Source organism: Lithobates pipiens, unplaced genomic scaffold (genome assembly GCF_037356315.1).
Source record: "Lithobates pipiens isolate NorthernLeopardFrog02 unplaced genomic scaffold, aLitPip1_a1.2 Scaffold_334, whole genome shotgun sequence".
In the NCBI taxonomy this organism is placed as follows: domain Eukaryota; kingdom Metazoa; phylum Chordata; class Amphibia; order Anura; family Ranidae; genus Lithobates; species Lithobates pipiens.
The window spans coordinates 4,342-75,726 of record NW_027507799.1 but is presented as its reverse complement, the minus strand read 5'-3'; the positions used below and the strand labels follow the sequence as shown (position 1 = coordinate 75,726).

At 49.6% G+C, this 71,385-nt stretch overlaps 1 long non-coding RNA gene across 1 annotated transcript; it reads right to left on the bottom strand.

The window, feature by feature from the left end:
• Positions 1–13,040: 13,040 nt before the first annotated feature.
• Positions 13,041–36,809, bottom strand: LOC143955155 (uncharacterized). Its single transcript, XR_013269785.1, has 2 exons — positions 36,693–36,809; positions 13,041–13,071 (listed from the first exon to the last, which is right to left on the bottom strand). It is a non-coding gene; the product is annotated as an uncharacterized LOC143955155 (long non-coding RNA).
• Between the last annotated feature and the right edge of the window lie 34,576 nt (positions 36,810–71,385).

Below are 71,385 nucleotides of genomic sequence, written 5' to 3'. Positions count from 1 at the left end.
GTCCGGTGTGCCCCCTCCTGTCTGTCTGTGTGTGTGTGTCCCCCTGTCTGTCTGTCGGTGTGTGTGTGTCCCCCTGTCTGTCTGTGTGTGTGTGTCCCCCTGTCTGTCTGTCTGTGTGTGTGTGTCCCCCTGTCTGTCTGTCTGTGTGTGTGTGTCCCCCTGTCTGTCTGTCTGTGTGTGTGTGTCCCCCTGTCTGTGTGTGTGTGTCCCCTGTCTGTCTGTCTGTGTGTGGTCCCCTGTCTGTGTGTGTGTGTCCCCCTGTCTTGTGTGTGTGTGTGTCCCCCTGTCTGTGTGTCTGTGTGTCCCCCTGTCTGTGTGTCTGTGTGTGTGTGTGTCCCCCTGTCTGTGTGTCTGTGTGTCCCCCTGTCTGTGTGTCTGTGTGTCCCCCTGTCTGTTGTGTGTGTGTCCCCCTGTCTGTCTGTCTGTGTGTGTGTCCCCCTGTCTGTGTGTGTGTGTCCCCCCTATCTGTGTGTGTGCTTATCCCCCTATGTGTGTGTGCGTCTCCCCCTGTCTGTGTGTCCCCCTGTCTGTGTTTGTGTGTGTCCCCCTGTCTGTGTGTGTGTGTGTGTGTGTCCCCCTGTCTGTGTGTGTGTGTGTGTCCCCCTGTCTGTGTGTGTGTGTGTGTGTGTGTGTCCCCTGTCTGTGTCTGTGTGTGTTGTGTGTGTCCCCCTGTCTGTGTGTGTGTGTGTGTGTGTGTGTGTCCCCCTGTCTGTGTGTGTGTGTGTGTGTGTCCCCCTGTCTGTGTGTGTGTGTGTGTGTGTCCCCTGTCTGTGTGTGTGTGTCCCCCTGTCTGTGTGTGTCCCCTGTCTGTGTCCCCTGTCTGTGTGTGTCCCCCCTGTCTGTGTGTGTGTGTGTGTGTCCCCCTGTCTGTGTGTGTGTGTGTGTGTCCCCCTGTCTGGTGTGTGTGTGTGTGTGTGTGTCCCCCCTGTCTGTTGTGTGCCCCTGTGTGTGTCCCCCCTGTCTGTGTGTGTGTCTGTCTGTGTGTGTGTGTGTCCCCCCTGTCTGTGTGTGTGTGTCCCCCTGTCTGTGTGTGTGTCCCCCTGTCTGTGTGTGTCCCCCTGTCTGTGTCCCCTGTCTGTGTGTGTGTGCCCCCTGTCTGTGTGTGTGTGTGTCCCCCTGTCTGTGTCCCCCTTGTGTGTGTGTGTCCCCCTGTCTGTGTGTTGTGTGTCCCCCTGTCTGTGTGTGTGTGTGTGTCCCCCTGTCTGTGTCCCCTGTCTGAATGTGCCTGTGTGTGTGTGTCCCCCTGTCTGTGTGTGTGTGTGTGTCCCCCTGTCTGTGTGTGTGTGTCCTCCTGTCTGGTGTGTGTGTGTCCCCCTGTCTGTGTTGTGTGTCCCCCTGTCTGTGTGTGTGTCCCCTGTCTGTGTGTGTGTCCCCCTGTGTGTGCGTCTCCCCTGTCTGTGTGTCCCCCTGTCTGTGTGTGTGTGTGTCCCCCTGTCTGTGTGTGTGTGTGTGTGTCCCCTGTCTGTGTGTGTGTGTGTGTGTCCCCCTGTCTGTGTGTGTGTGTGTCCCTGTCTGTGTGTGTGTCCCCCTGTCTGTGTGTGTGTGTGTCCCCCTGTCTGTGTGTGTGTGTGTCCCCCTGTCTGTGTGTGTGTGTGTCCCCTGTCTGTGTGTGTGTGTGTCCCCCTGTCTGTGTGTGTGTGTCCCCCTGTCTGTGTGTGTGTGTCCCCCTGTCTGTGTGTGTGTGTCCCCCTATGTCTGTGTGTGTGTCCCCCCTGTCTGTGTGTGTGTGTCCCCCTGTCTGTGTGTGTGTGTGTCCCCTGTCTTGTGTGTGTGTGTGTCCCCTGTCTGTGTGTGTGTCCCCTGTCTGTGTGTGTGTGTGTCCCCCTGTCTGTGTGTGTTGTGTCCCCCTGTCTGTGGTGTGTGTGTGTCCCCCTGTCTGTGTGTGTGTGTGTGTCCCCCTGTCTGGGTGTGTGTGGTGTCCCCCTGTCTGTGTGTGTGTTGTCCCCCTGTCTGTGTGTGTGTCCCCCCTGTCTGTGTGTGTGTCCCCCCCTGTCTGTGTGTGTGTCCCCCTGTCTGTGTGTGTGTCCCCCTGTCTGTGTGTGTGTCCCCCTGTCTGTGTGTGTGTCCCCCTGTCTGTGTGTGTGTGTGTGTCCCCCTGTCTGTGTGTGTGTGTGTCCCCTGTCTGTGTGTGTGTCCCCCTGTCTGTGTGTGTCCCCCTGTCTGTGTGTGTCCCCCTGTCTGTGTGTGTGTCCCCCTGTCTGTGTGTGTGTGTGTGTGTCCCCCTGTCTGGTGTGTGTGTCCCCCTGTCTGTGTGTGTGTGTGTGTCCCCCTGTCTGTGTGTGTGTGTCCCCCTGTCTGTGTGTGTGTGTCCCCCCTGTCTGTGTGTGTCCCCCTTGTCTGTGTGTGTGTCCCTCTTGTTTTGTGTGTGTGTGTGTGTGTGTGTCCCCCTGTCTGTGTGGTGTGTGTCCCTGTCTGTGTGTGTGTGTCCCCCTGTCTGTGTGTGTTGTCCCCTGTCTGTGTGTGTCCCCCTGTCTGTGTGTGTCTGTTGTGTGTGTGTCCCCCTGTCTGTGTGTGTGTGTGTGTCCCCCTGTCTGTGTGTGTGTGTGTGTCCCCCTGTCTGTGTCCCTGTCTGTGTGTGTGTCCCCCTGTCTGTGTGTGTGTGTCCCCCTGTCTGTGTGTGTGTGTGTCCCCCTGTCTGTGTGTGTGTGTGTGTGTGTCCCCTGTCTGTGTGTGTGTGTGTGTCCCCCTGTCTGTTGTGTGTGTGTGTGTGTGTCCCCCTGTCTTGTGTGTGTGTGTGTGTCCCCCTGTCTGTGTGTGTGTGTGTGTGTCCCCCTGTCTGTGTGTGTGTGTCCCCCTGTCTGTGTGTGTCCCTGTGTGTGTCCCCTGTCTGTGTGTTGTGTGTGTGTGTCCCCCTGTCTGTGTGTGTGTGTGTGTGTCCCCCTGTCTGTGTGTGTGTGTCCCCCTGTCTGTGTGTGTGTGTGTGTCCCCCTGTCTGTGTGTGTGTGTGTGTCCCCCTGTCTGTGTGTGTGTGTGTGTCCCCTGTCTGTGTGTCCCTCTGTGTGTGTCCCCCTGTCTGTGTGTGTGTGTGTGTCCCCCTGTCTGTGTGTTGTGTGTGTGTGTGTGTGTCCCCTGTCTGTGTGTGTGTGTGTGTGTGTGTCTGTCTTGTGTGTGTGTGTCCCCCTGTCTGGGTGTGTGTCCCCCTGTCTGTGTGTGTGTGTGTCCCCTGTCTGTGTGTGTGTCCCCCTGTCTGTGTGTGTGTCCCCCTGTCTGTGTGTGTGTCCCCCTGTCTGTGTGTGTGTCCCCCTATCTGTGTGTGTGCTTCTCCCCCTATGTGTGTGCGTCTCCCCTGTCTGTGTGTCCCCCTGTCTGTGTGTGTGTGTCCCCCTGTCTGTGTGTGTGTGTGTGTGTGTGTGTCCCTGTCTGTGTGTGTGTGTGTCCCTGTCTGTGTGTGTGTGTCCCCCTGTCTGTGTGTGTGTGTGTGTGTGTGTGTCCCCCTGTCTGTGTGTGTGTGTGTCGCCCTGTCTGTGTGTGTGTGTGTGTGTCCCCCTGTCTGTGTGTGTGTCCCCCCCTGTCTGTGTGTGTGTCCCCTGTCTGTGTGTGTGTCCCCCTGTCTGTGTGTGTGTCCCCCTGTCTGTGTGTGTGTCCCCCTATCTGTGTATGTGCTTCTCCCCCTATGTGTGTGTGCGTCTCCCCCTGTCTGTGTGTCCCCCTGTCTGTGTGTGTGTCCCCCTGTCTGTGTGTGTGTGTCCCTGTCTGTGTGTGTGTGTGTGTGTCCCCCTGTCTGTGTGTGTGTGTGTCCCTGTCTGTGTGTGTGTGTGTGTGTCCCCTGTCTGTGTGTGTGTGTGTTCCCCTGTCTGTGTGTGTGTGTCTCCCTGTCTGTGTGTGTGTCCCCCTATCTGTGTGTGTGCTTCTCCCCCTGTGTGTGTGTGTGTGCGTCTCCCCCTGTCTGTGTGTGTGTGTGTGTGCGTCTCCCCCTGTCTGTGTGTCCCTGTCTGTGTGTGTGTGTGTGTGTGTGTCCCCCTGTCTGTGTGTGTGTTTCCCCCTGTCTGTGTGTGTGTGTGTGTCCCCCCTGTCTGTCTGTGTGTGTGTGTCCCCCTGTGTGTGTGTGTGTCCCCCTGTCTGTGTGTGTGTCCCCCTGTCTGTGTGTGTGCTTCTCCCCCTATGTGTGTGTGCGTCTCTGTCTGTGTGTGTGTGTCCCCGTCTGTGTGTGTCCCCCTGTCTGTGTGTGTGTGTGTCCCCCTGTCTGTGTGTGTGTCCCCCTATCTGTGTGTGTGCTTCTCCCCCTATGTGTGTGCGTCTCCCCTGTCTGTGTGTCCCCGTCTGTGTGTGTGTGTCCCCCTGTCTGTGTGTGTGTGTGTGTCCCTGTCTGTGTGTGTGTGTGTCCCTGTCTGTGTGTGTGTGTGTGTCCCTGTCTGTGTGTGTGTGTGTCCCTGTCTGTGTGTGTGTGTGTCCCCCTGTCTGTGTGTGTGTGTGTCCCCCTGTCTGTGTGTGTGTGTGTCCCCCTGTCTGTGTGTGTGTGTGTCCCCCTGTCTGTGTGTGTGTCCCCCCCTGTCTGTGTGTGTGTCCCCCCCCTGTCTGTGTGTGTGTGTCCCTGTCTGTGTGTGTGTCCCCCTGTTTGTGGTGTGTGTGTGTGTGTGTGTCCCCCTGTCTGTGTGTGTGTCCCCCTGTCTGTGTGTGTGTGTCCCCCTGTCTGTGTGTGTCCCCCTGTCTGTGTCCCCCTGTCTGTGTGTGTCCCCCTGTCTGTGTGTGTGTGTGTGTGTCCCCCTGTCTGTGTGTGTGTGTGTGTGTCCCCTGTCTGTGTGTGTGTGTCCCCCTGTCTGTGTGTGTGTGTGTCCCCCTGTCTGTGTGTGTGTGTGTGTCCCCCTGTCTGTGTGTGTGTGTGTGTGTCCCTGTCTGTGTGTGTCCCCCTGTCTGTGTCCCCCTGTCTGTGTGTGTCCCCCTGTCTGTGTGTGTCCCCCTGTCTGTGTGTGTCCCCCTGTCTGTGTGTGTGTGTGTGTCCCTGTCTGTGTGTGTGTGTGTGTGTGTGTGTGTCCCCCTGTCTGTGTGTGTGTGTGTGTGTCCCCCTGTCTGTGTGTGTGTGTCCCCCTGTCTGTGTGTGTGTGTCCCCCTGTCTGTGTGTGTGTGTGTGTCCCCCTGTCTGTGTGTGTGTCCCCCTGTCTGTGTGTGTGTCCCCCTGTCTGTGTGTGTGTCCCCCTGTCTGTGTGTGTGTCCCCCTATCTGTGTGTGTGCTTCTCCCCCTATGTGTGTGCGTCTCCCCTGTCTGTGTGTCCCCCTGTCTGTGTGTGTGTGTCCCCCTGTCTGTGTGTGTGTCCCTGTCTGTGTGTGTGTGTGTCCCTGTCTGTGTGTGTGTGTCCCCCTGTCTGTGTGTGTGTGTGTCCCCCTGTCTGTGTGTGTGTGTGTCGCCCTGTCTGTGTGTGTGTGTGTGTGTCCCCCTGTCTGTGTGTGTGTCCCCCCCTGTCTGTGTGTGTGTCCCCCCCTGTCTGTGTGTGTGTCCCCCTGTCTGTGTGTGTGTCCCCCTGTCTGTGTGTGTGTCCCCCTGTCTGTGTGTGTGTCCCCCTATCTGTGTATGTGCTTCTCCCCCTATGTGTGTGTGCGTCTCCCCCTGTCTGTGTGTCCCCCTGTCTGTGTGTGTGTGTGTGTGTCCCCCTGTCTGTGTGTGTGTGTCCCTGTCTGTGTGTGTGTGTGTGTGTCCCCCTGTCTGTGTGTGTGTGTGTCCCTGTCTGTGTGTGTGTGTGTGTTCCCCTGTCTGTGTGTGTGTGTCTCCCTGTCTGTGTGTGTGTCCCCCTATCTGTGTGTGTGCTTCTCCCCCTGTGTGTGTGTGTGTGTGTGCGTCTCCCCCTGTCTGTGTGTGTGTGTGTGCGTCTCCCCCTGTCTGTGTGTGTGTGTGTGCGTCTCCCCTGTCTGTGTGTCCCTGTCTGTGTGTGTGTGTGTGTGTCCCCCTGTCTGTGTGTGTGTTTCCCCCTGTCTGTGTGTGTGTGTGTGTCCCCCTGTCTGTCTGTGTGTGTGTCCCCTGTCTGTGTGTGTGTCCCCCTGTCTGTGTGTGTGCTTCTCCCCCTATGTGTGTGTGCGTCTCTGTCTGTGTGTGTGTGTCCCCGTCTGTGTGTGTGTGTCCCCCTGTCTGTGTGTGTGTGTGTCCCCTGTCTGTGTGTGTGTGTGTGTGTCCCCCTGTCTGTGTGTGTGTGTCCCCCTGTCTGTGTGTGTGTGTCCCCCTGTCTGTGTGTGTGTGTCCCCCTGTCTGTGTGTGTGTGTCCCCCCTGTCTGTGTGTGTGTCCCCCTGTGTGTGTGTGTGTGTCCCTGTCTGTGTGTGTCCCCCTGTCTGTGTGTGTGTGTGTGTGTGTCCCTGTCTGTGTGTGTGTGTGTGTGTCCCCTTGTCTGTGTGTGTGTGTGTCCCCCTGTCTGTGTGTGTGTCCCCCTGTCTGTGTGTGTGCCCCCCTATCTGTGTGTGTGCTTCTCCCCCTATGTGTGTGTGCGTCTCCCCCTATGTGTGTGCCCCCCTGTCTGTGTGTGTGTGTGTCCCCCTGTCTGTGTGTGTGTGTGTGTGTGTGTGTCCCTGTCTGTGTGTGTGTCCCCCTGTGTGTGTGTCCCTGTCTGTGTGTGTGTGTGTCCCCCTGTCTGTGTGTGTGTGTGTCCCCCTGTCTGTGTGTGTGTGTCCCCCTGTCTGTGTGTGTGTCCCCCTGTCTGTGTGTGTGTGTGTGTCCCCCTGTCTGTGTGTGTGTGTGTCCCCCTGTCTGTGTGTCCCCCTGTCTGTGTGTGTGTGTGTGTCCCCCTGTCTGTGGTGTGTGTGTGTGTGTGTGTGTGTGTCCCCCTGTCTGTGTGTGTGTGTGTGTGTGTGTGTGTGTGTGTCCCCCCTGTCTGTGTGTGTGTGTGTGTCCCCCTGTCTGTGTGTCCCCTGTCTGTGTGTGTGTGTGTGTGTGTCCCTGTCTGTGTGTGTGTGTGTGTGTCCCCCTGTCTGTGTGTGTGCTTCTCCCCCTGTCTGTGTGTCCCCCTGTCTGTGTGTGTGTGTCCCCCTGTCTGTGTGTGTCCCCCTGTCTGTCTGTGTGTGTCCCCCTGTCTGTGTGTGTGTGTGTGTGTCCCCCTGTCTGTGTGTGTGTGTGTGTGTCCCCCTGTCTGTGTGTGTGTGTGTGTGTCCCCCTGTCTGTGTGTGTGTGTGTGTCCCCCTGTCTGTGTGTGTGTGTGTGTCCCCCTGTCTGTGTGTGTGTGTGTGTCCCCCTGTCTGTGTGTGTGTGTGTGTGTGTGTCCCCCCTGTCTGTGTGTGTGTGTGTGTCCCCCTGTCTGTGTGTGTGTGTGTGTCCCCCTGTCTTGTGTGTGTGTGTGTCCCCCTGTCGTGTGTGTGTGTGTGTGTGTCCCCCTGTCTGTGTGTGTGTGTGTGTGTCCCCCTGTCTGTGTGTGTGTCCCCCTGTCTGTGTGTGTGTGTGTCCCCCTGTCTGTGTGTGTGTGTGTGTGTCCCCCTGTGTGTGTGTGTGTGTCCCCCTGTCTGTGTGTGTGTGTCCCCCTGTCTGTGTGTGTGTGTCCCCCTGTCTGTGTGTGTGTGTGTGTGTGTCCCCCTGTCTGTGTGTGTGTCCCCCTGTCTGTGTGTGTGTCCCCCTGTCTGTGTGTGTGTCCCCCTGTCTGTGTGTGTGTGTGTCCCCCTGTCTGTGTGTGTGTGTGTGTCCCCCTGTCTGTGTGTGTGTGTCCCCTGTCTGTGTGTGTGTGTGTCCCCCTGTCTGTGTGTGTGTGTGTCCCCCTGTCTGTGTGTGTGTGTGTGTCCCCCTGTCTGTGTGTGTGTCCCCCTGTCTGTGTGTGTGTCCCCCTGTCTGTGTGTGTGTGTGTGTGTGTGTGTCCCTGTCTGTGTGTGTGTGTCTCCCTGTCTGTGTGTGTGTGTGTGTCTCCCTGTCTGTGTGTGTGTGTCTCCCTGTCTGTGTGTGTGTGTGTGTCTCCCTGTCTGTGTGTGTGTGTGTGTCTCCCTGTCTGTGTGTGTGTGTGTGTCTCCCTGTCTGTGTGTGTGTGTGTGTGTCTCCCTGTCTGTGTGTGTGTCCCCTGTCTGTGTGTCCCCCCTGTCTGTGTGTGTGTGTGTCCCTGTCTGTGTGTGTGGTGTCCCCCTGTGTGTGTGTGTGTGTCCCCCTGTCTGTGTGTGTGTCCCCTGTCTGTGTGTGTGTCCCCTGTCTGTGTGTGTGTCCCCCTGTCTGTGTGTGTGTCCTCCTGTCTGTGTGTGTGTCCCCCTGTCTGTGTGTGTCCCCCCCCTATGTGTGTGTGTGTGTCCCCGTGTGTGTGTGTCCCTGTCTGTGTGTGTGTGTCCCTGTCTGTGTGTGTGTGTGTGTCTCCCTGTCTGTGTGTGTGTGTGTGTGTCTCCCTGTCTGTGTGTGTGTGTGTGTGTGTCTCCCTGTCTGTGTGTGTGTCCCCTGTCTGTGTGTCCCCCCTGTCTGTGTGTGTGTGTGTGTGTCCCTGTCTGTGTGTGTGGTGTCCCCCTGTGTGTGTGTGTGTCCCCCTGTCTGTGTGTGTGTCCCCCTGTCTGTGTGTCCCCCTGTCTGTGTGTGTGTCCCCCTGTCTGTGTGTGTGTCCCCCTGTCTGTGTGTGTGTCCTCCTGTCTGTGTGTGTGTCCCCCTGTCTGTGTGTGTCCCCCCCTGTCTATGTGTGTGTGTCCCCGTGTGTGTGTGTCCCTGTCTGTGTGTGTGTGTGTGTCCCTGTCTGTGTGTGTCTCCCTGTCTGTGTGTGTGTGTGTCCCCCTGTCTGTGTGTGTGTGTGTCCCCCTGTCTGTGTGTGTGTTTGTGTGTGTCCCCCTGTCTGTGTGTGTGTGTCCCCCTGTCTGTGTGTGTGTGTGTGTGTCCCCCCCTGTCTGTGTGTGTGTGTGTGTGTGTGTGTGTCCCCCTCTGTCTGTGTGTGTGTGTCCCCCTGTGTGTGTGTGTGTCCCTGTCTGTGTGTGTGTGTGTGTTCCCCCCCCCTGTCTGTGTGTGTGTCCCCCCCCTGTCTGTGTGTGTGTGTCCCCCTGTGTGTGTGTGTCCCTGTCTGTGTGTGTGTGTATGTGTGTGTCCCCCCCTGTCTGTGTGTGTGTCCCCCCCTGTCTGTGTGTGTGTGTGTGTGTGTGTCCCTGTCTGTGTGTGTGTGTGTCCCTGTCTGTGTGTGTGTCTCCCTGTCTGTGTGTGTGTGTGTGTGTCCCCCTGTCTGTGTCCCTGTCTGTGTGTGTGTCCCTGTCTGTGTGTGTGTGTGTGTCTCCCTGTCTGTGTGTGTGTGTGTCCCCCCTGTCTGTGTGTGTGTGTGTGTGTCCCCCCCTGTCTGTGTGTGTGTGTGTGTGTCCCCCCCCTGTCTGTGTGTGTGTGTGTGTGTCCCCCCCCGTCTGTGTGTGTGTGTGTGTGTCCCCTGTCTGTGTGTGTGTGCCCCCCCTGTCTGTGTGTGTGTGTCCCCCCCTGTCTGTGTGTGTGTGTGTCCCCCCCTGTCTGTGTGTGTGTGTGTCCCCCCCTGTCTGTGTGTGTGTGTGTGTCCCCCCCTGTCTGTGTGTGTGTGTGTCCCCCCCTGTCTGTGTGTGTCCCCCTGTCTGTGTGTGTCCCCCTGTCTGTGTGTCCCCCTGCCTGTGTGTGTGTGTGTGTGTGTGTGTGTGTGTGTGTCCCTGTCTGTGTGTGTGTGTCTCCCCCTGTCTGTGTGTGTGTGTGTCCCCCCCTGTCTGTGTGTGTGTGTCCCCCCCTGTCTGTGTGTGTGTGTGTCCCCCCTGTCTGTGTGTGTCCCCCTGTCTGTGTGTGTCTCCCCCTGTGTGTGTGTGTGAGAGAGTGCCCCCCTGTGTCAGTGTGTGTCCCCGTGTGTTTGTGTCCCCCCGTGTGAGTATCCCCCTGTGTGCGTGTGTCCCTGTATGTGTGTGTGTGCGCGCGCGCGTGTATCCCCCTGTGTGCGTGTGTGCGTTCTCCCTCCAGTTTCCCCCTGTGTGCTTTCTCCTCCCCCCGTGTCTCCCTGTGCATGTGTGGCTTGAGTGTGGCGCTCAAGGGGGCCCCATGAGCTTCTATTGCCTGGGGGCCCCATGAGTTGTCAGTCCGCCCCTGATCAGTCTATAATTTTAATGGTCGGTTTATTATAACAGGGAGTAACAACAAAAATAGTGATTTGCATTTTAATGAGTGAAATAAGTATTTGACCTCTTCGTAAAACACAACTTAGTAGTTGGTGGAGAAACCCTTGTTGGCAGTCCCAGAGGTCATAGGTATCTTGGAGTTGGTCACCAGGTTTGCACACATCTCAGGAGGGATTTTGTCCTTTTTGCAGATCCTCTCCAAGTCATTAAGCTTTCCAGGCTGGTGTTTGGCAACTCGAACCTTCAGCTCCCTCCACATATTTTCTGTGGAATTAAGGTCTGGAGACTGGTTGGGTCACTCTAGGACCTTAATGTGTTTCTTCTTGAGCCACTCCTTTGTTGCCTTGGCCGTGTGTTTTGGGTCATTGTCAAGCTGGAAGACCCATCCACGACCCATTTTCAATGCCCTGGCTGAGGGAAGGAGGTTCTCACCCAAGATTTGATGGTACATGGCCCCGTCCATCGTCCCTTTGATGCAGTGAAGTTGTCCTGTCCCCTTAGCAGAAAAACATACCCAAAGCATAATGTTTCCACAATGTTTGGTGTTCTTGGGGTCATAGGCAGAATTTCTCCTCCAAACACGGTAAGTTGAGTTGATGCCAAAGAGCTTGATTTTGGTCTCATCTGACCACAACACTTTCCCCCAGTTCTCCTCTGAATCATTCAGATGTTCATTAGTAATCTATACATGTGACTTCCTGAGCAGGGGGCCCTTGCAGGGGGCTGCAGGATTTCAGTCCTTCATGGTGTAGTGTGTTACCAATTGTTTTCTTGGTGACTATGGTCCCAGCTGAGATCATTGACAAGATTTCCCTGTGTAGTTCTGGGCCGATTCCTCACCGTTCTCATGATCATTGAAACTCTATGAGGTGAGATCTTGTATGAAGCCCCCAGACCGAGGGAGATCGACCGTTATTTTGTGTTTCTTCCATTTGTGAATAATCACACCAACTGGTGTCGCCCTCTCACCAAGTTGCTTGGCGATGGTCTTGTAGCCCATTCCAGCCTTGTGTAGGTCTACAATCTTGTCCCCAACATCCTTGGACAGCTCTTTGGTCTTGGCCATGGTGGAGAGATTGGAATCTGATTGATTGCTTCTGTGGACAGGTGTTTTATACAGGTAACAAGCTGAGATTAGGAGCACTCCCTTTGAGAGTGCTCCTAATAGCTTGTTACCTGTATAGAAGACACCTGGGAGCCAGAAATCTTGCTGATTGATAGGAGATCAAATACTTATTTCACTCATTAAAATGCAAATCAGTTAATAACTTTTTTGAAATGTGTTTCTTTTGGATATTTTTGTTGTTATTCTGTCTCTCACTGTTAGAATTAACCGACCACTAAAATTATAGACTGATCGCTTCTTTGTCAGTGGGCAAACGTACAAAATCAGCAGCTGATCAAATACTTTTTCCTTTCACTGTACATGCATCTATGGAGCTCTGACATTTAGCTGACAGAGCGGTCTTCAAGAGCTCTTTGCCACGGCTTCTGATTAGAAGCCAGAGAGATGAGCTCCCAATCACGTGACCACCGTGAGAGCCAATCAGAGCAGTCACATGATTGGGAAACTGCTCTGCCTTGAGGCATTAACACGTTACCTCCCAGACACGGGTGTAATGAGATATGTTCCAAAAGGTGAACTTGGCCTTTAAAGCCCAGTTAAAAAAAAAAAAAAATTGACTTTAAAGGGCCCCCATCATAAAAAAAATGTCATATGTTGTGCCACCTTTCAATTCTGTGCAAACTAATCCAACAGATATTCTATATATCAATTTTGAAGCTAACCAATATGATAAATCACAAAATAAATTATGTTCCAACGTGCTCAAAATATTTCACATACACTCACTGGCCACTTTATTAAGACCACCCTGCTAGTAGCGGGTTGGATACCCCTTTGTTAGGTCCACCATGCTAGTAGCGGGTTGGATCCCTTTATTAGGTCCTCCTCGCTAGTAGCGGGTTGGATCCCCCTTTATTAGGTCCACCATGCTAGTTGCGGGTTGGATCCCCTTTTATTAGGTCTACCTTGCTAGTAGTAGGTTGGACCCGCTTTATTAGATCCTCCTTGCTAGTAGAGGGTTGGATCCCCCTTAGGTCCACCATTCTAGTTGCGGGTTGGATCCCCTTTATTAGGACCGCCTTGCTAGTAGCAGGTTGGATCCCCTTTATTAGGTCCTCCTTGCTAGTAGCGGGTTGGATCCCCCTTTGTTAGGTCCACATGCTAGTTGCGGGTTGGACCCCCTTTATTAGGTCCTCCTTGCTAGTAGCGGGTTGGACACCCTTTATTAGGTCCACCATGTTAGTTGCAGGTTGGACCCCCTTTATTAGGTCCACCTTGCTAGTTGCAGGTTGGATCCCCTTTATTAGGTCCACCTTGCTAGTTGCGGGTCGGACCCCCTTTATTGGGTCCCCCTTGCTAGTAGCAGGTTGGACCCCCTGTTAGGTCCCCCTAGCTAGAAGACTAGCAAGGGGGTCTAACCCGCTACTAGCAAGGTGGACCTAATAAAGTAGCCTGTGAGTGTATATTCAACATTATGTGTGGCCCTTTGTTGATGTCCGGGGCCCCATTTGAGGCTCCTTTAGCTCATAAGTTGATAACCACTGCTCTAGAAGATGACCGTTTATTATTATTCCTGCTGCAAATGGTCCCAACTGGGTTACAGTGGCCTTACCAGGGGTGTTGGAAAATGATAAAAAAAAAAAAAACACAACAACCCCAATCTGTGGTAAATCCTCAAACTCCACTATTAGCAGGCCCCCCCCCCCCCCCGGTCACCTGTAGTTCCTCCCGCTGACCCCTGCTCATTGCAGGACACAATCCTGACATAGGAGTCAGCGGGGGGAACCACATAAGCCAGCGAGCGGGGGGGGGGGGGTTGGACCTTATATTCGGCACATCTGGAACTGTGCAATAGAATCGGTGGAGTTTGCTACAGACCACCGCCTGGCATTTTTGAACCTTCCCCACTCGCGACTGTGTCCCTTTTACTGAACACAACTTTCCATCTAAACATTTCATATCAAATTATAGAAGTGAATAAACGTGACATTGATCCACTCACCTTTTTTCTTGTTTCTGGCTGCACTTGGATCTGCAAAGAGACAGAAATAAGTCACAGAAAGGTTTTGTTCTTAGAAGATGAAGCAGAATCTGGAAGAGAAGAGACGGGATCAAAGCGTTGTGTTCATGCCTGCCAGAGGAGAACACAGCAGACATGTTTCTAATAGAACCGAGAGAGAAAACAAGAACAAAAGACTCGTTATTTGGCTCGCAATGCATTGAATGTTCATCTTCAGAAAAATGTTTATTTTCTACTAATCCTCAGAAATGACACAAGTGATGAGGAGACGTCATCCTTAAAGGAGAACCTCCCGCCAGCAGATGGTGCTGCAGGGAGAGCCAAGAGATGTCCTCAGCCTGTCCAGCACAGGACACAATGGAGGAAAGAGTGTGGGGGTCCACTGAACACCCCCCCCCCAAATGCCGTGGGGTTCCAGTTTGTGCAGTTCCTTAAAGTGAACCTGTCACCAGGATGAGGACCATCGGAAGTATTTACAGATCTTTAACAAGCAGTAAAAGGGACAAAGTGTCATTGTCTCTGCACAGGGAGGTATGGGAAAGATAAGAGAGTGTCGTCTTATTACCAGCTCTGACCTCTGCAGGCCGTCTGGTGTACTTCATCCAAGAAAGTCATCAATACAGCTCAGCAGCTTGCTCTGTTTCCTCCTATCTCAACAGTGACTCAGCTCTGTCTCACAGCTCCTGATCTGTTTTTACATTATAAAACTAGAAGGCTGTCTCTTTTGGGATGGGGTGCAGGGGGAGCTGAGTTGCCAAGTCACTGCTGGAGATGGGGGGCAGGGGGAGCTGAGCTGCCGAGTCACTGCTGGAGATGGGGGGCAGGGGGAGCTGAGCTGCTGAGTCACTGCTGGAGATGGGGGGCAGGGGGAGCTGAGCTGCTGAGTCACTGCTGGAGATGGGGGGCAGGGGGAGCTGAGCTGCTGAGTCACTGCTGGAGATGGGGGGCAGGGGGAGCTTCCGAATCACTGCTGGGGATGGGGTGCAGGGGGAGCTGAGCTGCCAAGTCACTGCTGGAGATGGGGTGCAGGGGGAGCTTCCAAGTCACTGCTGGGGATGGGGTGCAGGGGGAGCTTCCGAGTCACTGCTGGGGATGGGATGCAGGGGGAGCTGAGCTGCCAAATCACTGCTGGAGATGGGGTGCAGGGGGAGCTTCCGAGTCACTGCTGGAGATGGGGTGCAGGGGGAGCCGAGGAGTCACTGCTGGAGATGGGGTGCAGGGGGAGCTTCCGAGTCACTGCTGGAGATGGGGTGCAGGGGGAGCCGAGGAGTCACTGCTGGGGGTGGGGTGCAAGGGAGCTGAGCTACGGAGTCACTGCTCGGGATGGGGTGCAGGGGGAGCTTCCGAGTCACTGCTGGGGATGGGGTGCAGGGGGAGCTTCCGAGTCACTGCTGGGGATGGGGTGCAGGGGGAGCTTCCGAGTCACTGCTGGGGATGGGGTGCAGGGGGAGCTTCCGAGTCACTGCTGGGGATGGGGTGCAGGGGGAGCTGAGCTGCCAAATCACTGCTGAGGATGGGGTGCAGGGGGAGCTGAGCTGCCGAGTCACTGCAGGGGATGGGGTGCAGGGGGAGCTGAGCTGCCGAGTCACTGCAGGGGATGGGGTGCAGGGGGAGCTGAGCTGCAGAGTCACTGCTGGAGATGGGGTGCAGGGGGAGCTTCTGAGTCACTGCTGGGGATGGAGTGCAGGGGGAGCTTCCGAGTCACTGCTGGGGATGGGGTGCAGGGGGAGCTTCCGAGTCACTGCTGGGGATGGGGTGCAGGGGGAGCTTCCGAGTCACTGCTGGGGATGGGGTGCAGGGGGAGCTGAGCTGCCAAATCATTGCTGAGGATCGGGTGCAGGGGGAGCTGAGCTGCTGAGTCACTGCAGGGGATGGGGTGCAGGGGGAGCTGATCTGCCAAATCACTGCTGGGGATGGGGTGCAGAGGGAGCTGAGCTGCCGAATCACTGCTGGGGATGGGGTGCAGGGGGAACTGAGCTGCCGAATCACTGCTGGGGATGGGGTGCAGGAGCTGGGCTTCTGAGTCACTATTGGGTATGGGGTGCAGGGGAGGCTTAGTTGCCGAGTAACTGCTGTGTATGGGGTGCAGGGGGAGCCAAACTGTTGAGTCACTGCTGGGATGGGGTGCCTAGTCACTTCTGGGAATGGGTGCAGGGGAAACTGAGCTCTTTAGTCACTGCTGAGTGGGGGTGCTGCCAAGTTCATTTGGGTACAGTGTTGCATGACCGTGCATTTACCAGTTAAAGTAGCACAGTGCTAAATAACAAAAAAAGACCTAGTCATGAAGAGGTAAAACAGTCTGGAGGCCAGGCACATTGTATTCACTCTTCAGAAGGTGCCCATGAAGGAGCTTTAGAAAATTGTAGAACCAGAAGGTACTGGGCTGCTCGGAATCCTACAGTCTAGGGAAGCACTGCCAACCCACAACTTATGTGGTGGGCGCTCAATCTTGTCTGGTGGGCTCAACAAATCCCAGGCACCAGGTTGCCATTGCAACTAGAAATTGCGTCCTGGCGCCTGGGCTTTTGTCAGCCAATTTACTGTTTCACGCCTGCCATCCTGATCCCAAGTGCTGTGCGCTCTATCCGGGCCCCCCAAGCTCCCTGCTTTGCTACAGCTTCCTTTGTTTGGCCGTTGGAAGCTGGTGGGTGAGGTGTTGTGGTCACATGACCTGTGGTAGAGCGCGGTTCAATCAAACTAAGGGAGAGGGCCGCATCTTACGTCACTGAGCTGGGATCAGAGCTTAGGAGCTTTCTTGGAACGGCCTGCTCATTGAATGTAGGTGCTACATCAATACTGCACAATTCTTATAGCTGTGAGCTGAGGTTTTTGGGCTGTCTCTTTGCTGAAAATATGGGGGAGGTCTCTGCTGGATTGAAATATATCTTTGCCGAACATATGGGGGATGTCTCTGCTGGATTCAAAGGTCTCTTTGCCGAACATATGGGGGAGGTCTCTGCTGGATTGAAATGTCTCTTTGCCGAACATATGGGGGATGTCTCCTTGCTGGATCGGGAGGTCTCCTCGCTGGATCGGGAGGTGTTCTGCAATTCTGCGCACCTGGCTCCTAACTTTTTTAGTTGGCTCCTAAATTTAAAGCAAATTTGTCAAGCCCTGCTCATGGGACATGTATTTCTACAACAACCGGAGGGTCACCATTTGCCCACCCCTGCTGTATAGTATCCCTAATGGCATGATGGGGGTCCTGAGGGAACTTCCTTGTTGGAAGTAACCCGAATAATGTGTCTACTGAAAGGCCAGAATGATGGCGGAGTACCCCCTGCTGGACACCGATAAGAACAAATACTGAACTTTATTTTAGCCAAAATATACGAGTACACTTTATCCCTCTACCCCCCCTAGATCTTAATGAACATTAAACTCTGGCTGTGAGGGCTGGCCCCCCTACAAGGGGAGTTAAGCGCCAAGCGAACCATTTCGTTGTATAATGCTTGTAAAACAATAAATTGGAGGCCGTGGAAAATTACAGGAATTTGCTGCATACAGAACACAAAAAAATACGTTTTTTATTTTGTAATTTCGTCTTACATAGTGAATCGCCCGTGAGCCGGGTTCTTCCCTCGCTCCTAGACGGATGTTGGCTGTAGAAGGAAACGTTCGGTATTTTCTCTGCTTTGCGATTTGTTTTTTTTTTCTTTTATCGCCCCCCCGAGAGCTCTGGTGAGGCAACATTTTCTAGAAACAACAAGCCTGCCCCGCGCTCCAATCACAATGGATTCCGGATTCATTAACACAAGACCCGCAATCAGCAAAGTTTTCTTTTGCCGTAGCGGCATACCTTCCCCACATCACATAATCCAATCGGTGTGATTAATTACCACAACATTCTCCACACGAAATCCCTTCACTGTGGGGGGGCGTCCTACAGGATTATACATGAGGCTGGAATTCGCCCGCTCATTATGACACGCAATATTTATTTCTCACAGATTCAAAACAAACCCCCCCCCACCCCCGATTCTCTGGTGGGTTAATCAGTATTTCCCCGGAAACAAATTCGATGATTTACACCCGTCTGTCTAGAATGTACGCAACTCTGGCAGACAAAACATTCCGGAGAACCGCCCGCCGCGCCGAGCGCACTAAAATATTCCGGTGTTTAGATCAGTAAACAGAACGGAGAAAAAAAACGACGAATATTTGGCAAAGCGCGTTTAAAGTGGATGGAACCAATTAGCTTCAGAGGCCGAATGGCGGGTGACTAGAAGAGCATGACAAGCCTGTGTTTATTGCTACTTATTAGTGTTTAGCTGTCGCTTCTCCCGACAAGGAAAAAATTAATTTGACTATCAATGCAAAATTGCTGCGGACATTAGGAGAGGAGAGAGCCTGAACACCGAGCTTCACAAATACAAAACGCCAACACTGTGCATTAAAGTGGAAGTAAAGGTCCATCTCTTGCTTTTACCTACAGGTGAGCCCCATTCCAGGCTTGCCTACGGGTGAGCCCCATTCCAGGCTTGCCTACGGGTAAGCCCCATTCCAGGCTTGCCTACCGGTGAGCCCCATTCCAGGCTTGCCTACCGGTGAGCCCCATTCCAGGCTTGCCTACCGGTGAGCCCCATTCCAGGCTTGCCTACCGGTGAGCCCCATTCCAGGCTTGCCTACCGGTGAGCCCCATTCCAGGCTTGCCTACCGGTGAGCCCCATTCTAGACTTGCCTATAGGAAGTGTAAATATTTCCTAAACATGCACCGTTTAGGAGATACCGTATTTATTGGCTTATAACACGCACCCCAATTTTAAGAGGGAAGTTTCAGGAAAGAAAAAGAAAAACTTTCTGCAGCCCCCCTGCACATTACACAGCCCTCTTTACATTCCATAGACCCCCCCTCTACATTGCAGAGCCCCCCCTTTACATTGCACAGCCCCCCTGCACTCCCAGGATACCCCCAGAATCCTGGGACAGCACTGCCAGTGTACTGTAAAGTAAAAAAAAAAAAAAAAAAAAAAAATCACTGCCAGTCCCGTCTGATAGATTCTTCCTACACTGTCACTGTAAACCAAAGCCTGCAAATACCTCATTAGCTCCATCCTTTACAGCCAGTCACGTGACCTCTCTCCTCTGATGTTTTATGGATGGTCACATGACTGCTCTCCTTTCATGTTGGTCATGTGACCGCTCTCCTCTGATGTTTTATGGATGGTCACGTGACTGCTCTCCTCTGATGTTTTCTGGATGGTCACGTGACTGCTCTCCTTTGATGTTTTATGGATGGTCACGTGACTGCTCTCCTCTGATGTTTTCAGGATGGTCACATGACTGCTCTCCTTTGATGTTTTATAGATGGTCACACGACTGCTCTCCTTTGATGTTTTATAGATGGTCACATGACTGTTCTCCTCTGATGTTTTATGGATGGTCACGTGACTGCACTTCTCCAATCTAAAGCTCAACTTGGAGGAGAAGGAGGAGCGGGAGGAGGAGAGCGGTCGGAAAGAACGGCTCTAATGAGGTATTTGCAGGCTTCGGTTTACAATTACACGGTATACAAAAGGAGAGATGGAACTGACACTTTTTTACACATTTTTTTTTTTTAAATCTGTAGAGTATGCCGGCAGGGCTGTCCCAGGGCCAGCCCAGCATGACACCCCCCCCCCCCCCCAATGTGTGGCACCCGGGGGGCGAACCACCCCAATGACCTCATTGGTAAAAAAAAAAAAAAAAAAAGGAATATTGGCGTATAGCGCACACGCACTGTTTTCCCTCTGTTATACACCGATAAATACGGTATTCACTATAAATCCAGCCAGTGACCTTACTGGCGCATGCACTTTAAAGGAACCCTTGTGCATGCACGGGAGTGACATAATCGCGGCTCCGGCCAGTCACCAACCCGGAAGCAAGACAGGTGAAGATGAGAGCGCCTGCAGCTCTGACACCTCGGTGCTGGAAGAGCTTCGTTTTAAGGCAAGTCTAACATAATGTGCTAATATTCGATGCATACTAGCACATTATGACATTACCTTGCAGGTACAAAAAATTATTTCCAGTGGTTTACAACTGCTTTAACTAATGCAAGAGCCAAGCAGCTGCCACAGAATTACTAATAAAGTTTTTTCAATATGAACACCAACAGCTGACAACATGCTTTATAATCTCGTTATAAAATCAAGAGTTCAGGGTTATGTAACGCAGCGGTCAGGAGTATGCAATGTAGCATTCAGAGGGGTAGGCAATACAGAGTTCAGGGGTCAGGAGTATGTAATGCAGAGTTCAGAGGGGTTTGTAACGGAGCGTTCAGGAGTATGTAATGTAAATTCAGAGGGGTATGTAACGTAGAATTCAGGGGTCAGGAGTATGTAATGTAAATTCAGAGGGGTATGCAACAGAGTTCAGGGGTCAGGATTATGTAATGTAGAGTAGAGTTCAGGGGTCAAAAGTATGTAAATTCAGAGGGTTATGTAATGTAGAGTTCAGGGGTCGGGAGCATGCAATGTAAAATCAGATGGGTATGTAACAGAGTTCAGGGGTCAGGAGTATGTAAATTCAGAGGGGTATGTAACGTAGAGTTAAGGGGTCAGACATATGTAACTGAGTTAAGGGGACAGTATTATGTAACACAGGGTTCAGGGGTTAGTAGTATGTAACACAGGGTTTAGGGGTCAGTAGTATGTAATGTAGAGTTCAGGCGAACGCAACGTAGAGTTCAGAAGGGTATGTAACAGAGTTGAGGGGTTAGGAGCATACAATGTAGAGTTCAGAAGGATATGTAACAAAGAGTTCAAGGGACAAGCGCAAGTGATGCAATGATCAGTAGTATGCAATGTAAGTTCAAGGGTCAGGAGTAAGTGATGCAGAGGATAGTAGTATGCAACACAGGGTTCAGGAGTATGTAATGCCGTTTTCAAAGAGGTATGCAACAGAGTTCAGGGGTCAGGAGTATATACTGTAGAATTCAGAATGCAATGTACAGTTCATGGGTCAGGCGTAAGTAATGCGGAGTGCAGAGATTAGCAATATGTAAGGTAGGGTTCAGAGGTCAGGAATAAGTAACACAGAAGGCAGGGATCAGGAGTATGTAACGCAGAGGTCAGCGGTATGTAATGCAAGGTGCAGGCACAACAAGGGTCAGAAATAAGTAAATCAGAGTTTTAATGTCAGTAGCATTAAACCCAGAGTGCAGGGGTCAGTAGTAATGCACAGTTAAGCGTTTACATAATACACAGTGCAGCAGTCAGGAGTAATAAATTTCACTTTCACCTCCACTACCAATACCTCCCTTCTAGTAGAAACATCTACCCTCTAAGCCAAAATAGCTGGGGCTGTCAATCACAGGCTGTGTGCTGAAGCTCCCTCCCCGTCACCATTTTTCAGAAGTTTTTTGACATGAGTGACTCATGCAGATGGCAGAGGAAGATGGCAGTAGACAGAAATTATACTTCGTGCTCTGGATTGAGACAAGTACACACTATGGATGGATATGCTTTGTTCATATTTCATGTTTGAGGTTTACAGCCACTTTAATATGGAATTCAGGAGACAACCTGTCCAAGAAAGAGGCCAGCAACTCCACTGATAACTGCTAGAGGTTCTAGCAGACATTTTGAAGGAGCAGTGGCTACTTGGTTCCTGGGATTTGTCCAGTCCTGGTACGAGGAGATGAAGAAGACTATTTTGTAGCAAGACGTCTGTGAGGAGGCAACTATGGTATGCTTGTCTATGCCGGCTAACCCAACATGGATGTATTCGGATCATTTCCCAGAAAGCAACAAACACTGTGTTCAAAGTTTGGATCACTCCATTCCATAGTAGATTGGGGCGTCTCCAGTTGCGCCAACCTAGTCTCTACTAGGGATGAGCCGAACACCCCCCGGTTCAGCTCGCACCAGAATTTTAGAACGGACCCCAAATTCGTACGAATGTTAGAACCTCATTGAAGTCTATGGGACTCGAACGATCAAAATTAAAACTGCTAATTTTAACGGCTAATATGCAAGATACTGTCCTAAAAAGGGTTTGGGGACATGGCTTCTGCCCCAGGGGACATGGGTCAATGCAATCCCGTTTTGGCGGGAGCACTGATTTTAATGACGATTAAAGTGAAAAAAAAGTGAAATATTCCTTTAAATATCGTGCCTGGGGGTGTCTATAGTATGCCTGTGACGTGCCACGTGTTTCCCGTGTTTAGAACAGTCCCTGCACAAAATGACATTTAACGGAAATAACGTCATTTAAAACTGCTTGCGGTTTTAATGTTATATCTGGTTCCTGCAATATGGTTGAAAATCATTGAGAAAAATGGCATGGGTAGCCCTCCCTGCCCATTACCAGCCCCTTTGGTTCTTGTACGGATATTAAGGGGAACCCCGTACCCATATTAAAAAAAGGAAATACGTGTGGCCCCCAGGCCCTTTATACTCAGAACAGCAGTATACAGGCGGTGCAAACAAGACAGGGACTGTGTAGATTTGTTGTGTTAAGTTGAATCTGTTTGTAATTTTCAACTGGTAAATTTTTAAAGTGTAGCTCCAGTCAAAAAAAACTATTTTTAAGCTTTTTGGAAAACATAGGGAAGGGTTATCACCCCTGTATAATTAGTTTTGCCGTCCGTCATTTTTCATCTCACTTGCTGTTGTCTCCTTCCGTTTGTAAGTTGGATGTTTGAAAGTAGGGGCCTGCCCTATATGCTCTGCAGAAATGGCGGAACAAGGTGTTGGTTTTGCCACAACATTGTAAGCCCTCAAAGTGACTCTTGGTGGGCGCTGGAGCGCCCTGCTGTGAACGATTATATCAAGAATTGTAATTACATACCATTGTTGAACAGTGGTAGAAAAATTTACCTTTGGTGGTTGTGGTGCTGGTGCCACAACACTATAAGTCCTCACAGTTACTCTGGGTGGGCACAGGAACAGGCCCTCCTGTGAAATATTATATCAAGAATTGTAATTACATGTCCCTGTTAAACAGGGGCAGAAAAATTGGGCCTAAGGCACTGGTGCTGGTGCCACGACACTGCAACCTCTCCCATATACTCTAGTTTTAGTGCAGGAATTAGCCCTTCCGCAAAGCATTGCATCAAAAATTGTAATTAAACGCCCCTGTTAAACAGGGGCAGAAATATTGGGCTGGTGGCATCACCCAGAACCAAAAATGTTCTTCCAACATATCAGCGGAGGAGGAAGAGGATAGACAATCAACATAACAGGACAATCACTCAGCATCAGCATAGGCAGTCTTGAAGGGATGTGATATTTCAAAAAAAATTATTCTGTTACATCAGCTTCAGGTGCTTGGTAGCTGTGGGTGATCCAAGACTGATTCATCTTGATGAAGGTCAGTCGATCAACTGATTCGGTGGACAGGCGCACCCTGTGATCGGTAACAAAGCCACCAGCAGCACTGAAGGTGCGTTCCGAAAGAACGCTGGATGCAGGACAGGCCAGTAGCTCAATTGCATACTGTGCAAGCTCTGGCCAGTGATCCATCCTCAAGACCCAGTAAGCCAGAGGATTTTCGGTGGGAAAGGTGTCCAAGTCTGACCTTGCCCCTAGGTATTCCTGCACCATGTAAATCAGACGCTGGCGATGGTTGCTGGAACCGATCATACCTTGGGGCTGCGGACTAAAAAATTGCCTGAAAGCATCGGTCAGACGGCCACCTTCTCCACCGCTCCTTCTGACCGATGCCTCAGCAACACGTTGTCCAGAACCAGGAGTTTGTAACCTCCCAGTCTCTGGAAACACGTTGCACAGACCTTTCTGCAAAGCCTCCCGGAGATGTCTTATCCTCTGCTCCCTCTGCGATGGCAAGATAAGGTCGGCAACCTTACCCTTGTACCGTGGATCAAGGAGAGTGGCCAGCCAGTAATGGTCCCTCTCCTTGATCCGAAGAATACGAGGATCCTTCCGCAGGCTTTGCAGGATCAGGGAGGCCATGCAGCGTAGGTTAGCTGAGCATTCGGTCCGGAGTCCTCTGGGTCACTAAGGACAACATGATCCGCAGCTACCTCCTCCCAGCCACGTACAAGTCCACGGGTTTCTTGGGACTGTAAATCATCCCTACAAGACTGCTGCTGCTGATGCTGAGTGCCAGCCTCCACCTCCATGCTGACACAATCATCCTCCTCCTCCTCCTCTTCCTGTGTGATGGGTGGCACAGCAGGAACACTGTCTGGATAAAGGGGGCCTTGAGAGGCAAGGAAGTCCTCCTCTTCCTGCCTCTGTTCTGCCTCAAGTGCCCTGTCCATTATTCCACGCAGCGTATGCTCCAAGAGGTGGACAAGAGGTACAGTGTCACTGATGCATGCACTGTCACTGCTCACCATCCTTGTGGCCTCCTCAAATGGTGACAGGACAGTGCATGCATCCCTGATCATGCCCCACTGGAGTGGTGAGAAAAAAACCAAACTCCCCTGACCCTGTCCTGGTGCCGTATTCGCACAGGTACTCATTGATGGCCCTCTGCTGCATGTGCAGCCGCTGCAGCATGGCCAACGTTGAGTTCCACCTGGTGGGCATGCCACACATAAGGCGGTTCTTGGGCAGGTTCAACTCCTTTTGGAGCTCAGCCAGCCGAGCACAGGCATTAAATGATCGGCGGAAATGCACACAGACTTTCCTGGCCTGCTTCAGGACATCCTGTAAGCCCGGGTACCTGCCCAAGAACTGCTGCACCACCAGGTTAAGGACGTGAGCTACACAGGGCAAATGGGTCAGTTGTCCCTGTCGGAGGGCGGAGAGGAGGTTGGTGCCATTGTCGCAAACCACCATTCCTGGCTTAAGCTGGCATGGCGTCAACCACCTCTCGGCCTGCCCCTGCAGAGCTGACAAAACATCCGCCCCAGTGTGGCTCCTGTCCCCCAAACAAACCAGCGCAAGCACGGCATGGCATCGTTTTGCCTGCGTACTTGCGTAGCCCCTGGAATGCCTACGGAGCACCGCTGGTTCTGAGGACAGAGCACTGGAAGAGGCCATGGAGGAAGAAGAAGAGGAGGGGGTGAAGGAGAGAGGTGTGTCACAACCAATAGTAGCATTTTGGAGGCGTGGTGGCGGAACAACCTCCAACACTACTGCACCTTGTCCTGCATCCTTCCCAGCTGCTAGAAGAGTGACCCAATGGGCTGTGAAAGACAGGTAACGTCCCTGTCCATGCCTGCTGGACCATGAGTCAGCGGTAATATGCACCTTACCGCTGACCGACCTGTCCAGCGAGGCAAGGACATTGCCTTCCACATGCCGGTAGAGAGCCGGAATCGCCTTCCGTGAGAAAAAGTGGCGTTTGGGGACCTGCCACTGAGGAACCGCACATTGTACAAACTCACGGAAGGGGGCCGAGTCTACCAACTGAAAAGGCAGCAGTTGAAGTGCTAGCAATTTAGCCAAGCTAGCATTCAACCGCTGGGCATGTGGATGGCTGGGAGTGAACTTCTTTCGCCGGTCCAGCAGCTGGGACAGGGACATTTGCCTGCTATAATCGGACGTGGGTGTACTGCTAGCAGAGTGCCCGGAAGCACTGTGACACACCTAATTCTACACCTTCATTCCTCTCAGAGCAGGTTTCAGAGAGGACTAAAGGGGTAGTGCGGTTGGAGATCCCAGCTGATGAGGAGCAAGGAGAGGTCCGCTTTGTTCTTTGGTGTGGGTCTTTGAGGTACGCTTGCCAACGAGCTGCATGGCAGGTCAACATATGTCTGGTCAAGCATGTGGTGCCCAAGCAGCTGATGTTTTGGCCACGCGAGATACGCTTGAGGCATATGTTGCAAATAGCAGCAGTGCGATCTGATGCACTCGTCTCAAAAAAGGCCCACACCAAAGAACTTTTAGAATAACGCGCAGAGGCAGCGCCCTGCACAGGCGGAGCTCTGCGGTGTGATTCAGTCGGTGTGCTGCCCCTAAGCTGGCCCCCGGAGGGCATCCTGCCTCGTTGAACATGTGCCTCCTCCTCCTCTCTCCTACCAGGCAACCACGTGGAGTCAGTGCCCTCATCATCCCCTCCCTCTTCATCGCTGGAGCAAACCTGGCAGTATGCTGCAGCTTGTGGAACATGACTGCCAGATTGCTGTCCTTCTTGAGCATCCCCTCTCTCTGCATTCACGCTACTGCCTTCCTCTAGCTGAGTATCATCATCAGAGCCTACAAAACACTGGGCATCCCCCTAGAGCATGTACCCAACACTGTGCTCAAAGAGTTCAGGAGACTCCTCAGGAGGACGTGGTGGGTTTAGGGAAGGAGTCACTGATGATGACATTGAGAGGAGGGAAGACGATGCGTTGGCAGCTGCTTTGCTAGTACCCTGAGCCTGGGTGAGAGGATGAGGAGGATGAAGAGGGCTTGGTCATCCACTCTACCAAGTCGTTGGCATGTTGCAGCTCAACACGTCCAGCTGTCGAAAAGAAGGACAAGCGTGTCCCATGGCCACGTGCTGATGATGACGATGCACCGCATTCACGACCAGCACTGTTGTCTCTAGACACAGAGCCTGCTTGCCCTCTTATCGGCTCGCGCCTGTCTGCCTCTCCTAGCTTGCCTTCCAGACATGGTAATGGCCTAAAGGGAGTTGGGAAAACCAGCAATTGGGTAGTGTATATTGTGCTGGAGGCACACACAACTTCCACTAACTCCTGCAAATGGCAGATGGCTCAAATAGAGAAGAGCTATGTAGGTGGATATAGCGGTGTATACTGGGTTCAGAGCACGCAGACAGCACGCTCAATCTCCTAACACTGACTGCAAGCTCTATTTAAACGAGCAAGATAGTTAGCTATATAGGTGGATATAGCGGTGTATACTGGGTTCAGAGCACGCACAATCTCCTAACACTGACTGCAAGCTCTATTAAAAAAGAGAAATATAGCTAGCTATATAGGTGAATATAGCGGTGTATACTGCGGTCAGGGCACGCAGACAACAACTACTACAGAAGAGCAAGAACTAAAAAAATCGGCCGATAACGATCGGTGTATACTGTGTTGAAGGTACACAGAATACCCACTAACTGCTACAGACGCCAACACACTACACAAGGCCGCCGCGCTGGTGGCCTTATACAGTGTGGGGCGTGTACTACACAGCCTGAGCTATGATTGGCCACAGGCATCCTGCCGGCGCTGTGATTGGCCAAGCATGCGGGGTCACGGTGCATGCTTGGCCAATCATGAGCCAGCAATGCACTGCGCCATCGCAGTGCATTGTGGGCCGTGAGCGCCACACGAATTTGACGTGAACGGCCCATAACGTTCGGAATTCGCCGAACGGGCGAACAGCCGATGTTCGAGTCGAACGTATGTTCGACTCGAACACAAAGCTCATCCCTAGTCTCTACCATACATCTACTTCAACCCAGGTCTCTACCATGCATCTACTTCAACCCAGGTTCTCTACCATGCATCTATTTCAACCCAGGTTCTCTACCATGCATCTACTTCAACCCAGGTCTCTACCATGCATCTACTTCAACCCAGGTCTCTACCATGCATCTACTTCAACCCAGGTCTCTACCATGCATCTACTTCAACCCAGGTCTCTACCATGCATCTACTTCAACCCAGGTCTCTACCATGCATCTATTTCAACCCAGGTCTCTACCATGCATCTACTTCAACCCAGTCTCTACCATGCATCTACTTCAACCTAGTCTCTACCATGCATCTACTTCAACCTAGTCTCTACCATGCATCTACTTCAACCTAGTCTCTACCATGCATCTACTTCAACCTAGTCTCTACCATGCATCTACTTCAACCTAGTCTCCACCATGCATCTACTTTAACCTAGTCTCCACCATGCATCTACTTCAACCCAGGTCTCTACCATACATCTACTTCAACCTAGTCTCTACCATGCATTTACTTCAACCTAGTCTCTGCCATGCATCTACTTCAACACTGCTACCTACCTGAAGAAACAAAAACTGTGACGACTCACAGTTACCCAAAGACATAGACCAGAATTTCACAAACCAAAAGACTCCATTACAATAATTGCTTTATCCTTACAAAAGCTCTGGATTAGCTTTAGGAATCTGCAGTCATAAAACAAGTCACCAGGTCTTGTCCTCCGAGGGACCTAATAGGCCACAAATACACGTGAGAAAAGCCGGGTAAGAAGAAAGCTGTGAGATCCATGAAACACTAAACCTGACCTTCTCTTTGTTCTGAACCGCCACAGATTTACATGCATTTTTCTAAAAGGAGGGGGAACAGGGAAAAAAAAAAAAAAACACAGTAGAACCCCCCCGGGACCAGACCATAAATGAGGACAATATGTGGAGATTATTTTATCTTTTTACAAGCCCAATTTATAGGTGTTTTCCTCGGAGATGAAGCTGGATTTCAAGACATGGAAGACATGATGAAAGAAATGGAGCACTTTGATATGAGCTCCCCTCACATTTCAGGCCTAAGTGAGCCTTTTCTGAAAGGTGTTAAATCTCGCAGTTTGTCAATTTTTTACTCAATCCTTATGCCAAAAACGAACGATACATCAATTCAGACTACCATCCGAGGGCCATTGTGCACATTAACACCATTCCCAGGTCATATTATGTTCCTCTGCGTGATAAAAAGCTTAAAGATGCATTATACCCAGGAGGTGGAGATGGCCAACTATACGATTTATCACAGATCTCAGAGCTCTGCTAATCCACAAACTCTTTAGGCCGCTGTAATGAATCTTCCAGGTTTTACAGCTTCTACAGATAAAACACATTAGGCCATCTCGTTCCCTATTCCTTTGCCTTTTCCTTTCCTTTCCTTTCTTTGATGCTGAGTCTGTTTTTGGCTGCCCTCGGACTCCTCTACTTTGGGTGACCCCATGTCCCAGACCTGGGGCCTATTTTTGGTAGGCAAGCAGCCACTGTTGCTAGATTCAAAAAAATTTCTTTTTCGTTTCTTTTTTTTCTGTATTTCTCCACAGATTGCTCACCTCAACCTGTGCCGGGGGTGATCGGCACAAGCTTTACCCTCTGCTGTACACCAGTGCACCTGCAACCTGGGCCCCAGTTTGGATGGCCCTTAGGCTCTGGTGACCCATATATGGACCTTTGGTTTATCCCACAAAGTCGCCAAGTGGACAGTTCATACTAATAAAAGTCCTTTGATTGGGCCTTTCCAACCCGCATCTTTTTGTTATGGTACTTATGCTGTACCCTTGCATGGGTGATTGTCTGTCAAGATGTTATGCCTCTTCTTTACAATAAAAATTATTGTACCAGAAAACACATTAGGCATTGTGGATGACCAAAGGAAATGGTCTATGTTGTCCTCTACATCAGGGATATCCAAACTTTCTAAGACCCCATTCACACCTGAGCGTTTTGTAGCTTGAAGCCTGAAGCTACAAAAACGCTGGAGGGGAAAAAATCCATTATTCTCAATGGAGATGGTTCACATCTCCACTCCAAGTCGCCTGAAGCTCAAACAAGTTCCGGACCCTTTTTTGTCGCGCGAATCTGGCTGATTTGGGCGTTTTTATTCCCATAGAAACTAATGGAAACGCTCGATTCAAGCATTTAGCGCGACAACGAGCGTTTCTATGGGCATTTTATCGCTGTATCTGCTCAAGAGAAAATATCATTTACATAATTTACATAAGGAAATGACATAAATAATACACAGGAAGTGCACAGATCACCATTTTTAGCTCAAATGGAGACCAGCAATATGGAAGGAGAACTGGATGAGACAGTATGTCTCCTAGATCAGGAGAGCTTCATAAGAATGGTGAAGGAGCACCCCTGTCTGTATGATACTAGAGATCCATGCTACAAACTGCGAGCGAGCAAGAGGAGGGCATGGAACCAGATTGCCATCCAAGTTTTTACAAACTGGGCAGACCTAACTGGCCGTGTGAAGGATGAGAAAGGTAAGAGAAACCCCTGCAAACATAACCACAATAGGGACATAATAGGATGATTAGTACATTATAAGGCCCCTTTCACACTGGGGCAGTGCGGGTGTTGGTGGGTTGGCGCTTTGCCGTCGTTTTGTTGGCGGTATGAAGCCGCTAGTGGGGCTGTTTTAACCCCCGCTAGCGGCCGAAAAAGGGTTAAAAATCGCACACAAAGCACCGATGCAGCGGCCCTTTGCCAGTGTTCTAGCGGCCGCTAGCGGGGGTTAAAACCCCCGCTAACGGCCGAAAAAAGGTTCAAATCGCACACAAAGCACCGCTGCAGCGGCGCTTAGCCAGCGTTCTAGCGGCCGCTAGCAGCGGCGCTTTGCCGGTGGTATAGCCACGCTGGCCCATTAATTTCAATGGGTAGGAGCGGTATTCACCGCTCCAAAGATGCTACTAGCAGGACTTTTTTTACCGTCCTGCTAGCGCACCGCTCCAGCACTCCTGCTTTCACAGTGCAGTGAAAGGAGTCGCTTTTTCAGGTGCTACACAGGCTCCTTTCTCTCCATTGTGAAAGCCGGAGGGCTTTCACACTGGAGCGGTGCGCTAGCTAGTGAATACACCGCTCCTTCACTGCTCCGTCTGAACAATGCCTCAGTGTGAAAGGGGCCTATGCATGGGAGTATGAGTATAGTATTAGCAGAATGTCATAAATACATGATGACACACTCTGACCCCTAGTGGATATTGTAAGGATACTGCACACAAAGATAAATATATATTTCTAAAAAAAAAAAAAAAAAAAAAAAACATGGGACTTCTTATCAATACATCAAGCATTTTTATTAATAATTCAGTACAGCATAGTATATGGTCGTATTTACAAAGAACTAAAGTTTTTAATTTATTGTATTGCCTCAAGCTGCCATGGGACCTGTCCTGCTGGAGACATGAAGTAGGAGGCAAATTGATCCCTGACCTGTGTCCCTTGACTACTTCCACGAACACCGGTCCAATGAGCTCTTTTCATGTTCTCATGTACTGGATCCTCGAAGTCAAATCCATCCTGCCACCGAACAAAATTATGCAAGGCACATGCAACTTTAACAACACAGACTGCATTTTGCATGTTCAGAACAATGGAAGTGTGCAGTACCCGCCATTTGTTTGCCAATATGCCAAATGCACATTCGACAACGCGACATGCTCGTGTTAGTCTATAGTTAAACACACTCCTCTGTACAGTCAGGTTGTTCCCCGAGTAAGGCCGTAGAAGATGCTCACTCAGAACAAAGGCCTCATCTCCAACAAAAACACTGGGTAGGGGAGGGCCATTTGTGCCAGGGAGTGGGCTGTTTTCTGGAAGGTCCAGAGAATTGTTACGCAGCAGGTGTCCAAATGATGAATGTGAAAAAATAGCAGAGTCAGCGCTGCTGCCATATGATCCAATGTCAATGTAGCTGAAGCAATAATTAGCATCAGCCACTGCCATTAACACAAAAGAAAAATATTTCTTATAATTAAAATACTGGCTTCCGCTACCCATGGGCTTTATGATGCGAATATGTTTCCCATTGATGGCTCCAACACAGTTGGGGAAGTTGCAGCATTGCCAGAAAACATCTGAGATCCTTGACCAATCTTCCGCTGTAGGTTTTTTGAAAACAATATCCTTTAATATGTCATAAATAGCAGAGCAAGTGTCACAAACTATGTAACTTGTTGTGGATTTTCCAACACGAAAGGCATAGTGTAAACTCGATAAAGATTGTCTGGTTGCTAGGTACCTACAAAGAAATAAACATATATATTTTAACAGTTAAACTGCTCAAAATAAAGTGGAAGAGTATACGTGATGCCTACACTCAACATCTAAGACTGCAAAGGGAATTTAGGAGTGGATCTGGGGCATGTGCTCCGAGAGATTATCTGCATGCAAAAGAAATGGAATTCCTTCGGCCATTGCTGGCTTTGGGGCGGTAAGCTATCATCTGTACGGATGTCATTAAACAAAATGTAAAGAGAAAGTTATAATAATTCAATTCTATTTTCAGGACTGAAAACTGCTGGGAGGACAGTAATCCAAATGATGATTTGGACACAGATGCTAGTCAGCAAGCAAGCCAAGCATCAGGTGATCAAAGTCAGCAAGCAAGCCAAGCATCAAGTGATCAAGCAGGCCGAGATCTGGAGAGCCAACTGTCGACTCCAGCACGGTCTACATCTGAGACACCTGTGGGAGATGAGGAGTCCCCACCATCCATTTCTGCTCGTGTACCTGCTAGAGCAACAAGGAGGGCTCCTGAACCTGACTTCAACTGCATGCTGGACATTATGGCCAGTATGTTAGAAAAAATGAACAGCAACAGGTCTCATGTGCAGGTTTCTGCAAGATGTCTGGAATGTCTGATGGAGAAGGTACCATCAGAACTCCAGGCAGACATGTTGGCAGGTACCATACGCTATATTGCGACTTTTATTCCACCAACCCCCACATATAGGTCCTCAGAGCCTCCGGCACCTTATGGTCACTATGCAAATCACCCCCTGCCCCATCTGCCAGCACCACCACCCTCTCATTACCTTCCTCTGCCAACACCACCACCTTCAAATTACTTTCCTCTGCCAACACCACCACCACCTTCTAATTGGCAGCAAAATGAGAATCCCTCTACCTCCACCTGGTCACAATATGGCCATGCAATGAATGTGGTGAATACACCCAATGAGGGAGTCAACTCCTCCAAAACATTCCTTTGCCTCTAATTTTTTTTATTTTTTTGGTTTATGAGCTACGTTAGCTTTATTTCTTTGTTGAGCTGTATATGTGCAAAACGAACAGAAAAAGTTATATTTCAGTAATATTTTAAATAAAAAAAAATAAAGTTTTTATTTGGCTTTAAAAATGTGTGATTGGTGTTTATTTTATGCATATAAAAAATTATTCATATTAGGTTCTTCATTAATCTCAGTTAAGCCCCAAACCAATTTGCAGCCAAAGGACCAGGCCCCTTTTTGTGATTCGGCACTGCGTTGCAACAATTGCGCGGTCGTGCAACGTGGCTCCAAAACAAAATTTATGTCCTTTATAGGGGATAATTTTATAGCATTTTTATCTTTTTTTTTTTCCCCTGTAATGGCAGCGATCAGCGATTTTTATTGTAACTGCGACATTTTTGCAGACACATCAGACATTTTTAACACATTTTTGGACACTGGCAGGAAGGTGTTAACCACTAGGGGGCAGTGTAGGTGTTATGTATGACGTTATGTGGTTTTTTTTATTTTAGTGGGCGTGGCCTGGCATGTGACGTCACTGATTGTCTTTCCGATCGGTGACAGCCACAGTAGGAATCACGGGGAGAGGTTTGTCTACTCGGATCTCTCCTCGTTCTTCAGCTCTGTGACCCGATTGCGGGACACCAGCGGCGATCAGGTCCGCTGGTCCCGCAGCCACGGTCACAGAGCTCAGGACCGGGTCAGGAACGCACCACCGGCGGGGCACTCCCGATCCACGGCTGGGCACTGAGCAACGTACAGGTATGTGCTTGTGCCCAGCCGTGCCATTCTGCCGAAGTACATTGGCGTGAGGTGGTAAGTGGTTAAAAAATGTAATAGAAATATGAAAATATTACCTCAGTGTGATAATTAGTCGCTCCACAGGGGGTATACTGTTCCGAAAATATGTGTCCATTCGTTGCAACCGACTACTGAGTAAACCCAGTAACTCATCAAAGCTGTGAAAAAAAAAAACAAATATGGCGTTTATTAGTGGACGTTATAAAATAAGATAGGAACAATGTCAAACATCATGAATCCAACTATTTTGACTAACCTTTTTATGGACATCCTGGTGTAGTCCAAAAATGTATCTTCATGGTCATGTAGGTCACTGTAAATAACCCAAAATTGCCCTCTCTCTTCCCGATCAGCAATTACGGGGTGGATCCAATATCTGCGCGCCGTCTTCTTCCTCCTCTCTCGTTCATGCAGAAAGAATGTGGCAACAGCGGATGCTGCCACAAAACATGCCATCTCATTATCACTCATCTTTGTAGTAGATAGTAGATATGGAGCAGGGAGCAAATTTCTGAACCGGAAGTACAATAACCAAGTACAGTACCCAGGAAGCAGATGAAAAAAAGAGATGACGCAGCAAAACGCTGTATGCAAACGTGCGACAAAACGGTAAAAACACTACGCTGAGGTGTGAATGCAGCCTAAAGCAAAGGCCGGTTAGTGGTCCATCAGATTTTAGGGCATTTAGGGCAATTACATAATGCAGTTATTAGGAGGAGGAATAGATCCCCTTCACTGAATGACGGGGCACCATTTCTGCCACTGACCCCAATGATGGGGCACTGGGAGAAATGCGCCATCACTGGGGAGGAACGGTGCCCCGTCACTGGCGTGAGTGGGAGGAACAGTGCCCCGTCACTGGCGTGAGTGGGAGGAACTGTCACCCGTCACTGGCGTCCGTAGGGAGGAACAGTGCCCCTTCACTGGCGTCAGTGGGAGGAACAGTGCCCCGTCACTGGGAGGAACAGTGCCCCGTCACTGGGAGGAACAGTGCCCCGTCATTGGTATCAGTGGGAGGAATAGTGCCCCACGGGCTGGGCAAAGGCTTGCAGCGTGCTGCATCCGGCCCATAGGCCACAGTTTGGAAATCATCGCTGAACTCAAACCTGCCCAAGCAATGTGCCGACATGCATGGCATATCACCAATGAATTAGCTGCCAGTGCACGGTATTGCATTACAGTGAGCATGTGTCATATGAAGGCAAACAAAAGCTTAAACCTAAACTACGATGGCCCAGTGGGTGGCAAATCACACGATATAGATAAGCTGGGTCGAGTGTCTTATTGTGCTGGAACAATAAAGTTGATTTTGGCTTTACAGAAGTGGTGTAGACATGAATGTGCCTCAGAGTGCCACTAAAAACTAATTGCAAACCAACGCAAGGCTCAATTAACATTTCTAGATGTTGCCAATCACTTTTGGAGTTGAGGTCCATTTTAACTTCAGCCAAGAAAAATCCGGTCTCCTGCCTTACCGGACAGGACTGTGCTGTTTGTCAGAGTGGTGTAAATCTCAGGACTGGATAGACAGGAACAGAAGAGCTCCTTTCTATGTATCTGATGTGTGTATTGTTGCCCAGAGTTCAGCTTTAATCAGAACTTTCCACGCCTTGCAGCCGTCAGCTATTGGCACGTTCAGATCCCCCTCGGTGCCGATAATATCATGGTTTCCAGCAATGAATATTGACTTATGCCTTTCCAAACCCCCAATCTGAGGTTCAAGGAGCTACAACATATTTTCATATTAAACATTAGTTCGAACAGCTAAAACAAGAGAAGTGAACATGCTTCTACCACATCGAATGTAATGAGAAAGTGCTCTCTCCCCACGTGGGAAGATTAATACCATGTGCTGCGATCGCTTGTAGAATCTCGTCATCAGAAGTCTTGCCAAGGTTTGTACATGCCTAACAACCGGCCTTCCCAACCAAACAAGTACAAGATCCCTCCCCGGCTCTGCACACCACACAACCACCGACCTTCCCAACCAAACAAGATGCTTCCCCGGCTCTGCACACCACACAACCACGACCTTCCCAACTAAACAAGATCCTTCCCCGGCTCTGCACACCACACAAAAACAGACCTTACCAACCAACCAAATACAAGATCCCTCCCTCTGCACACCACACAACCACCAACCTTCCCAACTAAACAAGATCCTTCCATGGCTCTGCACACCACATAACCACTGACCTTCCCCAACTATGCACACCACACAAAAACAGACCTTCCCAACCAAATACAAGATCCCTCCCCGGCTCTGCACACCACACAACCACCAACCTTCCCAACTAAACAAGATCCTTCCATGGCTCTGCACACCACACAACCACTGACCTTCCCCTGCTCTGCAAACCACACAACGACGACCTTCCCAAACATGATCCTTCACCATCCCTTGCACACCATACAACAACCTTTCCACCTAAACAAGATCCTTTCCTGGCCCTGCGCACCACAGTATCACGACCTTCCCAACTAAACAAGATCCTTCCCAAGCTCTGCAAACCATACAACCGACCTTCCCAACTAAACAAGATCCTTCCACAGCTCTGCAAACCATACAACCGACCTTCCCAACCAAACAAGATCCTTCCCCAGCTTTGTACACCACACAACCACCAACCTTCCCGACTAAACAAAATCCTTCCACGGCTCTGCAAATCACACAACCATGACCTTTCCAACTAAACTAGATCCTTCCCGGCTTTGCAAACCATACATTTACCGGCATTCCCAACCAAACAAGCACAAGATCCCTCCCCAGCTCTGCACACCGAGCAACAACCGACCTTCCCAACCAAACAAGATCCTTCCTGGGCTCTGCACACCACACATCAACTGACCTTCCCAACCAAACAAGATCCTTTCCCGTCTCTGCAAACCATACCACCGACCTTCCCAACTAAACAAGATCCTTCCCCGGATTTGTTCACCACACAACAACCAACCTTCCCAACTAAACAAGATCCTCCCCATCCCTGCTCACCACACAACCACTGTCCTTCCCAACCAAACAAGATCCTTCCCCGGCTTTGTTCACCACACAACCACCGACCTTCCCAACTAAACAAGATCCTTCCACGTCTCTGAAAACCATACAATAACCGACCTTCCCAACTAAACAAGATCTTTCCCCGGCCCTGTGCACCACACAACCACCGACCTTCCCGACTAAACATGATCCTTCCCCAGCTCTGCACACCACATAACAACCGTCCTTCCCAACCAAACAAGATCCTTCCGCGTCTCTGCAAACCATACTACCGACCTTCCCAACTAAACAAGATCCTTCCCCGGCTTTGTTCACCACACAACCACAACCTTCCCCGGCCCTGCGCACCACAAAACAACGACCTTCCCAACTAAACAAGATCCTTACCCGGCTCTGCAAACCACACAACTGACCTTCCCAACTAAACAAGATTTTTCTAAGGCTCTGCACACCACACAACCACCGACCTTCCCAACTAAACCAGATCCTTCCTCGGCTCTGCAAACCACACAACCACGGCCTTCCCAACTAAACAAGATCCTTCCCCGGCTCTGCAAACCAGACAACTGACCTTCCCAACTAAACAAGATTCTTCTATGGCTCTGCACACCACACAACAAACGGCCTTCCCAACTAAACAAGATCTTTCCCCGGCTTTGTTCACCACACAACCAACCTTCCCAACTAAACAAGATCCTCCCCATGCCTGCACATCACACAACCACCGACCTTCCCAATTAAACTTTCCCGGCTCTGGCTCTGCACGCCACACAACCATCTAGGGTAATGTCACAGCCAACCAGAAATAAAGCCACCACCATTGCTGAACGGTCTTTAATTTTATTTGACCTTCAGACATTGTCTATATTTTTCAGTAAAAACAGGCAGTTGAGCCACAGTTTGAATGCACCCCTCCGCGGCCTTGATGCTTTGAATAGCAAACATTGTACCCCCCTTGTAGTGCTTGGCTGGTGGTACCACAGCTGAACGCGACCCAGTCAAGTTCCATGTAAAATATTCCAATAGCAGCACCAGCTTACTAGAAAGAAGAAGAAAGCAGGTGCTGCAGCAACTGTCAGTACTCAGAAATTACTATCACCAAAGCTCATTTATCAGACCAGCCCCCAGACATTTCTAGTATCACTGCAGGTCACCTTTCAGTAGTCTCCTTCTATGGTTCCTATCCCTGTATATAAGAAGATATCCATCCCATTAGGTCATGATCACCCCTTAGAGAGCCGGGGCGCACAAGCAACACTTACTCTCAGAGCCTTCGCTGCCTTTGTTCCTCCTCGTCCTCCGTACATGTCGGTTCCCTTCCTCAAGGTAGGACAGGTCTTCAGGGTTCAGGCTGTTTATGATGAGGGCCATCTGTAAGAAATGGGAACAATATGAGGTCTTCAGAATGGTAGAAGACTAAATTGATCAGACAGGAGGAGGGAGGAGGAAGAGGACGAGGACACAGGATCCTCATCACTGGAGATAAAGCAGCTGTAAATCCTTCTTCAGTATCCCCAGTGAAGTGACTATCCTCCAATAATACACAGAGATGAAACAAATCATCCTACTAAAGTTGTACCCGTTTATCTGCACCCTCTCTCCTTTAGGCCCCTTTTACACTGGGGCGTTTTTCAGGTGCTACAGCGCTAAAAATGGTGCCTGAAAAAATCTGGACCCTTTCACTCCAGTATGCAAGCCGGAGGGCTTTCACACTGGAGCGGTGCAGTAGCAGGACGGTGAAAAAAAGTCCTGCTAGCCGGATCTTTGGAGCGGTGTATTCACCGCTCCTACCCATTGAAATCAATGGGGAAGCACGGCGCTTTGTAGGCAGTTTTAAAACTACAGTAAAGTGGCGCTAAAAATAGTGGAGCTTTACCGCTCCCGCCCCAGTGTGAAAGGGCCCTTACAGCCATTTAAAGTCCAGAGTTCACACAGCATTTCTCATCCCCATTTGGGGGGGGGGGGGGATCTGATGCCACACACTACACAGCATAGAGAACCGACTTATCATCAGGGACATTTGAGGAAAGTTCTGGTATCATTTGGATTTAAAAAAGGAGCCAAACAAACAACAACTATGTGATAATAAATGGCTTCATATCACTTGCCTACTGCACACTTTACCCCCTTCCCTGCCCAAGCCATTTTTCAGTTTTCAGCGCTGTCGCACTTTGAATGACAATTGCACGGTCATATAACACTGTACACATAGGACATTTTTTTCACACAAATAGAGATTTCTTTTAATGGTTTGTTGTAAAACTTTGCAAACAAGTACATTTTTCTCCTTCACTGATAAGGCTGCACTGATAGGCTGCACTGGTGGGTGCGCAAATGAGACTGCGCTGAAGGGGGCGCGCTAATGAGGCTGTGCTGAAGGTCACGTGCTGAGGTGGCATTGAGGCAGCACTGAAGGGCGCATGCTGAGGCGCTAATGGGAGCACTAATGAGGTGGCAAAGAAGGGCGTGCGCTAATGAGGGTGGCACTGAAGGGCGTGCGCTAATGAGGGCGGCACTGAAGGGCACGCGCTAATGAGGGCGGCACTGAAGGGCACGCGCTAATGAGGGCGGCACTGAAGGGCACGCGCTAATGAGGCCGCAATGACGGGCGCGCTAATGAGGCCGCAATGACGGGCGCGTTAATGAGGCGCCACTGACGGGCGCGTTAATGAGGCGCCACTGACGGGCACGCTAATGAGGCGCCACTGACGGGCACGCTAATGAGGCGCCACTGACGGGCACGCTAATGAAGCGCCACTGACGGGCGCTGATGAAGCGGCACTGGTGGGCCGCTGAGGAGGTCGCGCTGATGGGCGGCAATGGTGCGCATGGTTGGGACTGCAGTGATATTCAGTGTAGATGTCTCTTTCACACAAGCCGGTTATCAGCTCTCCTCTCCTCATGTTATCAGTGTAAGGAAAAAAAAAAAAAAGTTGATAACCAGCTTGTGTTTACATTGTAATCAATGGTCATTGGACACAGACGATCATGTAAGTACAGGGCCGCTGTGATTGGCCCTTTATTCTGATCTGTGATGGCATGCCGCCCCTGCACAAAGGAAGTGCACCTGTCCATCCTCCCTGCAATCCCTCGCTGTGGCCGTCATTCTGCCGGATTTCCATGATCAATGGCAAAATTTCACCATTTCTGCAAACTTTTCAGCACATCTGTATATGTTGCTTCTGTTGCCCCGGAGTTTTCATGAAACTATAAACAGGACGCCCCTCCCCCGCACGGTATATGATCGGATCTGGGGAGGGGGTGGAATGTGAAGGCTGGAAGGTATCATGACTGATGAACATGGAGATCATTCACATCACTGCACATAAATGGGGCCAAAACCCCCAATAAAAGTCCTGCAATTCCCCACAAAGAGAAGATTTCTGACATTAAAGGAAACGACAAAAATAAAGAAAATCTCGGCGGGTGCCAAGAAATAATAAAAATCGGCAGAGGGATCCTTTCCGACTCGGTGAATGAACTCAGTGTCTGTCCAAACACCAATCCTCCGAGGATCGGGAGCAGCTTGTTGTTTTAGTGACTTACGCAAAAAGATCATGAAAATGCCGAGGGTTGGGCTGCTCCCCACAGGGAAATGAAAAGTGACACATTGTTCCTTTACACCAAAAACCAGTAACTATGGAACACATGACTGGAATGAATCCGAACCCATGAACCGAGAAAAGCCGCGCATTTGGAAGCGTTTTTTGGCGGCACGCGGCTGTGCGCTCTCCGCCCACCACTAGGAGGAGTGACCCCCCATCCTTGCCTGCAACCAACCAGATTTTAGCACCACATGAAACAGAGATCATATCATCAGCCACTTTTTACATGTGGGTGGACGGAGACCTGGATGAATGGGTGGACGGAGACCTGGATGAATGGGTGGACGGAGACCTGGATGAATGGGTGGACGGAGACCTGGATGAATGGGTGGACGGAGACCTGGATGAATGGGTGGACGGAGACCTGGATGAATGGGTGGACGGAGACCTGGATGAATGGGTGGACGGAGACATGGATAAATGGGTGGACGGAGACATGGATAAATGGGTGGACGGAGACATGGATAAATAGGTGGACGAGGGAGCTTGGTGTGAATATTACAAATGAAATATTGCTATATCAGTTTGTGGAGATCAGACAGTTCAATTCCACATTAAACACTGCAAGATATTAGAATGGAGAGCCACAGCCAAGTAGGCGGAACCCCAGGAACATGCCGGAACAATTAGGACGGTTCCAGCGGATTGTTGAGTACAGAACACCTGCTGGTAATCAGCTGCTATCTGCAAATCATTGCGATATGTCTGAATATTCATCTCATCACTCTGAGATTGGCTTTTACTCCGGGAGCACAGCGATTCTCTCATTGGAGACAGGGGGCTGAGCAGAGGACAAGGACTGTGAAGACAGAACAGGAGAGTTTGGCACCTTTAGTCCAATGACAGGCTTTGCTGATTGTTAATACAAAGAAGGTATCATGACCCTCTGGATGTTCCCATATACACATATGTACAGTTCGGTCCATATATATTTGGACACAGGCACAGTTTTGGATTTTTTTCAGGTATTTACCAAAATATATTCAAGCTCTAGTTATATAATGGATATGGGGTGAAAGGTCACACTCTCGGTTTTAACTTGAGGGTATGTACATCCACATCTGAGGAATGGTTTAGGAATTACAGCTCTTAAGATTAGACACCCCCCTTTTTTTCAAGGGAGCAAAAGTAATTGGACAACTGAATGAAAAGCTGTTTCATGGCCAGCTGTGGACTACTCCTTCGTTATTTCTAAATCAATGAAGCAGGTAAAAGGTCTGGAGTTGATTCCAACTGTGGTATTTGCATTTGGAATTTACTGCTGTGAACCTACATCATGTGTTCTAGGGAGCTGTCCATGCAAGTGAAATAGGCCATTGTAAGGCTTCAAAAACAAATCCATCAGAGACATAGCAGCAACAATAGGAGTGGCCAAATCAACAGTTTGGTACATTCTGAGGAAAGAACACACTGGTGAGCTCAGCAACATACAAAGGCCTGGATGTCCACATAAGACAGCAGTGGCGGATGATCACAGGATCCTCTCTATGGTAAAGAAAAACCCATTTAGAACATCCAGACACTTCGTGAAGGGCACTCTCCAGGAGGTGGAGACAAGTGAAGGACACTCTCCAGGAGGTGGAGACAAGTGAAGGACACTCTCCAGGAGGTGGGTCTATCATTGTCAAAGTCTACAATCAAGAGAAGACTTCACAAGAGCAAATACAGAGGGTTCACCACAAGGTGCAAACCATTCATAAGCCTGAATAATAGAAAAGCCAGAATAGACTTTGCCAAAAAAAATCTAAAAAAGCCAGACGAGTCCTGGAAAAGCATTCTTTGGACGGAAGAAACTAATATTAATCTGTACCAGAATGACGGGAAGAAAAAAAAAGTGTGGAGAAGGCTTGGAACAGCTCCTGATCCAAAAGCACACAATGTCATGTGTGGTCACATGGTGGAGCTTGCAGTGTGATGACATGGGCATGCATGGCTTCCAGTGGCACTGGGTCATTGATGATGTGACAGAAGACAAAAGCAGCCGGATGAATTCTGGTGTATTTAGAGATATACTGTCAGCTCAGATTCAGCCAATGATTGGACGGTGCTTCACAGTACAGACAATGATCCAAAACACACTGCAAAAGCAACCCAGGAGCTTTTGAAGGAAAAGAAGTGGAATATTCTGAAATGGCTGAGTCAATCACTGATCTTATCCTAATTGAGCATTCCACTCGCCGAAGGCAAAACTAAAAAGACAGAAAGAGCCACAAAGAACAACTAAAGATAGCTGCAGGCCTGGCAAAGCATCACAAAGGTGAAAACCCAGTCTTTGGTGATGTCCATGGGTTCCAGACTTCAGGCACTCAGCGCTCATTGCCAGTAAAGGATTCAACAAAATGTTAAAAATGAACATTTTATTTATCATTATATTCATTTGTCCAATTAGATTTGAGCCAATGAAAATGGGGGGGGGGGGGGGCTGTGAATAAAAATGGTTGCGGTTCCTATAATCTGTACTCAATATTTTGTTTCGTTTTCATTTTATTCCGGTGGCATACAGAGCCAAAAAGTCTGAAAATTGTGCCAGTGTCCAACTATAGATGGACCAGACTAATAATAGGGAGGATTTAAAGAGGGCCCAACAAATTTCAGCTAATCATGAATGTTTATGTACCAAACAGAAATACCCGGCACCGCACAGGAATGCTCGGCACCAGCCTAGTCTTAGACCAATTATGCAGCTCAAACAATCGGACTTGAATTCACCCAGAATTCAAACTGTGGGTGGCCCTATCGGCACCATCTAGCTCAACAAAACTGGACTTAAAAACCAAACCATTGCTGGATTGTCGTCAGCCTTCCTGTGTTCCTGAGCCTCTGTTCATATTCTACTTGGATTTCCTGTTGTGACCCGTCTTGCTCCTGACCTGTCTGATCTGCTTTCCTTGTTTCACCCCTTGGCTTGCTTTACCGACTTTGCTGCTTTCTCCAGTGTTTAATCCCGGCTTGCGTCACAAACTTTGCTACTGCTACCTGTTCCTGGCCTGCCTCTTCCTCCTGTTGGATCTACAGTGTTTGACCCCTGGCCTGGCTTCCACTACCTTTCCCTGCACACACCGTTACCAAGCATTAGAGCCCATTCACACAGGGGCAACACGACTTGTAGGCGACTTGAGTGAGGCAACTTGGACACGACTTGAGTTAAGATCACAGCGCGACTTGGGACGACTTCAACACGACTTGTGATGACTTCAAGCCCGACTTGGGACGACTTACAAGTCGCCCCAGGCCAGGCGACTTTTGCCGAGGCCAAGCAGAGAATGAGCTCAAGGGGGAACTCCACGGCAAATTTCTGAAAAAAATTTGGCGTGGGTTCCCCCTCTGAGAGCATACCAGGCCCTTAGGTCTGGTATGGATTCCAAGGGGAACCCCCTACGCCGAAAAAACGGCGTGGGGGTCCCCCCCAGATCCACACCAGACCCTTATCAGAGCACGCTACCCGGCCGGCCAGGAAAGGGGGTGGGGACGAGCGGGCGCCCCCCCCCTCCTGGGCCGTACCAGGCCGCGTGCCCTCAACATGGGGGGGGTGCCTTGGGGGAGGGGGGGCGTGCGGCCCCCCCACCCCAAAGCACCTTGTCCCCATGTCGATGAGGACAAGGGCCTCTTCCCGACAACCCTGGCCGTTGGTTGTCGGGGTCTGCGGGCGGGGGGCTTATCGGAATCCGGGAGCCCCCTTTAATAAGGGGGCCCCCGGATACCGGCCCCCCACCCTATGTGAATGAGTATGGGGTACAATGTACCCCTACCCATTCACCTGTGGAAAAAAAGTACAAAAAAAAAACACAACACAGGGAAAAAATATTTTATTGCACAGCTCCGGGGGTCTTCCGTCTTCGGGGGTCTTCTCGCCGGACTCCTCCGCTATCTTCTTGTAGCTCTTTTGCTAGCGGAGGAGTCCGGCTTTCTTCCTCCCCGCCGCCGGCCTCTTCTCCCGACTTCGGGGGTCTTGTCCCCCTCTTCGGTTCTTCTGCCGGGCCACCGCGCCTTCTTATAGCTCTTTTACAGGCGGTGGCCCGGTCTTCTGTCGCCGCCGCCGCCTTCCGTTCTTCTTCTTCTTCTTCTCCAGGAGATGTTGACACGACGCTCTCTCCGGCCACAATGCCAGGGACGCGCTCCGCTGCCACTTATATAGGGACAATGGGGCGGTGTCACATGGGTTGATGTCACATGGGTTGGTCACATGGGTTGATGTCACATGGTAAGGGGGCGGGGTCACCATGTGACATCAACCCATGTGACCAACCCATGTGACATCAACCCATGTGACACCGCCCCATTGTCCCTATATAAGTGGCAGCGGAGCGCGTCCCTGGCATTGTGGCCGGAGAGAGCGTCGTGTCAACATCTCCTGGAGAAGAAGAAGAAGAAGAAGAAGAAGAAGAAGAAGAACGGAAGGCGGCGGCGGCGACAGAAGACCGGGCCACCGCCTGTAAAAGAGCTATAAGAAGGCGCGGTGGCCCGGCAGAAGAACCGAAGAGGGGGACAAGACCCCCGAAGTCGGGAGAAGAGGCCGGCGGCGGGGAGGAAGAAAGCCGGACTCCTCCGCTAGCAAAAGAGCTACAAGAAGATAGCGGAGGAGTCCGGCGAGAAGACCCCCGAAGACGGAAGACCCCCGGAGCTGTGCAATAAAATATTTTTTCCCTGTGTTGTGTTTTTTTTTTGTACTTTTTTTCCACAGGTGAATGGGTAGGGGTACATTGTACCCCATACTCATTCACATAGGGTGGGGGGCCGGTATCCGGGGGCCCCCTTATTAAAGGGGGCTCCCGGATTCCGATAAGCCCCCCGCCCGCAGACCCCGACAACCAACGGCCAGGGTTGTCGGGAAGAGGCCCTTGTCCTCATCGACATGGGGACAAGGTGCTTTGGGGTGGGGGGGCCGCACGCCCCCCCTCCCCCAAGGCACCCCCCCCATGTTGAGGGCACGCGGCCTGGTACGGCTCAGGAGGGGGGGGGCCGCCCGCTCGTCCCCACCCCCTTTCCTGGCCGGCCGGGTAGCGTGCTCGGATAAGGGTCTGGTGTGGATCTGGGGGGGACCCCCACGCCGTTTTTTCGGCGTAGGGGGTTCCCCTTGGAATCCATACCAGACCTAAGGGCCTGGTATGCTCTCGGAGGGGGAACCCACGCCAAATTTTTTTCAGAAATTTGGCGTGGAGTTCCCCCTTCAGAGCTAATAATTCTGTCAAAGTCGCCTCCGTAAGGACGGAGATCCGACTTGGAGGCGATCTCCATTGAAATCAATGGGTACCGGTCGCCTACAAGTCGGATAGAAGTAGTACAGGAACCTTTTATGAAGTCGGAGCGACTTCAGTAGTGTGCATTAAGACGGCTCTCATTCACTTACATTGCTTTTTAAATGTTGTCCGACCTGAGGCGACTTGGGGCGACCTGAAGTCGGATCAGGAGTTGCCCCTGTGTGAATGGGCTCTTACTGAGGATCCCAGCCCGTGTATCCTGCATTATCCGGTATTCTTCAGGTGTCCACCGGCTCTTCTCTCCTGAATCTATCTGACAACCTGTGCTTCTTTGGGCACTACACCTTCTGTACCATCTTAAGGGGTGTACTTAAGGGGTGTACTGCACTTAGCTGCAAGAGGAGCCCTCTCTGCACTTTGGCCCCCAACCAGGTACGCGACACCCTTTATCCCTCAGAATGCATGTGCTTCCACTGTGGAGCCTCTTAAAAGTCAGAGGTAGGGACTACAGGTAACAGGGTGCCCTGCTAGGGCTATTTAGCTTACGCATGCATTTTCAAATGCGTGCAGAACCCCTGTTTTTTAAACGTGTTGCCCTCCAATGCTCTTTGCTACAAAGGCCAGTTATATAGGTGGGGGCAGTGGCTAGCTTTTTGTACAGCGTGCAACAAGGCAGAAGCCGAGGAGCTGACAGTATGCAACACGGCAGCAGCCGAGGAGCTGCCAGCATGCAACACAGCAGCAGCCGAGGAAAAAGGAACTGCCAGCATGCAAGACGGCTGCAGCCAAGGAACAAGGAACTGCCAGCATGCAACACGGCTGCAGCTGAGGAACAAGGAACTGCCAGCATGCAAGACGGCTGCAGCCAAGGAACAAGGAACTGCCAGCATGCAACACCGCTGCAGCTGAGGAACAAGGAACTGCCAGCATACAACATGGCTGCAGCCGAGGAACTGCCAGCATGCAACACGGCTGCAGACTGATTTATGGCTCAGTTCCACATTAACTCCATGCTAAGCAGTTTTCTCCTATTCCTGTCACCAGACTTGCTTGTCAGGACAGTAGCCGTTATTGATCTGACCACAGCTCAATGTTAAGTTAGGTAGTGTATGTCCCGAGAAATAGGAAAACCTATAACAATCCAAGTGTCATTGGTTGGATCAGGTGACAATCATTGCATTCTCCTCATCTTTGGTTAAAGCCAGGGGTAGACATCCTCTGCACTCCCGCATTGGCGAGACTGCAAATCCCATCATGCAGCTACCTCTGGGAGTCATGTATGTGGCTGCCAAGAGTCCTGCAATGCCTCAGGGGACTTATAGTTGCACCACAGCTGGAATGCAGAGGTTGCCTACCCCTTTGACTAGGTCTAGGTGGCCTGCCCTTTGTCTAAGCTGTATAGAGAAATCCCACTCTGCACAGACGTAGGATGAAAATGCACGGAGACTCAAATATTGACACAATGCAGTGTTATGTCTCGCTGGAGAGGATAAATAAATTGTAAGACGGGTTAGAGCATCATTTCCTCCACGAAAGGGATTTCTGCTCCTCGGTTACTTTTTATTTATCATTCCCAAGAAGACCATTAACAAAAGCTTCACATCGACAAAAGAATAAAATATCTGAAAGCCCAACTAAAGCCGGCGTGTCGTCTACATATCCGCCTGGAAACCAAACCAGTGATGCAAATAATTTTTTACCTCTGTAAGAGGGCGACAGGCAGGAGCGAACACAGAAGAGCGCCAATGGCCCCCGTTCCCACCTACTAGAAGCACTCCGAGACTTTAGGGACCAAGATGGTGGGGCAGGGGGAGTTAGGGGATGGAGGGATGCGGGAAGATCGGGCATGGCGGGAGGGATGCGGGGCATGGCGGGAGGGACAGATTAAGATCGGGCATGGCGGGAGGGACGGATGAAGATCGGGCATGGCGGAGGGACGGATGAAGATCGGGCATGGCGGAGGGACGGATGAAGATCGGGCATGGCGGAGGGACGGATGAAGATCGGGCATGGCGGAGGGACGATCGAAGATCGGGCATGGCGGAGGGACGATCGAAGATCGGGCATGGCGGAGGGACGATCGAAGATCGGGCATGGCGGAGGGATGATCGGGTATGGAAGGGGACAGGGGAAGATCGGGCATTGCGGGGGGACAGGGGAAGATCGGGGATGGAGGGGGACAGGGGAAGATTGGGCATTGCGGGGGGGACAGGGAATGGCGGAGGGACAGGGGAAGATTGGGGATGGCGGAGAAGATTGGGCATGGAATGGGACAGGGGAAGATCGGGGATGGCGGAGAAGATTGGGCATGGAATAGGACAGGGGAAGATCGGGGATGGCGGAGAAGATCAGGGACGGGGGAAGATCGGGGATGGCGGGGGGACAAGGGAAGATTGGGGATGGAGGGGAAGATCGGGGATGGCGGGCAAGATCAGGCATGGAGGGACAGGGGAAGATTGGGGAGGGACAGGGGAAGATCGGGGATGGAGGGGAAGATCGGGGAGGGGCAGGGGAAGATCAGGCAAGGAGGGAAAGATTGGGGAGTGACAGGGGAACAGGGGAAGATCAGGGATGGCGGGGGGACAGGGGAAGATCAGGGATGGCGGGGGGACAGGGGAAGATCGGGTGGTAGCATTTTTAAAACTTATTCGTCTCCTCCCCCCCTCAGTTGCCACATTTGGGGGAATGGGTACCTGTTTTTGACAGGTACCTATCCCCACTTCCGGGAGACGGGGCAGCGGCGCCGTCTCTCTGAAGTTTGGCTCCCTCCTCCTTCTGCCGCCGGACCAAATGGAAAGTGTAGTGCGCTTTGAGCATGCGCAGTAGGGAACCGTCCGTGAAGCCGAAAGGCTTTACTGCCGGGTTCCCTTACCAGGAATGGCGGTGGCTGCACCTCCTCTTTAATGTTAGCTTTACTATCTCTTCAGCCCCTTCCTGTTTAAAGTTCTGAATGACTGGGAGGGGGTGTAAAAAAGATTGGTGATCAGTGGACCTCTCTTTTCACTACCAGGGTCCAGTTGTATAATCTTTGCACACAAGAGACGAAGAAAGCCCCGGAAATGACAGGTCGCCCGCATTCACTCGCGATTACAATTGCTGTAACTGACAGATGTTCTATTTCATCACAGCTTGACGATGAAACCACATGAAATAATTACAGCTTCTGGATGGTGTTCTACTAATATAATAATATCCCTGGGCCATTAAAGTCAGCTAAACTCTCCTAAAACGAGGTAATATCTCCACCGCCGGTGTTGCAATCCTGAAGCAGAAGGCGAAGGGCGTTCCCAACTTCAGGATTAGTCCTGCCGGAGATGTGCGGTGAGGTCAAGGAGAACGTTGTATCATGCCATACCTAACCAATTATGAATCCCTGGAACCTGAAGAGCGACTCCATGCAGCAAAGGAAGCCATCGTGCCAGTTCACAAACTCTTCATACACGGATGTGTTCAAAAGCTTTTTGCCCTCCCCCTGGCAGAGATGGTGACATTTTGCATTGATAATGAAAAGCTGACTGATCGTACAAAAAAAATAAAAAAAAAATAAAACTTATTTAACCACCTCAATACGGGGGCACTTTCCCCTCTTCCTGCCCAAGCCAGATTTCAGCTTTCAGCGCTGCTGCCGTTTAAATGACAATTGCGCAGTCATGCTACACTGTACCCAAACAGAATTTTTATCATTTTGTTCCCACAAATAGAGATTTCTTTTGGTGGTATTTGATTACCTCTGCGTTTTTTATTTTTTGTTAAAACCTAAAATTTTGAAAAAAAAATTAAATAGTTTTTCTTTTGTTTCTGTCTATTTTGTAAAATAACTAAATTTTCTCCCTTACCGACGGGCACTGATAAGGTGGCACCAATGAGCACCGACGATGGGCACCGATAGGCACTCATAGGCTGCACTGATGGGCACTTATTGGTGGCACTGCTAGATGGCATTGTTAGGCACCACTGATGGCACTGGCAGGCATTGGGGATGGGCACCAATTGGCATTTCCCTGGTGGTCTAGGGTGGCATACCTGGTGGTCCAGTGTGGTGCCAATCCCTGGTGGTCCTGGCAGCATAATGGTAGTCCTAGGTGGGCATCCGAGGGCATTGCCAATTGTCCCAGGGGCGGGGGGGGGGGGGGGGACACCTTGACATGCCTCACAGCTTCTGGCACCCTGCAATCACGAACCTGTCACTGATGCTAAAAGGGGGCAATACACAGTATTAAAGAGGAGGGCCGGTTATACAAAAAAAAAAAAAAAAAAGTCAGCAGCTGCAAACACTGCAGCTGCTGACTTAATCAACACACTCACCTGTCCAGGGTGCCCGCGATGTCGGCCGCCCGAGGCCGACCCGTCCCTCGGCTCTCGGGTCCCGGTGCTGCCATTCCTTGGAAGGGAAACAGGCAGTGGAGTCTTACGGCTTCACTGCCCGTTTCCTACTGCGCATGCGCGAGTCCCGCAGCTACTGCGCATGCGCGAGTCCCGCAGCGCTTTCTGAATGGGACGCGCTGTGTTCTGGAACACACAGTTCCCAGAACACAGCGCGACTCATTACCCAGAAGACGCCGCGACGAAGACAGAAGACAGAAGATCTCCGCGGAGGAGGAAGAGGAAGATTAGGAGAAAGTGCCTAGCAACAGGCATTTCTGGTAAGTAAAAAAAAAAATTTTTTTCATTTTTTTTTAAAATATTTTTTTGTAATTTTTAATATTTTTTTTGTTTTCAGGGTGGCCCTCCACTTTAAGTACTAAGGGGGTGCAGAATTTTGAACAGGGGTCATTTCATTGGTTTACTTGTTGCCATGTTTTGTTTTATGATTGGCCATTCTGTTATCCCCTACAGTTAAAGAATTTGAATCCCATAGGAAATAAAATAAAAAGGTTTGGCCCGATCACTCATGTTTCCTTAAAAAATGATACATCTTTTACATTGCCAATTGTCCCACGGGCGGGGACTTTTCAGCAAGGAGTCTCAGCTTCTGAAAGAAAACCATTTGGCATGATGAGACCAATACCGAACATCGTGGTCTCAACCTCAAACACAATGTGTAAAGAAGAGTCAAGAGGAGAAGCACACCACACATCTCCTGGTGGGGGGGGGGGGGTCTCTGCTGTTCGGGGGGGGGGGGGGGGGCTGTGAGCTCCAGCAGCACAGGGAATTTAGTTGCAATGGGTGAATGCTTCATATTATCTAAAAAATAAATATTTATATTTATCACCCCAGGAAGCTCGGCATGAGGGCTTTCTCACTGAGTCGGGATGAGCACAAGAGATTAAAAACATAAGGCCAAGATGAGCCTTCAGCGACTGCAGAAGAAAGCTTTGCACTCCAGGTGAAGCAAAACAAAATCCCCATACTGGGGGAGGTCCTCCTTTACTAGAAGTGTTAAATGCTCATTTACGCCTGGAGTACTAAAAAAGACCTTTACTTACTAGATCCAACGTCCCCTACAGGTCCTTGCAACCTCTTATCTAGGGTGGACGGTTAACTGTTCTGTTCTGTATTGTACGTGGGGATTCTGAGGGACCACCTAAAACCTGTGGCATCACTGAAAAGAGCTGAGCAACGGCTGTCTGGGGATGGAGGAGTAAGGTAATGGTACCCCAAGGCAGAAATGAACAATTAACCCCTGTGTCATTTGGGGGGGGGGGGGGGGGGTAGCCCCACTGCAAAAAATAGCTTTTTTTGTTTTGTCCCCGGAGTTCAGCTTGAAGGTTCTGGAGTGATGGCCATCAGAACCTCCTGACCGCCACATCACCGAGACACTTTGTCTATCATCAGATGTTTGAGATTTCCCCAAAGAATTTACAGTTTATAGCTTTTAGTAAAAAGAATGGGCCGTTATACCAACATGAGAAAATAAAAAAAGGTCCTTATTTCACAACTACCACAAAAAGACTGCAAGCCATCATCACCAATGTTAAAGGGCAATACATGACACAGAGGACTAAAGTTGTGCACATTTTTCAACAGGACTGTTTTATTATTCTCATTCATTGCCAACATTGGTTTAAAGCCGAACAGAGAAGGATCAGAAGGAGAAGACGACGGAGGAGGAGAAGGAGGAGACTGAGAAGGAGAAGGAGAAAACTGAGAAGGAGAAGGAGGAGAAGGACAAGAAGAAGGACAAGAAGAAGGACAAGAAGGACAAGAAGAAGGACAAGAAGGACAAGAAGAAGGACAAGAAGGACAAGAAGAAGGACAAGAAGGACAAGAAGAAGGACAAGAAGGACAAGAAGAAGGACAAGAAGGACAAGAAGAAGGAGAAGAAGGACAAGAAGAAGGAGAAGAAGGACAAGAAGAAGGAGAAGAAGGACAAGAAGAAGGAGAAGAAGGACAAGAAGAAGGAGAAGGAGAAGAAGGACAAGAAGAAGGACAAGAAGGACAAGAAGAAGGACAAGAAGGACAAGAAGAAGGAGAAGAAGGACAAGAAGAAGGAGAAGGAGAAGAAGGACAAGAAGAAGGACAAGAAGGACAAGAAGGACAAGAAGAAGGACAAGAAGGACAAGAAGAAGGAGAAGAAGGACAAGAAGAAGGAGAAGAAGGACAAGAAGAAGGAGAAGAAGGACAAGAAGAAGGAGAAGAAGGACAAGAAGAAGGAGAAGGAGAAGAAGGACAAGAAGAAGGAGAAGGAGAAGAAGGACAAGGAGAAGGACAAGGAGGAGAAGGACAAGAAGAAGGAGAAGGAGAAGGACAAGAAGAAGGAGAAGGACAAGAAGAAGGAGAAGGAGAAGGACAAGAAGAAGGAGAAGGAGAAGGACAAGAAGAAGGAGAAGGACAAGGACAAGAAGAAGGAGAAGGAGAAGGACAAGAAGAAGGAGAAGGAGAAGGAGAAGGACAAGAAGAAGGAGAAGGAGAAGGAGAAGGACAAGAAGAAGGAGAAGGAGAAGGACAAGGAGAAGGAGAAGGACAAGAAGAAGGAGAAGGAGAAGGAGAAGGACAAGAAGAAGGAGAAGGAGAAGGACAAGAAGAAGGACAAGGAGAAGGACAAGGACAAGGAGAAGGACAAGAAGAAGGAGAAGGAGAAGGACAAGAAGAAGGAGGAGAAGAAGGACAAGAAGAAGAAGAAGAATTAAAGCTGATCTCCAGATGGAGAAGGAGAAGACGGAGGAGAAGGAGAAGACGGAGAAGGAGGAGGAGGAGGAGAAGAAGGAGAAGACGGAAGAGAAGGAGAAGACAACGACGGAAGAACGACTATGGAGATGGAGGAGAAGAAGACGGAGGAGAAGATGCAGGAGAAGACTACAGAGAAGGAGGAGCATTAAAGCTGATCTCCACATTTTAGTGAAGTTCAAATAGTTCATTTGGACCAAGCTGGTGGTCCAACAGAGGGGGAATGTCCTGTCCCACTCCCAGAAAAAACTGAGTCGGGATGAGCACTGCTCAGCCACTCAGAGGGAGATTTCTATTTTATGAGTGGATACAAGGCTTCCCTTGGTTGGCTGAGTTGGAGAGGTGGGCAGATGTTGTCATGATCTCCGACTCAGTCAGAGGAACCTTTGTATGCAATAAGTAGTACAGATGCACCGAAATTTTGGCCGCCGAAACATTTCACCTTAAAATGGTGTTATAATAGAAAAGGTACTGATAATGGCACCGAAAACGCACTGCATTTCTTGCCACGCATTTTACCACGATTACTGTGCTTATGGTGGGTTTTTCATAGGTCATGTGACTCAAAAACTTCATCAAAAACGCAACACGGGTGGGTTAATGATGCATTCTTGCTGCGTTTCACTGCATTTGAACTGGGAGGCGTGTTTTTTGTGCATTTTTTTTTTTAACTGACCAAAAATGCACCAAGCTGGATTTTTAACACCACAATGGAAGCATAACAAACTAGTGTGCAGACATACATAGAAATCAAAAGGGATATTTTTCTTGAGTTTTTCTTGCGTTAAAGGTGCCAATAATGACAGTGTAAAATAAAAAATGTAAAACAAATAAGAAAAAACAAAACAAAAAATGTAAAATGTAAAAGCAGGGGCATGACCTTGCAGATGTGTATTGGGTGCAGTTTGGCGGAGAAGACAACAGAGAAGGAGGAGAAGGATAAGGAGGAGAATTAAAGCTGATCTCCAGACGGAGGAAAAGGAGAAGGAGCAGACGACAGAGAAGGAGAAGGACAAGAAGGAGAAGGAGAAGACGACAAAGACGACAGAGAAGGAGAAGACGGAGAATTAAAGCTGATCTCCAGAAGGAAGAGAAGGAGACAACGACGACGACGACGGACGGGAAGGAGGAGACGGAAGAGGAGAAGGAGAAGACGGCGACTGACGAGAAGGAGAAGACGGCGACTGACGAGAAGGAGAAGACGGCGACTGACGAGAAGGAGAAGACGGCGACTGACGAGAAGGAGAAGACGGCGACTGACGAGAAGGAGAAGACGGCGACGAAAGAGAAGGAGGAGAAGACTGCGACGAAAGAGAAGGAGGAGAAGACTGCGACGAAAGAGAAGGAGGAGAAGACTGCGACGAAAGAGAAGGAGGAGAAGACTGCGACGAAAGAGAAGGAGGCGACGGAAGAGAAGGAGAAGACGGCGACGACCCAAGTATGGCTTAGAGACAACTTAGTCCCCACTGAAGAAAACTGCGACTTATTTGGTCGAAACGCATTGGAACAGAACCTCTACACTATTGAAGCATATCTTCCTATACTAAAATGTTGTCATGTCCGATGGGTCATTTGTAAACCAGAGCTCATAATTTTAACACTTTATAGGTGTAGACACTGCAAAGCCTTGCGCACCAGCAGTGACAGCGGACAAAATGTGGGGGACACTCCAGGAAAGGATGGGGGGAGGGGGCAGGGCAACATCTCAGGTACTTAAATATTTGGGGATATCGGGGAATCTCTTGTGGATTCCTCCATTCACCCAACACCTAAATGTGCATGAATACAAGTTTCCGTCATTTCCACAAATGAGTACGGCATGTACAGACAGGTGAAAGACATGTGGTCCTCCTTTGTGTTAAATTTAGATTTACTATCTTCTGTCAAAGCCATTGTGTAAATTAATTTATGGAGAGCTGGAAGATATTAGGGATCCTCCTGCGGTCACCCAGATAGGGAATCGTTTGTCTGCTGCTCCTCATCTCAGCTTTTCTTCTTTTTAGCATTCTGAGTATTTGATTCAGGCAGCATCAATTCAGCAACATCTGCTTGTTATTTTATTTTAGATACTCGTAACCAATCGTCCGCTTAAAGAGGACCAGACCTGAAGACGTCAGGATTTACTATGTTAGAGGGATTGAGAAAAGGACATTATGCCCAAGCAGCACCCCCCAAAAAAAATCTGTCCTTTGTCCTCTTTGTGATATCCAGGCGCTGCGCGGGCACTCCTGATATCAGTCACTTCCTTTTAGAAGGGGGTGTTCTTGGGTGTATATCCTTTGTGATATATTTTTTAATACAGGTTCTTTATAATGAGACATCAGGGGTCTTTTTAGAACTCTGATGTCTCATCTGTTTTCCACTGAAGCTAAATGGAGTGCAGTTTGCGCTGTAAGGGCCAGGGAACGTGACACCAGAGAGCAGAGGTGACATTTAACACCTCGCTGCTGGGTTCTTTCTAGCTAGAGGAGATCCAACGATTTGGTGATGCCACTACTGTGCTGCTGTCTGTTCTCCATGCTGGGGAGGAAGCTGTACCCGAGAACCTGCAGTGCAAGGATCTCCCTGCTTCTACTTCATCCACTCTGTGGATCTGTGCTTCCTCCACTTCTATCATTACTCTGTCAGTCATCTGATCACCAGTCATCAGGGAGCAACTGTGACATAAGGAAGCAAAGCGCTGCCTCTTCCAAGATGGTCACCTCCACACACTGACACCAAGCAGAACAAGGCATAGTAGGTCAGTAACGGGGGAATCGGATTTGTTGAAGGGAGACCACAAGCAATACTGGTGGCTAAGCTGTACCTGAAGACTTGGAGTGCAAGGATCTCCCTGCTTGCGATTCACTCATTCTGAGGACCTGTGCTTCTACCTACCTATCATTACCCCACTATTCATCAGGAGGGCAGCTCTGACATGAGAAAGCAAAGCCCTGCTCCTCTGCCAAGATGTTGTCCACTTCCACAAACTTAAAGAGGAAGTAAACCCTGATGAGTTTACTTCCTCTTTCATTCCCTACAAAGGTAAAGCATAATGGACTACTATGCATCGCATAGTAGTCCATTATGTGTCACTTACCTGACACAGGAGCCAGCGAAGTCACCGCTGTCCCCTGTAGTCCGCCGCATCCATCTTCTCGGTGGGTCTCGCAGCTCCGCCGCTGTCATTTGGCGAAGCCGCGATGACGTCACTCCCGCGCAGGCGCACGTGAGCCGAGACGCGCGGCATCTACGTTATCGAGAATGCCACGCTCAGTGTGCCTGCGCGCCGCTGTCTACGGCGCATGCACCGTAGACAGCGGTGCCCATCTTCGGGCAAATATCTCCTAAACCGTATAGGTTTGGGAGATATTTCTTGGACCTACAGGTAAGCCTTAATGTAGGCTTACCTGTAGGTCAAAGTGGTTTGTAAGGGTTTACAACCACTTTAACCAAGCAGAAAAAGGCATAGCAGGTCATTAAGGGGGAAAGGATTCGTTGAAGGGAGCCCACAAGCAATACTTGTGGATAAGGGCTACTACTGTGCTGCTCATTGCTCACCTTGCTGCAGAGCAATCTGTACCTGAAGACCTGCGTGCAAGGATATCCCTGCTTCATCCATTCTGTGGATCTGTGCTTCCTCCACTTCTATCATTACCCCACTAGTTATCTGACCACCAGTGAGCAGCTCTGACAGGAGGAAGCAAAGCGCTCCCTCTAGCAAGATGGCCACCTTCACACACAGACACTAAGCAGAACAAGGCATAGTCTGTCAGTAATGGTGAACGGATTAGTTAAAGGGAGACCACAAGTAATACTGGTGTCTAAGTCCTACTACTGTGCTTGTGAGGAAGCTGTACCTGAGGACTTGTGGTACAAGGATCGCCCCTGCTTGTGCTTCACCCATTCTGAGGATCTGTGCTTCCTCTACCATTACCCCACTATGCATCAGGAGGGCAGCTCTGACATGAGGAAGCAAATCCCTGCTCCACTATCATTACCCCATCAGTCATCAGGAGGGCAGCTATGACATAAGAAAGCAAAGCCCTGCTCCTCTACCAAGACGGTCACCTCCACACACAGACCCCAAGCAAAACAAGGGCATAGTAGGGCAGTAATGGGGAAAGGATTAAGGGGAACCACAAGCAATACCTGGGGCTAAGTCCAACTACTGTGCTGCTCATTGTTGTTACCATGGATGAAGCTGTTCCTGAGGACTTGTGGTGCAAGGATCTCCCTACTTCTGCTTTACCTATTCTGTGGATCTGTGCTTATGCCACCACTAGAATTACCCCAGCAGTCGTTAGGGAAACTATGACATAAGGAAGCAAAGCCCTGCTCCTTTACCCAGATGGCCACCTCCACATAAAGACATAATGCAAAACAAGACATGGCAAGCCAGTAATTGGGCAAACATACAACTGCAGTAATCTTACAGGCAATACTGCCGATTGTTCTTTATCCTCAGTTTGCCTTTTTTTTGGCAGGTTCCCTAGTTCAGGTCCCTCTTTAATATCTTTCTCCTGCCATGGCACCTTTCTAACTGCTCGTCGATAAACAGAACATCTTTCAGAGAGTCCAGAGCAAAGATCTAAGTAGAAGGAGGACTGGGAAAAGGTTAAATTCAGAGAGAGAGACATGATCACATTCATATGGGCCAAATCGAGTTATTGAAAATGCAATCCAGCAAAATACGATAAATCTGCTGCCCTTTATACACAGAAGAACTCATTGCAGAGATCATTATCCAGAGAGCCAACGATCTATACTAAATTCCCCACAGACGGTACACCATCCAGACTCTCCAGCCTCCTGCCTAGAGCACATTCTCATGGTTACTATAGAATACACAAGTATTAGATTAACTGATGTGTTACAGCACTGACCCTGTACAGTGTGACCCTAACAGACAACTTAAAACTTCATCCCCCTGGTGCCCAGCCTGCAGCCCATCAGCACTTTTTGGGGGGCTTGTGGAGCCCCTGAAGGCACTAATCTGCCCAAAAAACAGGAAGTGGCTTGGGCTGCACCAGTACGTTGCTGTGGCACCTGCTAGCATGTAAATGTACTGTTAGCAGGTGGCAAGTGGTCAAAACAGGCAATATCTCAAGAGGACATCTCCATAAATACAGCAATGTGCTTCTAGGATTCACCAACCCGCCAATAGACACAGGAGTTCAGCAACGCTCTTTCCATAAAAAAAAATTAAAAAAAAGGAAAACTCGGAAGGAAAGCAGCTAACTATATCCGACCCTGGCAAGGCTGCTCCTGACCGGCTCCAGATGAAGTACAGATGGTTAATACGGAGAACATCAAATAAAGTGTTTTTTAAGGGCATACTGGCAAAATAATGTTGTTCTGTCCCAAAATATTACTGAAATCTGGTTTATAAAGGAAAAAAAAAAAAAAAAAAAAACCTTTACATAATATTAAAACTGCTTTAACCCCTTTGTGCCCTGAAGTTGACGTTTAAATGCCCTGAGCAAATGCAGCAGAATTAGAATAGGTCAGCTTGGCTTTAAAGTGGTTGTAAACCTCTGAAAACTGAACAAAGAGTATCTGTCATGGTCCAGGGTCTGGCTTGAAGACCTGTAGACATAGCAGTCGAGAGATTCCGATCAACCAGCAGGGTAAGTGAACAAGCAGATCACCCTGGCGGATGACACAGGCTCACCCGAGATGAGGGGGGGGTCTAAGCAATATTCACCAGAGCTCCTGATGGTAGGGATGGAGTTTTCTGCATGTTAGTACCAGGTTGCGGTCTTCAGGATCACCCCATCAGGAGGTGAGCAAGCTAGGGGTACCAGTAGCAGGTTGGGATCAAGCAGAAGTGTGGCCAGTAAACAAGCCAAAGATTGGTAACAAGTGGTTGCAGGTTGGGATCAAGCAGAAGCGTAGTCAGTAAACAAGCCAAAGGTTGGTAACAAGTGGTTGCAGGTTGGGATCAAGCAGAAGCGTAGTCAGTAAACAAGCCAAAACACAACACACAAATCACATGAGCATCATGGGAAATGTAGTTCCAAAACATCTGGGGGGCCAAGGTCCGCCATTACTGCTCTATAGTGTGTACTAGCCCCAATCTATAGCGCTTAGGATGGTTCTTAGGTGGTCCCTCTACTATCTGCATGAGTCATTTGTGACGGGTAATGCGGACACCATAGAATCCCGGGGACAGTCTTATCCCCTCTCTAGCACATAAAGGATGAAGGACAGCTTCAGCTGTGATTACCTGAGAGGTTGTGTACAGGAGGGGTGTGTCCATGTCCTCCACTCAGGTCTCAGTTTACACTCAGCTCTCCTGTTTTGCATTACATTAGATCCTGACCTCCTGCCTTCTGGAACTCAGGAATAAAGATGCTATAAATATGTACTTTAGAGTCTGTAGAGGGGAGAGGGCTGCAGATAAGCAGGTACAAATTATGTAGGAGGATTTATGTATCACCTGAGGCCAGTCATTTCCCTGGTTATATGTGAGGGGGTTGGGTTGCAACCACTTTAACTCTCCGACTGGTTGCTATTTTGATAGAAGGGTCTGCTAACTGTAAGCAGGCACAGGCGCACATTACTAGTTTTCTGCTGCAATTTTAATGAGGTTTCTAACAGCACTGAGCATTGTACTGAGGAGCTGAACCTTACTGCGCTCAAAAAGTGGTTAAACGGCACCCATCATCCCAGAGTTCTAAAAGAACATCGAGGTATAGCTGATGGACCATTACCTGATATTTTTTTATCCCCATCTTCTAATAAGAGCAGCTCCCTCCGGTGGGTGGGCAGCCACTATTGCACCTACCCTCATATAGGGTAGTAAGGAAGAAGCAGGCAACTACAGATCACAGAGTTTCACATACAGTATCTCACAAAAGTAAGTACACCCCTCAGTCACATTTGTGTAAATCTTTTCTTCTATCTTTTCATGTGACAACACTGAAGAGATTACACTTGTCTACAATGTAAAGTAAAATAATAAAAATAGTGTAGCGCTTCAATAATAAGTGTAATCAACACAAATTATATAAAAATAGTAATAGCAAAACAGAAATCGCACAGAACCAAATGCCTAGAAATAAAAGTCCAACATAAAGCACTCATTCAACTATGTTGATGGCGTAGGGGTGACCAAACCGTCACATAGAAGGACAATGGTGTACTGGACGAATGTGTTCATGCGGGTAAACTTGATTGTAAGCATCAAAATGAAAAGTGGATAAATACTTCTTACCGGAGCAGTTGGACTCACACAGTCATATGACGGTTGAGTCTAGAAGGCTTGGGGTCACACTCTGGGACCAAAGACTGTAAGGAGAGAGGTCAGTTGAGCTGGTGGAGGAGCTCTAGGCGGTTGTAGGCTCAATGGTGGATCCTTTCAGATGAAACATCAAAGGTCAAGGTAATCAAGCTCAGACGCAGCCCGTTGTACCAATACTCCAGTCTCCCCCGAATGGGGAGGGGGGTGTTTGTGAAGTTTTACACCAAAGCAATGGAGAGAAGAAAAAAGAAAAAAAGGCTCCACATGGTGCGGGTCAAACAATATAAAAACGTTGGTTTATTAAAGTCAAAAGGTAATAAATGACTTAGTGATCACATAAAAAACAAAATGAACTAAAAGCAATGTGGGGTACCAACAGCTCGCCCGACGCGTTTCGACATATGTGTCTTCAACTGGGGCATGCCCCAGTTGAAGACACATATGTCGAAACGCGTCGGGCGAGCTGTTGGTACCCCACATTGCTTTTAGTTCATTTTGTTTTTTATGTGATCACTAAGTCATTTATTACCTTTTGACTTTAATAAACCAACGTTTTTATATTGTTTGACCCGCACCATGTGGAGCCTTTTTTTCTTTTTTCTTCTCTCCATTGCTTTGGTGTAAAACTTCACAAACACCCCCCTCCCCATTCGGGGGAGACTGGAGTATTGGTACAACGGGCTGCGTCTGAGCTTGATTACCTTGACCTTTGATGTTTCATCTGAAAGGATCCACCATTGAGCCTACAACCGCCTAGAGCTCCTCCACCAGCTCAACTGACCTCTCTCCTTACAGTCTTTGGTCCCAGAGTGTGACCCCAAGCCTTCTAGACTCAACCGTCATATGACTGTGTGAGTCCAACTGCTCCGGTAAGAAGTATTTATCCACTTTTCATTTTGATGCTTACAATCAAGTTTACCGCAATGAACACATTCGTCCAGTACACCATTGTCCTTCTATGTGACGGTTTGGTCACCCCTACGCCATCAACATAGTTGAATGAGTGCTTTATGTTGGACTTTTATTTCTAGGCATTTGGTTCTGTGCGATTTCTGTTTTGCTATTACTATTTTTATATAATTTGTGTTGATTACACTTATTATTGAAGCGCTACACTATTTTTATTATTTTATCTGTTGAACTTTGTTTGTTTTTGGTGTTGGCTGCTGTTGTGGCCGTTGTGGCCATCTTTTCACAAACTATAGCGCAGTGTTTTCCCTTTTTATACAATGTAAAGTAGTGAGTGTACAGCTTGTATAAGTGTAAATTTGCTGTCCCCTCAAAATAACTCAACACACAGCCATTAATGTCTAAACCACTGGCAACAAAAGTCAGTACACCCCTAAGTGAAAATGTCCGAATTGGGCCCAATTAGCCATTTTCGCTCCCCCAGTGTCATGTGACTCAGTGTTACAAGGTCTCAGGTGTGAATGGGGAGCAGGTGTGTTATATTTGGTATTATCGCTCTCACTCTCTCTCATACTGGTCACTGGAAGTTCAACATGGCACCTCATGGCAAAGAACTCTGAGGATCTGAAAAAAAAGAATTGTTACTCTACATAAAGATGGACTAGGCTATAAGAAGATTGCCAAGACCCTGAAACTGAGCTGGAGCACGGTGGCCAAGACCATACAGCGGTTTAACAGGACAGGTTTCACTCAGAACAGGCCTCGCCATGGTTCACCAAAGAAGTTGAGGTCACGTGCTCAGCATCATATCCAGAGTTTGTCTTTGGGAAATAGACGTACGAGCGCTGCCAGCATTGCTGCAGAGGTTGTAGGGGTGGGGGGATCAGCCTGTCAGTGCTCAGACCATACGCCGCACATTGCATCAAATTGGTCTGCATGGCTGTCGTCCCAGAAGGAGGCCTCTTCTAAAGATGATGCACAAGAAAGCCCGCAAACAGTTTGCTGAAGACAAGCAGACTAAGGACATGGATTACTGGAACCATGTCCTGTGGTCTGACGAGACCAAGATAAACGTATTTGGTTCAGATGGTGACAAGCGTGTGTGGGGGCAACCAGGTGAGGGGGACAAAGACAAGTTTGTCTTGTCTACAGTCAAGCATGGTGGTGGAGGTGTGATGGTCTGGGGCCGCACGAGTGCTGCCAGCACTGGTGAGCTACAGTTCATTGCGGAAACCATGAATGCCAACATGTACTGTGAGCAGAGAATGATCCCCTCCCTTCAGAGACTGGGCTGCAGGGCAGTATTCCAACATGATAACCACCCCAAACACACCTCCAAGACCACCACTGCCTTGCTAAAGAAGCTGAGGGTAAAGGTGATGGACTGGCCAAGCATGGCTCCAGACCTAAACCCTATTGATCATCTGTGGGGCTTCCTCAAAGGGAAGTTGGAGGCGCGCAAGGTCTCCAACATCCACCAGCTCTGTGATGACGTCATGGAGGAGGGGGAAGAGGACTCCAGTGGCAACCTGTGAAGCTCTGGTGACCTCCATGCCCAAGAGGGTTAAGGCAGTGCTGGAAAATAATGGTGGCCACACAAAATATTGATGCTTTGCGCCCAATTTGGAGATTTTCACTTAGGGGTGTACTGACTTTTGTTGCCAGCGGTTTAGACATTAATACCTGTGTGTTGAGTTATTTTGAGGGGACAGCAAATTTACACTGTTATACAAGCTGTACACACTACTTTACATTGTAGACAAGTGTTATTTCTTCAGTGTTGTCACATGAAAAGAGAGAAGAAAGGATTTAAACAAATGTGACTGAGGGGTGTACTTAGTTTTGTGAGATACTGTACATAGTAGTAAAATGGAATCAAAACCTTTACAATCCACAACTTGCTGAACCTAGAGCAGCACGCCTTTACTGAGGACAGATCATGTCAGACTAATCCGATTGAGTTTTTTTTTTTTTTTTTTTTTACTATATTCAAAATGTTCTGTACCCGGGTGGTGCTCTGGACAGAGAATATCTTGATTTCAGCAAATAATCTGATACAGATCCACATAATGATCTCATACAAAAGTTTTACAGGCTAGGACTTAACCCTTGGTAGCTTCAGTGGATAAACGGTTGACTAAAGGATAGATAGATGTGATTGTAAATGAAGTTCCTTCAAAACAGAGACCAGTTACTAATGGTGTACAACAAGGCTACGTACTGGTCCTGTTCTATTTACCGTAATATGTTTGTGCCTGACATAAGTGAGGGGGTCACCAGCGGGATGAAGGAGGTCCTGATTCCTCTATATAGATCTTTATATCACTAGAGGAGTCACCAGCGGGATGAAGGAGGTCCTGATTCCTCTATATAGATCTTTATATCACTAGAGGGATCACCTGACTTAACTGAGGGGTCACCAGCAGGATGAAGATGGTTCATATTCTTTTACATAGATCTTTATATCACTAGAGGGGTCACCAGCGAGAGGAAGGAGGTCCTGATTCCTCCATATAGACCTTTATAATCACTAGAGGGGTCACTAGCAGGAGGAAGGAGGTCCTGATTCTCTATATAGACCTTTATATCACTAGAGGGATCGCCTGACATAACTGAGGGGTCACCAGCGGGATGGTGGTCCAGATCCCTCTATATAGATCTTTATATCACTAGAGGGGTCACCAGTGAGAGGAAGGGGGTCCTGATTCCTCTATATAGATCTTTATATCACTAAAGGGATCACCAGCAGGAGGAAGGAGGTCCCGATTCCTCCATATAGAGCAGGGATATGCAATTAGCAGACCTCCAGGTGTTGCAAAACTACAAGTCCCATCATGCCTCTGCCTCTGGTTGTCATGCTGTGGCTGTATAGTCTTGCTATGCCTCATGAGACTTGTAGTTCTGCAACAGCTGGAGGTCCGCTAATTGCATATCCCTAATATAGACCTTTATATCACTAGAGGGATTCACCAGCAGGAGGAAGGAGGTCCTGATTCCCTTAATATTACATCTATAATAAAATGTTTGCTTTTGGGTTTAATACTGCTTTAAACTTGCATGAGACAAGCATACTAAAGATCTATACTCTATAAAAGAAATCAACACGCAAAAACAAAGGGGTGGACTGGATGGAGCACGTGGTCTTCTCCCGCGTCACTCCTCTTTGTTTCTCTCTATGAAAAGCCATGGCAGGGTGATGTTTTGTGTTCAAATTCATATTCTTGAAGTATTAGACTCATCAAAGGACGATGCAGAAGGAATCAATCAATTTCCCGTTACAAAATATTTGTTCTCAATCTCCTAAGCGGACCGCGGTATTTAGCAATCATTCTGTTTAAATTTTCGACACAAAAAAAATGTACTACAGAACGCGCAAAAAGCAGTTCCTGGAATCGCACTCCCCACATGTGGCCTTCTGCAGAACTCAATAAAATTAGGAGGCCCAAATAAAAACATTATGGAAATTTGCATGTGCGCAAGCTGCTCTGTGGTGTTTGTAAAGTCTCTAGAACGTGCAATGACTCGATGTAAAATATTCAATAATAGTGCAGTATACAGTGCCTTGGAAAAAATATTCATACCCCTTGAAATTCCCCACATTTTGTCATATTGCACCCAAAAAAACGTAAATGTGTTTTGTTGAGATTGTATGTGATAGACCAACACAAAGTGGTACATAATTGTGAAGTGGAAGGAAAATGATATAAATATGTGAAAAGTGTGGGGAGGGGTATTTGTATGGCGCCCCCCGGAGTCAATACTTTGTAGAACCCCCTTTCTCTACAAGTCTTTTTGGGGGTGTCTCTACCAGCTTTGCACATCTAGAGAGGGACATTTCTGCCCATTCTTCTTTGTAAAATATCTCAAGCTCTGTCAGATTGGATGGAGAGTGTCTGAACAGCAATTTTCAAGTCTTGCCACAGATTCTCATTGGGATTTAGGTCTGGACTGTGACTGGGCCATTCTAACACATGAATATGCATTGATCTAACCCATTCCATTGTAGCTCTGGCTGGATGTTTCGGGTGGTTGTCCTGCTGGAAGGTGACCCTCTGCCCCGGTCTCAAGTCTTTTGCAGACTCCAACAGGTTTTCTTCCAAGATTGTCCTGTATTTGTCTCCATCCATCTTCCCATCAATTCTGACCAGCTTCCCTGTCCCTGCTGAAGAAAACCATCCCCACCACATGATGCTGCCACCACCATGTCTCACGGTGGGGATGGTGTGTTCAGGGTGATGTACGGTGTTAGTTTCCCCCCCCCCCCCCCCACACATAGAGTTTTGCTTTTAGGCCAAAAAGTTAAATTTTGGTCTCATCTGAACAGATCACCTTTTTCCACATGTTTACTGTGTCCTCCACATGGCTTCTCACAAACTACAAACAGGACTTATGACTTTCTTTCACCAATGTCTTTCTTCTTGTCACTTCCATAAAGGGCAGATTTGTGGAGAGCACGACTAATAGTTGTCCTGTGGACAGATTCTCCCACCTGAGCTGTGGATCTCTGCAGCTCCTTCAGATTTACCATGGACCTCTTGGCTCTACTCTGATGAATGCTCTCCTTGCCCGACCAGTTTAGGTGGACGGCCGTGTCTTGGTAGGTCTGCAGTTGGGCCATACTCTTTCCATTTTCCGATGATGGATTGAACAGAGCTCCATGAGATGTTGAAAGCTTGGGAGATTTTTTTTTTTTTTTTTTTTTTTATAACCTAACCCTGCTTTATACTTCTCCACAACTTTATCCCTGACCTGTCTGGTGTGTTCCTTGGCCTTCAAGATGCTGTTTGTGCACGAAAGTTCTCTAACAAACCTCTGAGGGCTTCACAGAACAGCTGTATTTATACTGACACACAGGTGGGCTCTATTTACTAATTAGGTGACTTCTGAAGGCAATTGGTTCCACTAGATTTTAGTTAGGGGTATCAGAGTAAAGGGGGCTGAATACAAAGTCCCCCTTACACTTTTCACATTTATTTGTATAATTTATAATTTTCCTTCCACTTCACAATTATGTGCCGCTTTGTGTTGGTCTATCACATAAAATCTCAACAAAATACATTTATGGTTTTTTGGTTGTAATCAGACAAAAATGTGGGAAATTTCACGGGGTATGAATACTTTTTCAAGGCACTGTACATTCATTGTATACATTTTAGAAGTGTTTGTTAAGCTTTATCTTCAATCTTTATTTGCTCTGAGAAAAATAAAATAAAAAAAGGAAGCATTGTGTACTTATAAAATCTTTTTCTGGAAGTCTATATTGGGGGACACAGGAATGCTGCATCACGCCATCCACAGCTCAGTCTTGTAAGAAGATAGTACATATTGCTAATACCACCAGGGACCCATGTTCCTCAATGGGCTTCAAGCAATAGATTTTATTGCGAGTAAAAGTGGTGGCTTAAGGTACAGTAAGCTCTTTGAAATGGTTTTGATCTGCTGTGCAGGAGATAAAGCTCACCTGAGTTCATAGAGGCGCCTAGATGGGAGAAGGACGGACAAAAACAGAAACTCAATAAGAAAGGAGAGTAACATCCTGAACTTCATGTAGCATACGGACCAGGTCACTTGCCCTGTCATAGGGAGGACTCTCAAGCCTACCCATCGGTGAAGACCAAGTGATGGTCAACAGATTCCAGGTCAAAGCACCTACCAACACAGGGACGGTACCCCTCTGCAAAGAAGCAGCCAACAAGTGCTCTAGGAAACCAGAATCCATTCTCATACCCGAGGACAGTCGTGGGACAGAAGTTCTCCTGTGGTGGGAGGAGCAAGTCAACCCATTGGCTCTAAGGCAGAGCTCGACAAATCCCAGGAGCCAGGTCGCCGTGGTGACTAGAAAATTGTGTCCTGGGGCCTGGGCCTTTGTCAGCCCATTCACTGCAGGGATGCACAATTTATATCGCCCAAAGCCCAGGACATGGAGGTCCGGGAGCCAGGCAGGGATTTTTTTGTGACATTTAGCCCTGATGCAGGCAAGCAACAGGGTTTACATGTCAGGTGGAAACATTCAGGAGGCTGTGCTGCTGTTCAAATGCTTCCGCACACCATGGTATAGTGCCCTCCCCCAGTTATGTACCCCCAGGCTCCACTTGCCGATCTGTGGGCCCAAGACAGACATAGTAAATGCCGCTGGGCAGAGGGGAGGGAGGTGAGCGGACACACGTCTACTGTCCTTTCCAAGTTTGTTCCTGACCCAGAAACAACGCGTATGACGTCACTTCCAGGTCTCCGTTGTCTGCGTTGACAAGTTACATCAGGCATCAAATCCAGGTGTTGGGTCACCCTCGACAAATGCAGGTGTCAGGTGACCAGAAACCGCATCCCAGCGCCTGGGCCCCCAGCCAGCCCACCCACCAACCACTGGCATCGGGTGTAAGCAAACCCCACTGTCTGGACACCCAAGACATGCAGCTCCAGAGGCTGGCCAGCCGACCCAGTTCCAACAGTCGAAAATGGAAAAAAAAACCCTCCAGTTCTGCAGCTTACCTGCAGCAGGGCCAAAGTTTTTTAAGGACTCCAGCCCCCCAGATACCAAACGAGGTGCTAAAGACTGATGAACAAGCGATGCAGAGAAGGGGCAAGCTCAAGTACCCCACTAGTCTTTAAATGGAAAGGCTGGTGGAGGAACAATCATGGCTCTTAGGCCGCGTACACACGGGCGGACTGTTCGCCCAACTTTGTCCGCTGAACAGTGTTTCAGCGGACAGTCCGCTCGTGTGTGGGCTTCAGCGGACTGTTTGACGAACAAAGTCTTACGGAATTTCCGTAAAACTGTTCGCTGAAACTTAGTTTCAGCGGACAGTCCGCCCGTGTGTGGGCCAGTCCGCTGTACTTTCGAAATGAGCGGACTGTTCCCGCCCGGAGAAAAGTCTGCTCATTTCGAGCGCGTCTCCAGGTAGGCGGGGCCCGCGAAGGAGACGTCGCGGGCTCCGCCGCCTGGTATGGACTTAAAGGGGAACTCCAACGCCGAAAAAAATCGGCGTGGGGGTCCCCCCAAAGTCCACAACAGACCCTTGTTCGAGCACGCTACCCGGCCGGCCAGGAAAGGGGGGCGAGCGAGCGCGCCCCCCCCTCCTGAGCCGTACCAGGCCGCGTGCCCTCAACATGGGGGGGTGCCTTGGGGAAGGGGGGGCCGCGCGGCCCCCCCACCCCAAAGCACCTTGTCCCCATGTTGATGAGGACAAGGGCCTCTTCCCGACAACCCTGGCCGTTGGTTGTCGGGGTCTGCGGGCGGGGGGCTTATCGGAATCCGGGAGCCCCCTTTAATAAGGGGGCCCCCGGATACCGGCCCCCCCACCCTATGTGAATGAGTATGGGGTACAATGTACCCCTACCCATTCACCTGTAAAATAAAAGTACCCAAAAAAAAAACACAACACACGAGATAAAATATTTTATTGCACAGCTCCGGGGGTCTTCCGTCTTCGGGGGTCTTCTCGCCGGACTCCTCCGCTATCTTCTTGTAGCTCTTTTGCTAGCGGAGGAGTCCGGCTTTCTTCCTCCCCGCCGCCGGCCTCTTCTCCCGACTTCGGGGGTCTTGTCCCCCTCTTCGGTTCTTCTGCCGGGCCACCGCGCCTTCTTATAGCTCTTTTGCAGGCGGTGGCCCGGTCTTCTGTCGCCGCTGTCGCCGTCGCCTTCCGTTCTTCTTCTTCTCCAGGAGATGTTGACACGTCGCTCTCTCCGGCCGGAATGCCAGAGCCGCGCGGCCACTTATATAGTGACAATGGGGCGGTGTCACATGGTATATGTCACATGGGTTGATGTCACATGGGGACTATGACATCGTAAGGGGGCGGGGTCACCATGTGACATATACCATGTGACACCGCCCCATTGTCACTATATAAGTGGCCGCGCGGCTCAGGAGGAGGAGAAGGAGAAGGAGAAGGAGAAGGAGAAGGAGAAGGAGAAGGAGAAGGAGAAGGAGAAGGAGAAGGAGAAGGAGAAGGAGAAGGAGAAGGAGAAGGAGAAGGAGAAGGAGAAGGAGAAGGAGAAGGAGAAGGAGAAGGAGAAGGAGAAGGAGAAGGAGAAGGAGAAGGAGAAGAAGAAGAAGAAGAAGAAGAAGAAGAAGAAGAAGAAGAAGAAGAAGAAGAAGAAGAAGGCGACGGCGACAGAAGAGGGGGACAAGACCCCCGAAGTCGGGAGAAGAGGCCGGCGGCGGGGAGGAAGAAAGCCGGACTCCTCCGCTAGCAAAAGAGCTACAAGAAGATAGCGGAGGAGTCCGGCGAGAAGACCCCGGAAGACCCCCGGAGCTGTGCAATAAAATATTTTATCTCGTGTGTTGTGTTTTTTTTGGGTACTTTTATTTTACAGGTGAATGGGTAGGGGTACATTGTACCCCATACTCATTCACATAGGGTGGGGGGCCGGTATCCGGGGGCCCCCTTATTAAAGGGGGCTCCCGGATTCCGATAAGCCCCCCGCCTGCAGACCCCGACAACCAACGGCCAGGGTTGTGGGGAAGAGGCCCTTGTCCTCATCAACATGGGGACAAGGTGCTTTGGGGTGGGGGGGCCGCACGGCCCCCCCTTCCCCAAGGCACCCCCCATGTTGAGGGCACGCGGCCTGGTACGGCTCAGGAGGGGGGGCGCGCTCGCTCGCCCCCCTTTCCTGGCCGGGTAGCGTGCTCGGACAAGGGTCTGTTGTGGACCTTGGGGGAACCCCCACGCCGATTTTTTTCGGCGTTGGGGTTCCCCTTTAAGTCCATACCAGGCGGCGGAGCCCGCGACGTCTCCGTCGCGGGCCCCGCCTACCTTGACACGCGCTCGAAATGAGCGGACTGTCCTCCTCGTGTGTGGGCGAGTCCGTTCATTTCAAAAGTTGCGCGGACTTAGTACGACGAACTTAGTCCGCTCAAAAAGTGCCGTGTGTGGGCAAGTTCGTTCATTCAAAAGTTTGAGCGGACTGTTTGACGAACTTAGTTTCGGCAGACAGTCCGCCCGTGTGTACGCGGCCTCAGGGAAAATTCCACTAACCCAGTGGGTGTAGACTTCTTCCATGAGAATGTAACCTGGTCAACCTGGCTTTATTGGTGACTGATAGTTACCAAACAATAGAGACGTAAAAAGGAATTTGGATTTTCAATAGAAATAAGGGTCCAGAAAGCTGAACCTTTCCAAGGAAACGGCGGCACAGTGGTGTAGTGGTTAGCACTCTCACCTAGCAGTAAGAAGGGTCGCTGGTTCAAATCCCAACCACGACTCTACCTGCCTGGAGTTTGCATGTTCTCCCTGTGCCTGCGTGGGTTTCCTCCGGGTACTCCGGTTTCCTCCCACAATCCAAAGACATGCAGGTAGGTTAATTGGCTTCTGTCCAAAATTGGCCCTGGTATATGAATGGGGACCTTGGATTGTGGGCTCCTTGAGGGTAGGGACTGATGTGAGTGTGCAATGTACAGGGATAGGGACAATTGTAGACACTCACTCAGGTTGAGCTGGATGCACTGGTGTCTTTATTCAACCTTACTAACTATGTAACTATCTAATCATCCCACAATGGGAACTAGGGTGGCCAAAAACCTATTGCTGCCAAAATAAAGAGGTCTGGACCCGACTAGCGGAGGACGGAGCAGTGGAAATTAGTCCCGTGTGGCTCTAACTGAAAAGGTCCTTTTTGGGTAGAAGGAATACGGAGGATCAGCATTACTGGAGGTTTCAGGAAGAGAGAGGGAATACCCATAGAGAGAATAACTACCAAGGGCAAGCTGCTACAAGACAGAACAGGGTGTCCCGGAGTGCAGGGAACCCAGGGAGACAATTGATGACAGTTGGCCCAGAATGAGTCATTTATACAGCGGCAGCGCATGCCTGGAATGACCTCAGTCTGGAGTTATTCAGAACCAGCCAGGGTCACATACAGCACCACATGAAGGACTCAATCTGGGGGAGAGGTAAAACATCAAGAGTGCAATCAGCGCCAAGGGTGCCACCGGCTTCACATTGTGGATATTTACATGTCGGCCTCAAACAGCAGCCAATGGGGTTCATGTACAACTTATGGAAGTAGAAATGTGAGTAACGTGGAAACGATGTCCCCAGGTGCAGCTTTGCTCTTTTTTTGCACCACTTCGCTGCCCGGCACAGCCGTGTGAATGAGCCCTGTAGACCTCTGTACAAAGAAGTCCCGTACTGTTCTCTACTCCTTCCACACAGTAGTGTTCTTCCCCGCCTATAATATTGTCCTCTGACCCCCCCCCCCCAACACAGTAGTGTCCTCTGTCACCCCCCCCCCCCCAACACAGTAGTGTCCTTGGTCCCCCCCCCCCCCAACACAGCAGTGTCCTCTGCCCCCTTCACATCACTCCCCCCCACACTGTAGAGTCTCCCGACTCAGCCCCCCCTTTCCCCATATTAGTACCCCTGTCCCTTTTACATCACCCTCCCCATAGTGTTCCCCCCCCCCAAAGCAGTGTCCTCTGGCCACCAATAGTAGTTTTCTCTGCACCCCCCCTCCAGTGGTGCTCTTTGACTCCTTATCATCCCTCCCGACACAAACACACACCAGTGTGCAGGCAGCGCTCCCCTACCTTACACAGGTGTGCAGCAGAGTGGAGAGCGGAAGGCAGCACAACACTGGACAAAGGGAGCTGCCGGAGGTAAAATTTCATATTAATAAGCGGTTTCTAAGACCGCCTGGCATTCTAGCAACCAATCACCTGCTGGTTAACTTAAAGGTTAACTGATGCAGCTCCCACCCTCCGTCCAGCACTGTGCTGCCTTCTGCTCTGCAGTGAAGATGAGTGTGGCGGAGGCAGGGGGTGGGATCGATCGATGGGTGGATAATGATCAATGGGTCGCCAACCCCCAATCTAGAAAGACCCCCCCCCCCCCCAGGTAAATACATAGCGGGTCCGAGTGGGTACAATGTAACAATATCCATACAAAGAATTCTACTTTGAAAATAAAACCATTAAATAAGAACCCGACTTTAATGTTTTTGTAAAGTCAAACTTTGTCCTACACAGTACAATCCTTCTATCGTTATAGAGATCGTTCTGTCAATCTACAAGAGAAATGCACAGTGTGGCCGATCCAGCATAGGGGGCCCCACGGCTGATCCAGCCTCGTGCAGTTTGCAGAGGACGACGCGTGCACATGCAGGATTATCTGGCTGTCCCTGTGCAGGAGACCCCGCATACTTCCCACATCCCACAACATGTGGCGGCCGTCTCCGGGATTTATTTTTGTTCCTGGAGATTTCAGTTTTAGACGCACTTTATAAATTAGCTTCATTAACTGCAGATTCTTTCTCGGGGTGAAGACCAGCAGAGTTCAGTCGGCGGCTTTCCTTAAAGTGAACCTGTCACCCGTTTTAACCACTTGCTGACCGAAACTTTTTCTGCCACTTTTTGTCTACAAGTTTAAAGCAGTAGTTTTTTAATATTGGAATACCTCAAGAGGGTGGGATTTTAAAGGCAATGTCATTGCAAGTTATATAAAGACAATATATTTATTGATACAAAACAAACAATTTTTTTCAAAATACATACAAAAATGATACATTTTCAAGTCCCATCAGGTGTAAGCTTGCAATGTGAGGAACCATGGAACAGGGAAAAATCACCCATAAAGAAAAAGGGCTATAAAAAACCCCAATACAGAAAAATAATACTGAAGAAGATCGATTGAAAAAAAAAAAAAACCTTAATTAACTGGTGAATATACTCAGATTTATTCAATTATAGCGAAATCACTTTAAATTTAACAAAATGCTAAGGTGTTACCACCGCAAGGGATAAATACCTCCCTTGCTGACACCTCATTTCAGACTACAGCATCATCGCTCAGGTGACCAGAACCTCGCCAATCCCGCCCCGGCGATGACGCATAAAACCGGAACCGGAAGTAACCCCTGAAACCGGAAGTGATCTCAAAAAGAAAAAGATCGCTCAAGTGACCAGAAACCTGCC